This window comes from Podarcis liolepis (assembly GCF_965112155.1).
Source record: "Podarcis liolepis genome assembly, chromosome: Z".
Taxonomy (NCBI): Eukaryota; Metazoa; Chordata; class Lepidosauria; order Squamata; family Lacertidae; genus Podarcis; species Podarcis liolepis.
In genome coordinates, this window is record NC_139570.1 from 19,169,578 (window position 1) to 19,240,729 (window position 71,152).

At 44.2% G+C, this 71,152-nt stretch overlaps 3 protein-coding genes across 5 annotated transcripts in view; 1 reads left to right on the forward strand and 2 right to left on the reverse strand.

The window, feature by feature from the left end:
• MPP1 (MAGUK p55 scaffold protein 1) overlaps positions 1-4,516 on the forward strand; it is a 44,506-nt gene extending 39,990 nt beyond the window's left edge. For both annotated transcript variants that reach the window (XM_083484750.1, XM_083484751.1), the window contains 3 exons: positions 765-967; positions 1,771-1,845; positions 3,222-4,516. In XM_083484750.1, coding sequence (XP_083340876.1) covers positions 765-967; positions 1,771-1,845; positions 3,222-3,398 — 455 coding nt within the window. In that variant the 3' untranslated portion in view covers positions 3,399-4,516. The remainder of the gene's footprint in view (positions 1-764; positions 968-1,770; positions 1,846-3,221) is intronic.
• A 2,588-nt stretch (positions 4,517-7,104) lies between these two features.
• Positions 7,105-21,873, reverse strand: DKC1 (dyskerin pseudouridine synthase 1). Its single transcript, XM_083484748.1, has 15 exons — positions 21,756-21,873; positions 19,516-19,580; positions 18,942-19,028; positions 16,944-17,035; positions 15,905-16,089; positions 15,708-15,772; positions 14,316-14,442; positions 13,331-13,461; positions 12,118-12,261; positions 11,518-11,638; positions 10,092-10,210; positions 9,465-9,571; positions 9,037-9,100; positions 8,130-8,288; positions 7,105-7,637 (listed from the first exon to the last, which is right to left on the reverse strand). Exons 1-15 carry the CDS (start codon positions 21,769-21,771, stop codon positions 7,569-7,571), a joined length of 1,551 nt encoding a protein of 516 aa, XP_083340874.1. The 5' UTR covers positions 21,772-21,873; the 3' UTR covers positions 7,105-7,568.
• A 3,616-nt stretch (positions 21,874-25,489) lies between these two features.
• On the reverse strand, positions 25,490-33,150 carry F8A1 (coagulation factor VIII associated 1). 2 transcript variants are annotated; one of them, XR_014521290.1, is made up of 2 exons: positions 28,378-33,150; positions 25,490-28,223 (listed from the first exon to the last, which is right to left on the reverse strand). XR_014521290.1 is itself a non-coding variant. In XM_083484782.1 (2 exons), the coding sequence occupies exons 1-2, from the start codon at positions 31,647-31,649 to the stop codon at positions 26,135-26,137; spliced, it is 1,266 nt and encodes a 421-aa protein (XP_083340908.1). In that variant the 5' UTR covers positions 31,650-33,150; the 3' UTR covers positions 25,490-26,134. The 2 variants fall into 2 exon arrangements, 1 of the variants encoding a protein (XP_083340908.1); XM_083484782.1 differs by having other exon boundaries at positions 25,490-26,337; positions 30,587-33,150.
• Positions 33,151-71,152: the final 38,002 nt, after the last annotated feature.

A 71,152-nucleotide genomic window follows, 5' to 3' on the forward strand; every position in this document is an offset into this window, starting at 1 on the left:
CTGTGAGGCAGGTTACGCTGATAATTTAGGACTGGCCCAAGGTCACCCAGTGAGCATTGTGGCCAAGTGGGAATTTGAACCCTGGTCTCCCAGGCATAATTATGTCCAGCACTTGAACTACAGCACCAGACTGGCTCCATTACACGTTTCTTTCGGTTGCAGTGTGTCACCAAAGTAGCATATGGTATAGAAGACATTGGGCCGTATCCAGTGCTGCTGTGCTGCTAGTGTAGCAGACCTCCTCTTGCATAATATAATTTCCCCCTCCTCTTTTCTCTGTCCAAACCTGCTTCAAAGCATTAGAGGACTCTCCAGAGCAGATGTAATAAAACACTACACCTAACCATGCTTATCCAATAATATTTTTTAAAAGGACCTCTGTCCACCCCACTGAAAGATGAGCATTAAAATCCCCCCCACACCCATAACACACAACTCTCTAAATTAACAGTGAAAGGCCTGGGTGAATAAAGTGTTTTAGTCTGGTGCCCAGTGTGCTTCCCTGGGGAGAGCATTCCAAAAACAGGGGGGCTACCACTGAGAAGGCTGGTTCTCATGTCAGCACTTTCCAACATGCGGAGAAGGTCCTCTGATGACTAATGCACTCTGCTCTTCCTCCTCCACTTGAGATTGTAAAGAATTCCCTCCAGTTGTGTTCTTCCTTCCCCGAGCTCCCAAATAACCCAAACTGGACCTGTAGGCAGATTTGCTATCTCCTTGCAGCAGCCCAGCTCCCATGTCTCTCTGTGCCCCTTCTTCTGCAGACACCACCCGCCCTCAGAAGAAGAACGAGGTGGATGGGAAAGACTACCACTTTGTCACCACGGAGGAGATGACAAAAGACATCTCTGCCAACGAGTTCCTGGAGTTTGGGAGTTACCAGGGCAACATGTTCGGCACCAAATTTGAGACTGTGCACAAGATTCACGAGCAGGACAAAATTGCTATTCTGGACATTGAGCCACAGGTAGGAAAGTGCAGCCTGCTGCTTGGAAAAAATATATGAAGCGTTCTGGGAGCACCTTTGTACCTTTAGCTTCGGGATGGGGAGCGTGAGGTCCTCCAGGTGTTGTTGAACCCCCTCCATCTCAACATCCCCAGCTACTTAGCCCTGCTCTCCCTGCTCCACAGTTTAGCTTGTTGCAAACCTTTGTAAAGGGACAAGAGCTTAGAAGCCAGAGGTGGAGGAGAGGGTAATATTAGCCACAAAATGTTCTATGCTGAAGGTGCACAGGAAGGGAATGGGAGTAGGATCAAAGGGAAGGGGATTGGTAAGTGAACAGCAGCTTGTTTTAGCCTCTCCTCTGCCCTGCTGAGCCCAGGAGAAAGTGCTAAAGAGACAGGTGTATTTAAACTCCTTGAGAACCTGGCATGGGTGAATGAACAATGCAAAAGTCAGAGTTGTGCACATGTTTACTGAAGTGCAAGGACTGCTGATTTCCTTGCCTCGCTTTTTTTGGACACATTCGCACTGTGTATTCAGAGTGACTTGAAACTGGGGGGTACTGTGCTAGCTTTGTCTCTAAGTCAGATGGGAACTGTAGAAGCATTTTAGATGCTTTAGTGAGAGTGTGGGTTCCCCATTTCTTGAAGAACAAAACTGAAAGGAAAAGATGCTGCAGGAACATCTTGCCCTAAAATGAGGTAACGCTAGTCTGCAGCATCCTGGACAGGCTTGTCATTCAGGCAGGCAGGCAGGGAGGCGTGTGGGTATGCAGCCTTTTAGCTTTGTAGGAACTATGCCCCAATGGCTCTTTTCTTTCCCCCCAGACACTGAAGATCATCCACACAGCTGAGTTCTCTCCTTTCATTGTGTTCATCGCTCCCACAGACAAGGCAGATCAGGTAAGAGGTGTCAGTGTTACATTAGATGCATGACATCTCCTTATGCTCCACCCTCGTAGTACAGTTGTACCTTGGTTTTTGAACAGCTTCATCCTTGAGCGTTTTGGTTCCTGAATGACGCAAACCCAGAAGTGCCTGTTCCGGTTTGTGAACTGTTTTTGGCAGTCAAACATCCAACTGGGCTTCCAATTGGCTGCAGGAGCTTCCTGCAGCCATTCAGGATCCGTGCTTTGGTTTCTGAACATTTTGGAAGTCAAACGGATTTCCGGAATGGATTCTGTTTGACTTCCAAGGTACCTTTAGATAAGTCACACTTAAGCCTCTACTATGGAGTGCCTGCGGGATGCAGGTGGTGCTGTGGGTTAAATCACAGAGCCTAGGGCTTGCTGATCAGAAGGTTGGCGGTTCAAATCCCTGCAACAGGGTGAGCTCCCGTTGCTCGGTCCCTGCTCCTGCCAACCTAGCAGTTTGAAAGCACATCAGTGCAAGGAGATAAATAGGTACCGCTCTGGCGGGAAGGTAAACGGTGTATCCGTGCGCTGCTCTGGTTCGCCAGAAGCGGCTTAGTCATGCTGGCCACATGACCCGGAAGCTGTATGCCAGCTTCCTTGGCCAATAAAGTGAGATGAGCGCCGCAACCCCAGTCGGCCACAACTGGACCTCATGGTCCCTTTAGCTTTATGGAGTGCCGGCATGTAGCAGTAGATTCTGTGGCATGGTTCCTTAGCAGAACACAATGACAACTTCCCCCCAAATGGGCCATTGGACCAAACAAGAGGGTGGGGGCTGATGACCACTGCCTTAACCTTTCTTCCATACGTCTTGCCAGAGAGCAGTTTAATGAAGCCAAGATCTCTTTTCCCTTAAGATGCAACTTTCAGTAGAGTGGGTTTAATCTGGCTATATCCACCCATTCTGCCACACAGCTCCTTTGATTTAGAGCAAGTATGTTGCTTACACCACCAAAATTGTTAGGGATCACCAGATAACCTAGCAGCCAGCCTGGATTCTTGCAGAGGGGGATGAGGTGATTTGACCCAGCAAAGAATGCACTGGGGGGCGAACTGATTAGTATTAAAAGATCCTAAGTGTTGAGAGGTCTGGTGTTTGTCCGCATGAATTAAAATGCATAGAGCTAATGAGTGGACCATGGGAATTATATCACTAAGAAGGCCACCCAGAACTAATCGGCACATTTCAAGAACCACCACCACATATATGCAGCCTAGCCATTTTGCAAGGAGTTTAGCAAAGTTCTAGGCTGCATCAAGGCCGTCGCATGCTGAACTGAGAAACCCCGCAAAGCATACAGAGCAGCTTCGGCTAGACTGTCTACCTGATGTCACTAACTGCGAACAATTCCTCTTCCTTTGCAGTCGGATACTTTGCTGCAGCTTCAGAAAGATTCAGAGGCCATCCGGAGCAGATATGCTCACTACTTCGACCTGTCGCTGGTGAACAATGGTGTTGACGAGAGCCTTGAGCAACTCCAGGCGGCCTTTGAGCGCGCTTGCAACTCTCCCCAGTGGGTTCCTGTGTCTTGGGTGTACTGAGCTGGCCTGGTAGCTCCCAGATCCCCTCTGCCTGCCCTCATTACAGTAAGCCGAGGACAAAGAGGGTCACCCATTTGCCTGCTCTGTGCTTTGTCCAATGCACAACCCCCTCGTCCTGTCCCCATTCCTCAGGGCAGCTGTTGCTCTGTTACTGCCAGGGCAAGAGCCCCATCCTTCCAGTTGCAAACACCCTCAGAAGAGTATGTGCATGGCTTGTGCTTAGCACAGGGTAGCCCACACATACAAATGTTGGCACATAAGGAGGAAAACCCCTATCCAAAACCATTAAGATGTCTTCAGGAGTGATATTAAGAGCACCTTCTGGTGTGAAAGCCATATGCTGTGAATGCCAAGATGCAGGCTGAGCTGTGTTTTAAACTGAACAGTGCCACCTGTTTTAGAACCCTAATTTCTTTAGATCTTGTCAAGTGAGATTTCCTTACTGTAATACACCACTGCTCCTTCAAGCTCCCCACATATTGCACACTAATCTTCTGAGTGGATGCTTCATTGAATTTTACACATCTGCTGTCACCCACTGTAGGGTGATCAGGCAGCTAGTGATCAGTATCTCCTTCCCCAGACATGTGGACCATTGTCTCTCTACAGACTTGTACTTGTCCAACTGTTCATGCTCAGAATCAGTAAAGTTGTGAATAACACACTCTTGGGAGCCAGAGTAGATGCTATTAAGTTTTAACTGGCAGCTCATGACGCAAGGAGGGAACAGGAAATAACTCAAGACTCTCAGCACCTGCATGCTGTGCTCTGTAAAGAAATTGATCATGGCACATTTCTCACGTTAGGGTGGCTCACTTGTTATATGCAAAATAACTGCCCTCCCTCCCATATTTGCCTTATCAAAAACGATTTAACAGAGCAAGTTCATTCCACCTCCACCTGCAAGCACAACCTTTGTGGGAGGTTGTTATTCAACTAACTGTCCATGTCTAAAACAAGATCGAGATATGTAACTAGCGGTTAAGGGTGTAAGCTTGACCTGCATTGAACCTCATACCTTTGAGGATACCAAAAAGACCCAAAAGATGTGCAATAGGGGCCTTTGGTTGAGTCCATTACAGGGAAATCAAGCAGCAATAAAGTGTTGAAATATTGCAGGACTTGTGTTTGTTATTACCCCCACTACTCCCCAGATGGCAGAAGACGACGCTTACCCACGAGGACCAAAAACGTGCCAATTTAAAAGCTGCCCACCTGCAGCTGGCGGTATCCCCCACTAGACCGGCATGGTCACTCACAACAGCCAACCACCATTGCTCCTAGGAGACAAATGTATGGTTGCCGAGGCAGGCTTGAGAGCCAGCTTCTGATGCATTAAATCTCCATCCCTTGGAGCAATTGTGCCAGCAATTAAAGCAGCCACAAGTGGGACCTTACAGCCTGTCCACTGAACCATGCTAGTTCCCTTTTTACTCTTTCTACCACATTGTGAAAAATACTTGGGGAAATTGGGCTTCTCTGGCAGACATACCTATAGGTTTGGGGCTCAGTGATTCCTGTTTTCTAAACTCTTATTTCCTCTCCTCCAGTGTTGGACACACAGGCATCTACATTAGCTTTGGTTGCAGCGGTTAAGCAATTTGGAGAGCCTGCATCACTCCTTTGAGGAATGTCTTGCAGAGCATTATCCTCTACCAACATTAAGCTCTTTTCATCAGGAGGGCAAGGTACACTAGGCTGCTATTCATGGGACCTAGAAAAGGCCTATTATTTGCCAGTTGATTTGCTAGGCTGTTTCTTTCTCTCTCCTGAGTGAATGTTTTTAGCAAGTTCTTTGATCGCTGCCTGTGTAAACTGTGGGTGCAAGATGAGGGCACAAAGACAACTTATCGAAAGTTAAGCTGGCAGAAGCAGTAGTAGAAACACTATGCCCAAAGCTTGTTTATGTGGCATATCCTCTGGTGGTTATAGTTTTAAGTGTGGCACCGTGGCCCAAACAAAACAATACAGCAATTTCCCTTAGCATCAAGCTCTATCTAGACCACCTCCTGACTCAGATCCAAAGATGTGGTGGCATGAGCTAGCATCCAAATATTTAGGCAGCAGGACCTCAAAGCAAGACTGGGAAATCCTGCCTTGGGAACCTTGTAGTGGCCGTCATGGTGGTAGTGTAAAATTTGGAGATGGCATATTCCATTTTCAAAAGTGCACTCCCCAACTATACAAGCTGCACCTGCTAAGCCCCAACCTTCTACAGCAGTTGGAGAATCTCAGGACCATCACATAGTCCTTCAAGGCCTCTTAATTGGTTCTGAGGACTTCCCAGGCACACCCTTCTTGAATGCTCTTGGGAGCCCAATGAAAGTGTCACTGAAGTGGACTAATGCCTGTTGCTTGTTTGGAAGGAGGGTAGTGTGTGGTTTCTGCATAGTTGGAATGTAACCTACTGCCCCAAAAGGTAAGCAGCAAAAGGCCATTGTTCTATTCACTTTGGCATCTGGTTCCACCAACCACTGACATGTGCTCCCCCCCCCAGGTTTTCCACAACAGAATACCACCCTTGGGATGAAAAAAAAAACCTGCCTAATACAATACTAGATCACAGCGCCACCCTCTTGGGCTTGCCAATCAGAAGCTCGGCAGTTCGAATGCCCGCTATGGGGTGAGCTCCCATCGCTCTATCCTTAGCAGTTTAAAAGCACGCCAGTGCAAGTAAATTAAATAGGTACTGCTGCGGCGGGAAGGTAAACGGTGTTTCCGTGCGCTCTGGTTTCCGTCACGGTGCTCCGTTGTGCCAGAAGCAGTTAAGTCACACTGGCCATGACATGGAAAGCTGTCTGCAGACAAAGAGCCAGCTCCCTTGGCCTGAAAGCGAGATGAGCGCCGCATCCCATAGTCACCTTTGACTGTCCAGGGGTCCTTTACCCTTTTAACACATCACTACTGCTTCTACTTCAAGGTTTTGCCTATGTCACTTCACCATTGGCCTGCGACAAAGTCAGTCAACATATAATTTCTTTTAAATGGTTGCACTGTGCGTGGAACCCCCATCGCTTGTGAAAACCCAACATGGAGCAGTTAACTGAAAGCATAACAAATAAGTCAAGATAGAAACTGGCCCGACTCTCCCCCCACCTTCTGTAGAAGCTTCCACCACCACCACAAGAAACCAAAAGTAAGAGTTGGAAGTTTTGTAATTTAATAAAAAAATTAAGAACCATCCCTCCTTTTAAAATCAACTTTGGTACGCTGGCTAAAAATGGGTGTGTGTGGGGAAATAAAAGGAAAACGGGTGGGAATAGACCACAGCATCTGCCCCCAAATGTGACAGCCATATGCAGAGGTTCCCTGACCTCATATGCATGTGAGCACTGGGATGGGTACAGACTTCCAATCGTTTTCTCAGCCCAGTCAAAAAAGCTGGACGGAAGGCTTGATCCCCTATAAAAACTGCATGTGGGATAAAACACTGATCTGGACTATTGCTCTGCTTCAGCATCTCTCTTCAACGAGCCCCAACCAGATTAGGAAGCAAGACAATTTTGCTGAATGAAAGACATCTGGGACCAAGGAGAATGTGAGCTTGCAAGGACCAGAAGCAAGTCTTCCAAGACTTGTAGGTGTGATCTCTCCTCCCTCCCAAAATCAGTATCTGCTTTAAAAAGCAACAGGAGGCGTTATGGTACCCTGAGGGAAAACGTTTGGATTCTGGCTCATTAAGAGAGTCAAAGTAAGCACAGGGAGGTCAATATAAAAGCATTATTTTTAAAGTGAAGCATCTGACCACTCACAACAAAACCCCTTTTCACCCCCACCCATAGACAAGCTGGCGCTACCATTCAGCAGCTCCTGCACATTCAAGCAGAGGGAAAAACAAAGAAGGCAGGAGGGGCAAAGGAAGACTCTGCTACTAGTGCCAAAATCAAGGGCTGCCTTGTGTTACCCCCAGAAAAGGAGTCTCACAAGCTCAGGGCAACTCCTCACAGTCACCAAGGCCTGGGTGGGTTTGTGGCCTCCAATTCCTCCAGCTATCCTTAGAACAGGACAGAGGGAGCTTGTCATGCTGGGCCCCCCCCCCACAAAAGTACATTAATTTGCACAGCAATCAGGTCAAGTCTCTGCTCAATGATCCAGTCTGCACTTTCATGGAGGCCTTCAGATTATTTCTTATGCTGGCCCAGGCTGCCTGCTCTGGATGGTTCTTGCTGGTTACTCTGAGCTCTCAGTTTCTTCTTGCTTCTTTTTCTTCTTCTTCTTCTTCACACTTGTGTTACTGCCCTGAGAGGAGAAACGAGAGTTCAGAAGAGCCACCCTTTTTTTGGCTACCTCTCTGGTATTGGGGATAAGTGTTTTTTTCCTGCTGGGAGTAGGTCGCGCAGGAGTTGGGCAACAGTAAGAATGGCCACGGGTCAAAAACAGAATCATTGCCTTTGTCTCCCTTGTCACCCTACACAATGGACTGCAAGAAATTGAATTCATTGCTTGCAGAGGGCTCCCCCTCACTTTCTCCTTCTATAATTCCACATATCCATGTCCCTCGCCCCAAAGGAATTAAGAGACACATGCAAACTACATAACTAGAAGCTACTGTATTCATGAGTTATCAGAAAGCCACAACTGAAAGTGAGATTCTTCCTAAATGGAAGATAAATGCTGAGCTGTTCACAGCCATTGTCGTGCACATATGTGTGCAAATCGATTTTTCTTTTAAGTGTGCATATACCAGCAGATTCCTTGGCACGCAAGCACAGTGGGTTACACAAGGCCTACCATTTCGCTTAGCTCCCTGCCACTCTCAGAAAGCTCCGACTTCCTCTTCTCTTTCTTTTTCTTCTTCGCTTTCTTGATTTCTGCTTGCAGCTCTGGAGAGGTTGGGGGAGAGGAGGCTGCTGCACCAGGTTCCCCGTCACTTTCAATCTCCCGCTTCCGCTGAGTGGGAAACAAGACACATCAGACAGGCTTCAGCCAAGGACAGGGTACTACTATACAGGCTGCTCTATGGGAGCATTTTAAGACAGATCTTGCAAAGGAGCTCATGTTTGGCACCTGCATGTGCCAACAAGAGATAAAACCAGGGATTTCAAGCCATTCACATGCAGTTACCTACAGAGCAAGGTGCAAAGTGCACTACTTTAGGGTTTTGATTGTACTGTTAGCTGTGAGAGAGAGGATGAAATAAGGCTGCTCACCCAGCACCAGGAGACATCATCTCCTCACTTGACAAAGACTAGGTGGTAACCTGGGCAGAACTGGAGGGTGCTGGGCAAACGTCTAATAAGACGAGAGATCAGCCTGTAACCATGTTACCTATCTATATGATAGAAGTAGAAAGAAGAGAGGTGGCAAGAATATTTGCGCGCGTGCGCGCGCGCACACACACACACACACACACCCTCCAAGAGAATTGACAGGTTTTTCAACCTCCCTTGCCACACAAAACAGTTTGAATTTGACCAAGCTTCAGTGTGAATGACGGTCACCAGTACTGCAGGCAGCTACAGGTGGCAGCAAGCTTTTAATGATCACACCACCCACAGCTACTCTGGAGATCTTTACCTGCTGTCTTCTCAATGCCCCCCAAGCCCCCCACATTCAAAACAACACTAAAAGGTAGGCTCTAACAGACACTGCCCAAAGAAAAATAAAATGCTGGAATGCAGTCCTGCAGCAAACAAACCTTTGGTGGCCTTTCTGGCTCCTCTTGGGCGACTTCCTCTTTTACCTTTTCCTTTCCAGCAACCCTGGGAGGAAAACAGGAGCTTGGTTTGCATCTTTCAGCCATCTGGTGCATTATGTACAATTCTACCCTGTTCCACCTAACTTTTTATACTAGAATTGGAACATTGGTGTTGGTGATGTTCGGAAAGCTGGTAAACACACCCAAAATGCATGGGGGGCAAGCTGCAGTTTTCCTTATTTCATTTAGCAGGCTGACTCCCTCTAGAGCCATAGAAAGGAGGCTAGAAAGGGATAACTGCCTGCTTCTCCCGCCCCAAGGAAATAGCAACCCCTGCTCTGCCTTTTCTGGCACAATGCACTTTGTACACCCCAAACCAGCACACCTACCCCACCCCCACTTAAGACAATGGGAGCTGCAAACATTACCTATTATAATCCACATAATCCGTCTTCCAGGCCTGGGGAGTTTTCTCATTGGGCTTGCCATGTGTGTCCAACAGGCCTTGCTTGATCATCATCTTCTTCTGAGAAGCCTATGGGGAAATAAACAGAGGAAACACATGCCACAAGGCAAGGGTATGTGCTTTCTTATTGCTGCCATTTCCATAACCCTCAAGGTCCACAAGCAGCAATAAAACAAATCTCTCTTGCTCTTACGGGACTTGAGGACCCAACACCCCTTATGTCCAGACCCTAACAGAGCCATCAGTCTTGGGTGATAGATCTGGGTCATCTTTGCACAGAGTGCTCTTGAAGTCTACTTTAACATCATTTGGCTCGGCTCACCAACAGCAAAAGCAACCATTTCAAGTGACCAGAGATTCTACCCATTTCTGTGGTAGCAAGGTGCGGCCAAGATCTTTGCAAGTGCAGCCAAGTATGTACAATTTGATACAAAGCTGAGGCACCAAGCAAACAGTTCGAACATACGCCCAGTGGGATGATGCACCCAGTTCCCTGAAAATTCTGTTGCTCCAAGAGCAAGCATCAAGCTGCTCTTCTGAATCTGCTCCCCTGTACAGCCAAATGGCACAGTGCGATCTCAATACTCACTTTTGGGCCAAGTCCCCACTTGCGAGGGTACGTGTCTCTTTCCATGATCACACGCTTGATTTTTGCTACAACTCCATGATCGCAAGTAGAGATCACTGCAGTTGTCATCAAGGCAATGGCTGCAGGAAGAAGAGTACAGGTTGAGCACCCTAAGGAATGACACAGTACAGAACCTGGCATTGCCCAACACACGCTCTTTCTGTAACCCACCAGAGTTAGACTTACAACAACATCCCCTGTAGCATCCCTATTTACTACTAAAGGAGGTTCGCCCTCTAGAAAGCAGAATATATGTTTTTGGTGCAAACAACACATGCACATGAAGTGTATAAGCAGGACACAGGTTAACACCCACCCACAAGGGTATTTTAATGCCATTTGCCCATATTCTTGCACTCAGATTTTTTACGTTTGGAAAAGGCACACCAGAGCAATATGTGATCAGACAGTTTCATTCTTCCTGGTTGAGTCAGAGCCCCATAAAGGCCTCTGACCCTGCTTGTTCCACCCAGGCCCTGCCAGCAGCCTGCCAAGCATCCCCATGCCCCCCAGTAGAACACTGGAAGGCTTAAAGGTGCCTGGAGGCCACTCAACACCAAGACCCAAGAACAGGAATCAAGATGTGGCAGGAAGGGCAGAGCAGCAACACTCAGAGAATGGATAAACTTCATCATCACTTCACATGTGGCCCTGAGCAAGTGCAGGCAGGTGGGGAAGTTGAAGAAAGCTGTTTAAAAGGGGAAGGCAATTTGCAAGATTACTATGTAGTTCCAAACACACTTGGGGAGTCAGCAGGAAAGATGGGCCTCATTTCTCAGTGGGAGAGAGCTAAGCTGCATAGTTGTTCCCACTGTTTCACATTCTCACTCACCAAGACACTTTGCTTTTGCCCAACCCAAGGCAGGTGTCCATAATCTGAGGTCACACTTGCAGGGCCATTTTTCAAAGCTAGAGTGTGGAGTTGAACACGCATCTTCTCTCCAACAAAATATGTAATGCAGCCCATTCCATTTTTATTTCATTTCACGAGCACTTTCCTACTGAAAGTACCGGACCCAAAGCAATGCATAATACGAGACGTAATAGATCGAAAAAAGTACAGTAAGAAAACTATGTTTTGATTTGCCACTAGATGGCACTGTAGTCTCATGTGAAATAGGCATATTGTCACTGCAACCCATTCCAGTACTGGAAGAAGGAAACTGATTGCACTCCACAATGAAGTGTTGATCCATAATCACCCGCCAATGGAGCCTGATAAAAGGGCAGCAGGGCTGGGGAGAGAAACCTCTGCTGGATATGCTGGAATCTGTGTTGCTAGCTGGAATTATGTAGGTGTTCGGGCACCCAGGGAGCCAGCACCTATGTTTGCAATAACTCAATTAGAACAACCTAAGAAGACAAGTGCCTAGCTGCCAGTTCTCACCTGTGCAGATGGCCTCTCCTTTTGTGGTGATAACAACTATTTCCTGATTGAGTTCGATGCCATCTTCATACCGCAGCAGGCCAGGAAGCATGATCTTTGCACCATAGCAAATGGCGTTCACCTGAGCAGAAAATAGTAAAAATGATCATGCTTCAACCAACACCTATCACTGTAAAATTCTGTTCTTCAGTTTTCAATGCATGTACTCCCAAGTCTTTGGAGTTACGCCCACAAAAATTATACCTCCTCACCAAGAGGCTTGCATGGCGTGGTGGTAAGAAAAGCTCCATACTGGACAGCATCCTGCACCGTCAATACTGTAACTACCAACAGTGGCATTCACTCCCTTAAGGTACCTGCCCCCACCTCTCCCACCTTTAAACAGCCCCGGAAGCAGAAATTAGGACTAAAGCAGTCAGGCTGCATCATTTTCTTAAATAAAAATACTTTTGCAGACAGTGAAGCATCATCTTAGAAGGCAGCAATCTAAGAAAATGAGGAATGCCTCTTCTAAGAGACAGTCTGACAAAAAAGTGACATTGTTAAATAAAGTAGTAGCAATGGACTGTGGTGCCTTGGCTATAAGTCCCGGGAACTCACCGCGCTATCCTTCATAACAAGTCGCTTGTGGGATGTCAGCAGCTTCTCCAGGGGGAAGATCACCCTCCTGAGGTACGTCTCGTCCTTGTTGTTGTCATATTGCCATTGGGCATCCAGCACATCATGCATAGTCACCATGTGGTCCTAGAAGCAGAAACCACCCCAATATATTATATAACTGGGAATATGGAAAGCAGCCTGACACAAAAACCAGGGTGTTTTTTTTTACCATCCATCCCAACTATTGCTATTCTGATGGGCAGCAACTCTTAAGTTTCCATCACTGCAATCTGATCCTGCACAGGCTGCAGATGCCAAGCATTTGAGCTAGAACCATCACTGAGCCATAGCCCCTCCCAGCATGCAGGCCACTGCCTAAGGCAAAAGGGCTGGGAGAAAAGAAGATAGTTCCATGTACAAGCTTCATGTCCTGAACACACTGGGAATTGGGGTACAAACACAAAGGCAAGTGTTAGCACAGACAAAAACAAAAGAGTGAATAGTGAAGAGCCACAAGGTAAAGCAACCCCCTCATCTTGGTGCTCTTCCTATGTTTTTGGCTACAATTCTCACCAGCCCCAACCAACAAGGAATGGTCAGGGATGATGAGAGCTGCAGTCTCAATATATGCACTGAAAACACCAGATTGGGAAAGACAGCATTAATGCCTCTCCTTTGCAATTCCATACAACTATTTAAGTTTGACCATTCATAAATTCTACAGCATTCTCTTCACATAGCCTAAAGCTCTTTCCCCACGTGGAAGATGTCACCAGCAAAGCTAGCCTGCTCTGCAGAAATCACATGCAGGGAAAAGTTTGGACTACTGAGCGGTTGTTTGTTCCCCACTCTAGAGAACTGCAGAGAGCAGCCCTACACAAGAGGACTGAATATGAGTTGGAAGCCAAGTTTCTGCGGAGCTGACATGAGCTTAGCAAACATAAAGTTATCAAAGTTCCAGAAACACTAGTTTTATTCACCTGTAACGAACAGTCAATAATGGATTCTGTGCAATTAGTCTCATAGGGGCCATGGGTAATTTTTGTGGGTTGGGGGGACAGAACTGGCAGAAACAAAGCTTCCTGCCTTTGACATCTCCCAACTACTCACTGTCCCAAAGTTTAATTACCAGAACAGGGGAGTCAGCCCTGTACTGAACTCAACACTTTGGGTAGTGACAATCATGTGCTCTGACGTACACCTTGCAACGTACCTTCTCTCCCATGACCCCGGATCGCACTCGCCGGAGCTCCTGCATCTGACCTCCAACTCCCAGCAACAAGCCCAGGTGCACACACAATGTCCGGATATAGGTCCCAGCTTCACAGCTCACCCAGAAGATACCTGAGAACAGGGCAGAGTCACAGCAGATGTGTGAGTTATGGAGTTCTGTTGACTTAAAGAGTTCGAACAGAAAGCATCCATGAGCCATCAGTATTGGGTGATAGATGTAAGTCATCTTTGCACTGTGTGCTATGCGATCTGTTTTACATCATTTGGCTCAGAAAACAACTCCAACCAGGGGTTGCTAACCTATGGCCTTCCAGATGTTGCTGAGTTGCAACTCCCATTGTACCTGAACATCAACCATGCTGGCTGCGGCTATTGGGAACTGTAGTTCAGGAACAACTGGAGGACCACAAGTTAGCCACCCACGCTTTAAACATCCTAAGAAAACACAAGACTTCAAACTGGTCAAGGAAGCGATCTAGTCACCCAGAGCAGTGTATAAAAAATGGGAGAAGAAAGGCTGGAGAGGCTTAGGAAGTAACCTAGAAAGGGTCTCCGTGTGTGGGGGGGGGGTCACTTTCTCAAAGCTCAGCTTCTGCTTTGCAGATGTGATTTGAGCATAAGCTCATGATTTAAGGCACATTAACTTGTGGCCCTTCAGATGCTGGTGCACTCTTCAATCAGCAGCAGCTAGCATGGCTAATGGTGGGGGATGAAGAGAACTATAGTCCAACAGTATCTGGAGTGTCCCTGGTTCCCAACCACAGCTCTTCAAGGAGTGCATTAAAGGAAAACCAGTCATACTGCACAGTGAAGGAGCTTCATGTTCCGGTACCGGGGGGGCGGAGAGCAGGTGGGGGCGATGGCACCCCACTGGAATAACGCTGCCGGGGGCGGTGCACTGCCCCCGCTCCCCTCTTCCTCCACCAGTGATACTGCAGACCTCATACAAAACACAGTTTCATTACCCAATCTTCTTTCTGGATCATATTCTACCAATTTGCTCTCATAGATTGTTCGGACTCTCAGTTGCCTCTTCACTGCAGCAATGAGTGGGGGCCGCTGGAAGAGGGCACCAGTCAGTGTTTCTATTGCCTGCAGAAGGAAGCAGATCAGATAACACTTTAAAATACTTGCGCCCTTGTGGTAATACATGATTGACACATGCAAGGAAGGACGAAATTTTATCAATTGCATTCACCAAGTAACTTTGGTTTGGTACGATGTGGTCTTAAGGTTATGGTAATGCAAAACCATGAGTTGGCAAAACATCTGGCTAAATCAAGGCAAGCAGGGAGCTGTACTCATCAACTAGTCACCAAGGTTACCAAAGAACAAAATGAACTCCAATTGCTACCTGCAGTGCTGAGCAATGGTACGCACTCTGCTTCACAAGTATGCACAGAATGTTCCTGGGAAATTCCAATTGATCTTTGAAGAAACCACCACCATGCAGGCAGCCCAACTTCTTTAAAGTGGCTATGAACCTGCTCCCAGATCATAGAGACCACTAAATCAATATTTGTTGTTGTTGTCCCCTGCCCCCAGGCATCTCTAGTTATGACAAGGGTGGCTTCAATACCATGCGGCTATAGGCAGTCAGAGCTGTCATTAATCTTAGAAAACCAAGGCCCAAATAAAAGGAGCCTCAATTCTGCCTGCTCTATGTCTACTCTGCAGGCAGCTGGATGCTGCACAGCACCAAGAACCTAGAACAGGAATCCTGATGTTGCAGGAAGGATAGAACAGCATCACTCAGAGAATGGATAAAACAGCATCATCACTCTGCCCTTCCCATACATGTGAACAGATTTCAAGGGACACAGAACTACAGTCCAAAGTATACTTCCCATAGCAAACAGGATAGACTGAGACTAACAATTTGAGCTCTGATTCACAACAAAGAGAAACATTCCAAAGATTATAAGCCAAAAAAAGTATGTATTCATTTTTAAATATTTATATCCTGCCTTTTTTCCATCATGGAACCCAGAAGAGCATACCTCTGGTTCCTAGAAAGGTATCTACCCAGCAGAAAGTGAAACAAGCAGCAATTTGCTTTGTGCTGCCACTCTTGGTCTGAAGAAACAGTCAATTACTCTTGAAAATTGAAACTTACTCTGATTTGTTTTTGCATCTAATTTTTGTTTGTGATTATTTTAACAGTGATTTATTGTGGCATTTTAAACAACATTCATGCCTGTTGCATGATATCCATGTGAAGAAATAGTTGCTCTCATCGTAAACCCCTACAGCTAAATTTAATTTGGGAAAAGTTTCTACTGCCATCATTCACACTGATGTTCATGACTACACACACACACCTACCTCTCAAATTTTCCTGCCTAGCAGAGACTTACCCTTGACAGCTGAACCTCACTCTCGATTGCATTGTGCAGCCGAACGATTCCCACATACTCTTTGCCTGGAAGACGACAGAAGAGTAGTCAGGAGAGGCCACTTTAATTTACTTTTTTCACCATACCGGTGATTGTGCTGTTTCTATGTCTAGCAATACACTTCTAGGCTTGATAAAGAGACAAAGCAGATGGTATACCTGCACTCTGTTGAGACTTGACCAAGCGTGTTGCTCGCTCAATGCATACAATCAGGCACCCAGTCACTTTCGGGTCCAATGTGCCACTATGCCCTGTCTTCTCAACACGCAGGATGCGGCGGATCCAGGCCACCACTTCGTGGGAAGAAGGGTTAGAAGGTTTGTCCAGATTGATGAAGCCCGTCCTGGAAGAGAACCACAGGGACTGTTAACAATAATCTACATAGGTGTGGACTCTGCTTGCTCTTCAAAGAACAAACCTGAACTAGGACCCAAATCTACCTTAAAACAAGACAGATTTGCATTACCAGCAACTAGGGATTTCAAGCAGGATACAGTGTCCATGGCAATACTGAATTGTGGTGCTAGTTTTGTGCTTGATATTTATGCCACATTTTTTGGGCATACGGTTGTAGTAACACAGCTTCAACTCTTTTGTACCTACCCTCCTCCCAGTTTGCTAACTAGCAAACAGTTTGTGACTAACAATTTTTAGATTATAAATTACATGGCACAGTAAAAGTTAAGAGACATTGTGCCAAACAAAAGCATTCATGGATGGAACAAAGAAACTACGGTAACTGGCAGGTATTAAATAAGAATAAAAAAACCTCCAACACATAATAGTAGGGTCAAGAGAATATCCAGTTCCCTAAACTCTGCAGCTGTGATACAAAGCAATATGTAAGGACCAATGTATGCAAGTCACTATACAGGTGGCAATCATTTCAGGCACGTCCAAATGGTGTGCAATTGCCAACATGCAGATCCTTTTGAACCTGGAAAAGGGAAGAACGGGGTCAAAACAAGTTGCATTTATGTGCACTCGGCCGACGTGCATGGAGGACGGTAATGGTTGTCACCTCTAGAGAAAATCCTGGAAGAGTTAAAGTGGGCAGTGGAGCCCCATCCAAAACTTGTGTTCATCTAAGCCTCATTTGTGGCTTTTCCAAGTGTTTAATAACTAACCTACCTCCCCCAGATTACAGAAGGAACACCATGTGGGGGAAATCTACTCTTAAGCTCTATCTTGCCTTACCTTACATATTCAGCAATCTCTCTTTTTAAGGGATTACAACCAGAAGGGAGGGGTGTGTAGTGTGCTGTCCTCACATTCAGCTTGTCAAAGTTCTACAAAAATCCAAAGCAAGCAAGAATTAATGAACAATTAATGCTGTGGAGTTCTTAGGTTGGAGCCAAATCTCAATGTCTTAAAACTCATTGGAACTATTTGATATAGAACAAGTTGCTCGGCCAATTAAAAATCACATAACTGGTTAAGATTTGCTCTCAAAAGGAAAATCAATCCTCCTTTAGATGGAGATTGAATGAAGACATATTAGATGATAAAATGTTTTTGGAAAAAGCAAAAAAGGTCCTGGGAGACTATTTTGATTTGAATCTTAACAAGGTTACCAGGCAGCAAGTAGTGTGGGATGCTAGTAAGGCAATGATGAGGGGACTGTTTGTCCAACAAAATGCAACTCCAAAGATTAAAAGAAAAAAGAAATTAAAAGAAAATTAAATGAAAAAAAGGAAAGAGAAATTTTGGATGCAATATTAGAAAAAGAATTAGTTAAAAAAAACCAAAGAAAGAATCAGTTAAGCAATCAAATTATTACAAATACAATATTCAATTACTATTAATGAAGACATAGCATGGAAAATTAAGAGAGTGAAACAGAAATATTTTGAATATGCCAATAAGTCAGGAAAACCGCTGGCATGGCAAATGAAGAAAAATGAACAAAAAATATATAAATAGAATAAAGTTGAATGGAAAATTTACAGACAAAAAGGAAATAAGAGAAGCCTTTGTTACATATTTTACCTACTTATATAAGAAAGGATATGAGAGCAAAAGTAAGATAGATCAATATTTAAAAAACAGTAACTTACCAAAAAGAAAAAGAAAAACTCAGACTTTAACATAACCAAATAACAGTGCAGGAAGTGCCAGAAGCAATAAACCAAGCAAAAACAAGTAAATCTCCAGGACTGAGTGTACTCTCAGCAAAGTATTATAAAAAATTGGGTGAACAGCTTGTGATTCCCCTAAAAGACACTATGAATGAGATCTTAAGATCAGGCGAAATCCCAGAAACATGGAAAGAAACATATATAACATTAATTCCAAAGCAAGATTTGGATTTAACCCTAGTAAAAAATTATAGACCTATTTCATTATTAAACAATGATTATAAATTATTTGCATACATATTAGCTAATAGAATGAAAAGAGTCCTGCAAGAATATATTCATCAAGATCAAGCAGGGTTTTTACCAGACAGACAAATTAAAGATAACATCAGGAGTATCTTAAATATAATAGAATATATTGAAGTAAGAAATGAAAAACAAACTGCCTTAATGTTTATAGATTTTGAAAAAGCATTTGATAATGTCTCATGGGATTTCATGAAAAAAATTCTTGAAGAAATGAATTTTGGAGAACAACTGGTAAGGGGAGTCCAAGTTGTTTACTCATAGACCATAATACTGTTGATTGTTAATCAGGTGATAACAAATCAATATACAATACAAAACGGAACCAGACCTATCACCGCTTCTGTTCGTCATGGTCCCAGAGGTATTAGCAAGGAATATAAGAGCTGATAAAGATGTTGTAGGAATAAAAACAGGTAAAAGTGAATTTAAACTGAAAGCATTTGCTGATGATTTAGTAATTACAGTAGAAGACCCAATAATTCTCTCCTTAAAGTTATAGAAAAGATCCAAGGATTTAAACTTAATAAAAACAAGACCAAGTTATTAGTTAAGAACTTAAAAGAATCAGAGATTCATAAAAAGTGAAATATTTAGGAATATGGTTATCAATTAAGAATCTTAATATTTATAAAGATAAAAAAACCTCAGCCACAAAAATTTAACTTTTCTTTTTGCCAGTAAATTTAATGGAATTTTGAGAGTTAATTATACTGTAAATTAGTTGCTCTAGTTAAATTTAATTATATCATAAGCTTTATATAGAACACTAATAAATAAATATGTAGTTCATTTACACAGTTCTGTTTACCTTGAGAAGTAAAGGCCATTGTGATGTGTCCAGTTGAGCCACTCTGGATTCAGGCTTGATAAAGAATTCTTCAGAATACTGTATATCCTAGGAACAATCAAATAGGCAGATTAGCAACTATTACTGCCAATGAAGCATGCTGGCCACCATGTTCCTTTACTCATCAAGTTTGGAAGTTAACAATATTCTCTAGTCTAGACACAAAGAGCAAATAATTAGAACTGCACTCTTCACGTTGCTGTTTTTCCTCATCATGCAACAATTTTATCTATAAGGGGCCTTCTACAAAGAGAGCATACTATTACTATTAGCTCCTGCCCAGAATGCATGCCTCTACACAATCAATTGCCCTCATCACTTATCAGCCAAAGTTATAACTACAGTGCTGAACAGGAGAGGGAATTGTTTGCACACCCCTGGGAACAGCATATTCCCAGGAAATAAATGGTGGGAACTGTAGTCCAGCAAAATCTGCAAAGCACCATGTAGGCTACAGGGTGCAGAGAGGTTTAAAATTTCTTGCCCTAAATAGAATTCTAGTATGGAAATTAAGCAATATCACAAAGCAACTCACAGCAACATCTTCCTCTACCAGATATTTCTGTTCTTTCTTTTTCTTGTGCTTCTTAGAGACAGAGCCTACAGAAAGACAAAAAATAAAAACAATGCTACAAATAAATGGAACTAGAAGTAAGCTTGGCATTGTTCACCCACCTAAAATCAAACCTAAAATTAGTAATCTGATTTCAAATTTTAGCTCAGATAGGAAACTTATGACCTGGAGTCCAAATGCAACCCTCCAGCCTCTCCATCAAGTCCTGTGAACTCTTCCCAGGCCATACATACTCCCCAACCCACAGCCTTGCTTTGTGCTTTTGCCAGTCTGGAACCCATTCTTGAACTTGGCTCATGCTTCTTACTTGCATTGCATCGAGCAGAGCATGAAGAAACTAGCTTACTGTACAAATCTGCATTTAATGCTCTGCCCCCTTTTGCTTCTGGCCCCACCTACCACTAGCACATAGCGCCTAGAAAGGAATAGGGCATGAAAATGGGTTGTAAGAGTTTACAGTACAGTACAAGATTCCTTATATATGGTGCTATTACAGTTAACACCATTATTCTAGGTTTGCAAGAGCACCGTTGCCAGGTGCTGCAAATAACCATCACTCCAACCCAAGAGGAACCAAGAGCGTGCTGTGGGTCAAGACCAGGGAGAAGAGTCGGTGAAAGAAGACTGGAAGAAATTTAAAGACTATTTACAGAAATATTGTAAAACTAATGAATGTTAGAAGGATGTTGGATAGAAATTAAGGGGTTTCTAGCTGTAATGCTTTAAGAGAATATGAAACAAAGGTTTATAAATGGATAAAAGCTGAACTAATAAATTTAAGTGGAATAAAAAAAAGGGAGGTATGAGGAGGTCCAGGGAAATAAGTTTAAGGAAAATAAGAAACGGTAAATTAATGTGTTTTTAACTGTTTTTCTTTTGCATTTTTCTTTTTCTTTTTTATTGTAATGTGTGAAAAAATCTTAATAAATATCTTATAAAAAAACACACAAGAGCGTGCTGTGGGTGACCAAAGAAACCTGCAAGAGAGGTACTGGAGGAACAGTTGCGTGGGATAAATTGGCTGCAGTCAATGCTCATGCAGGCCACCCACGTGGGCAAGCGCCTTAGTGCCTTAAGTGGGCAAACTGGAAAGCACTAGCCCCTTTCCTCAAATGCATTTTTTCCTGCAGCCACGGAATATCGATAGTTCCTGCGAATCTCCCCCCCCCACCTCCAAAAGGAAACAAACATGCTGTGAAACACTGAACACGTTACAATCGGCTCCAAGGTGGGAGAACAGCAACCTCTCCCCCCCCCACCAGCGCTGAGAAGCGAACATCCCCCGTAAAAGCGGTTTTTGCCCCATGCACCCTTACCCGGCGGCGAAGTTTCCCCAACACCCTCCTCCCCAAAAAGAAAGACGGAGGCGCACGAGCGGGGACAGGAGTTAGAGAAGGAGGAGACAACAGAGTTGGAGGGACATGAGAACAGATTTGGTTGGCATGCATATCTTTGGTATAGAAAAGGTAAAGTACATAAAGGGTTCTATAATCACATAATTAAAAAATCACTGATGAAAGTGTGGGGGAAATATAAAGATTTATTAGAACCCAAAACCCCATGGTGGATATCTCCTATTGAAACATCATCACTTAAGGAGGTTGGCCGACATACAGAGATTTATTAACATAACAAGAAGGGAAGTGGAAATTGAAGGAATATGAGGACTTAAAGAAGCATGTTCAGACTTGGCTGCACCATGGAGTAAAAATGAGGGTTTTTGCCCCATGCACCCTTACCCGGCGGCAAAGTTTCCCCAACACCCTCCTCCTCAAAAAGAAAGACGGAGGCGAGGGCCAATCTCGCTTTGTGGAATCGCTCACCCCCCACCCCCCAAAAAACCCACTACATCCGAGCATGCACAGAGAGTCGTTTCCAAACACTGTACAAGTAGCCACGTGCTTCGCCACGATCGGACTCAGGACAGGGCTGAGAAAGCTAAACACTCCGCTAAATCTGTGAACTTCAGCAACTCTTCCTACGCTCCTATTACCCCCCCCTTAAAAACTAAGCATTTAATTCCCGTTCTTCCCCGGAGGTGATCCTCTCCGCGACCCGAGAGAAGCGCGATCCATCCTCATGTTACAGGAGGCCCCACTGCGCCCGCATGGAGGGCACCCGAAAAGGTCAGATCCACGCCCGAAGCTCGCCTCAGGTCCGGAGAAAGCAGCCCTCACCCCGAGCGCACGCCGCGCACCCACCTGGACCGTCCGCCATCTTGCCCTCGCCACGCGCTGCCTCTGAGAGACACGCGCGCACCTCGCCTCCCGCCAGCGAAAAAGGGATCCCCTCGCCCACTTCCGCTCCCTGTCCCGACAAGCAGCGCGGCGCGGCGCGCGGGAAAAGAGGGACGGAGCGGCGATTGGGTGAGCAGGGAGCTGGTGGGCGGGGCGGGCGGGTGCACCATAGAGGGCAGGAAAGCTCTAGAGAGGCAAGGTGCCGTCAGTCCCCCCCTCCCCTCTGAGAGGCGGGTTTTTAAACAGCGCCGGAGTTCAGGGTACGAAGGGACTCCAACTCCCAGCAGCCCCCAGCCAGTACAGCCAGAGAGCTAGGGAAGATGGGAGCTGTAGTCCAAGAGGCAGAGGCGGTTTTTTTTTTGTAAATTACCCAGGTTTTGCACGCGCCAGATGTCAATAAAACCCCGCTGGGGGAGGTGCAGGGCTGTACAGAAAGCGGGGATCGCGTGGAAACAAGGCTCAGGCGGTTTGTCGAAGTGGATAATGGGGGGGGGTGATCCTAGGTGTGTAACTAGGATTGTGTGTTGAGCACGTTATTTTATGGTAGAGAAACGTGGGCAAATTACACCTGCCAGGCGTATTATGAAAATTTCTGGAAATCTCTCACGCTTCCACACATTTTTTATGGTATTTCGGCCAGTCCTCATAAAGGGGTCCTAATAAAGATGTTTGATTTTGAAAATGATAGACCAACATATTAGGGCGGGACATCTGTGTGAAAAAGAAACAGCAAATCAAGAGACTTCTTCCAACTGAGCATTTATTGCATTCCCATTGCAGCCTGGAAATCCAAACTATCCAGCAACATATAATAATCAGATGTGGAGAAGCAAAGTAATCACACCATAGCTGTCAATGTTTCCCTTTTTCTAAAGGAAATTCCCTTATTCCGAATAGGATTCCTCGCAAGAAAAGGGAAAAGTTGACAGCTATGACTTACACTACGTTTTAACACCACTTGCACACCATAAGGCTTAAACTGCACATAATTTTTAAAAATATTTGTCTACTATAAAATGAAAAATCCTCCAGTCATGCTGGCCACATGCCCCAGAAAGTGGCCTGAAAAGGAAGAGTGCTGCACCCCATAGTCGCCTTTGACTGAACTTAACCATCCAGGGGTCCTTTACCATTACCTTTTACTTGTACTGTTTTTAAAAATTATTTGCCTTGATGCACATGTTTGTTATAGGAAAATCCTCAGGCTCACTAGGATTACCAAACAAAGACCCCAGCCAGGAATATAGGAAAAAAAACAGCAGCCAGTAGGCCTGGTCTTCATTCAAATAACTGTTGCAACAGGACTTCCACCCACCACATGGGAGAATGGGGAAGAAGCAGAGAACAAAGGGTGGCTCCCACTTTTATCAGTTTTACAAAGATACCCACAACACCCCTAAAATTACATCATGCATATATCACAAATACATCACATGTTGGAAAGGTCTGGCGACAGAAACTTGAGCATCAGGGCTTGCCCCTCCCTTACCTTGACCTCCACCAAACACAAGAGATGTCCCTTTTTCCCAGCTAAGTTAATCACAGCCTTTTGTCTTGATCTGGGTTTGCTATTGTTTCTGGAATGGCTACCTGCAAGATGGAGCTGTTTCGCCTGGCCTACTCTGATCCCGTATATGGGATTTCGCATGTAAATTTCCACTTGGCTTTTTTGCTGGCCCATGTAGGACCAGCATGAATAGCTGGCTCGGGTGAATATCTGATGTTTCCTCCCTTTATGGTCTTGATTTATGGGCTACACTAAAATGAGGCTGTATTTTAAGTTGTATTTTGATTAACTCTTTGCTTTCTATTATGTTTTATTGTAATTTATATTTGGTGTTTGCCGTGGGGAGGACGGGGTATAAATAAAAAATTATTATTATTATTATTACCTGTCTGGCAGTCAGGTATCACTCAGGCAGAGGGGCTGCTGAGTACCTAAGCTCACACTTTAAGGGTTATGGCTGCCCTCACTCATGTCCCAAGCTCCCTCCATGGTAGCCATTTCCTTCCTGAACAGAACATTGGAAATTGTGTGGTGTCGTGCATCATGTGGTGCTTTGAGGAGACACTGTGTGTATGAACAAAGAGGGGGTGCACACTGTGTGCTGGAGGAGCAAACCCCTCCAATCATTGTAAATAATCCCTGTAACAATGTAAAAGGGGATTAATAAATTAAAACATTCTCTTTTTCTATTGGTGCAGTAGTGTTGCTTTATCCCATTGCATTTGTATTCCTTCCTTCTCTAGGCAAGTCTTAAAAAATGTAGTATAAACATCAACAATTGGGAAACACTTGCCTGCAAGCGCTTCAGTTGGAGAACAGCCTTTACCAAAGGTGTCATGGGCTTTGAAGACACTCGAACTCAGGACGCAAGGGAGAAATGTGCTAAGAGGAAGACACGCTTGGCAAATCCATACCGTGATCAACTCCTGTCTGGAGACCAATGTCCCCACTGTGGAAGGCCATGTGGTTCCAGAATTGGCCTCCACAGTCACTTACGGACTCATTGTTAAAACCGTGTTTATGGAAGACATTCTTACTCGGCTGTGAGTGATCGCCAAAGAAGTATTCCTTCCTTTAAACGTTGCATTGGGAGTTAGAGGTGAAAGCGAGTTCCAGTTCGTATCTGGTTTCCAATAAAAAAAGCCAATGGTGTGTGCCTCAAATCCAATGTGCAAATGCCAGACTCACAGCCAATGTATAATCAAGAAACTGTTGATTATTAATCTGAGACTTCGTCCTTGAGTATGTGACATTATTGTCATGATTGTTTTCTGATAAGTCATATCCTGTTTGTCTAATCATTGTTCTTGTTAGGAAAAAATAAGATTGAGGAATGGTACCATTCTTCAATCGTTTTTTTCCTGGTCTGTTTTAATTTTGTTATAACTTAGGCCTGGTTTTTTGTTTTGTTTTTTTAAAAAACTGGTTTACTTGAGCCGGACAGAAAGTGTAGGCTTCTAAAAAGTTGTTATTGATGCCAGGGGCTTAACTATCCTTTGAGGGTAAAGTATTGGAAAAGTCTCTTGAATGATTAATCTCTTGGGTTCTCATTTCACTTTTACGCTATTAAAAAACCCCTCTGTTGTTTTATTACGAGAGTGTTTGAGTTGATTGATTTCATATTCTAATGATTTTGTACTCATGGTGAGCTGCATAGAAAGTTTTCTGAAGTGTCAGGTTATATTTAATAAAACAATAGGTAAATGAAGTGCTTTCCCCTTTATTTTTAGCAATGTATATGGACCTAAGGCAGGAGTAGCCAATAGGTCCAATATAGGGCTATTCAGATGTTGCTGGAATACAAATCTAAGCATCTCTGAGAATTGGCCATGCTGGCTGGGGCTGATGGGCGTTGGAGTAAAATAGAAGAAAAAAGTTTTGCGGAGGGCAGTGTTCACTACCACTGAACAGAATTTTCATTGTATGGGGCTTGGACCCCCTCATTTTTAGATCTTGGAGCTGATGTATTCATCATGGCTGCAGAGACCTCACTGCAACCTAGAACTTCCATGCTTCACATCACAGCATTGAGCATGGCTGTGAGAGAGGTACCAGAGACAAAGCTTAAAATGATCCTTTGCAGTATTCAAAGGGTAAAGCATTGGCATAAATGATCAGCTCTGCGTAGTTGTGTAGTGGGTTGCCAAAGTCATGGCTGGTAAAAATCAATAACTGCTGTTTTGGGTTGTTATTTTTTAAAATAATCATATTTATTTATTACTTTCACAAACTGATATGAACTTATAAGATACAGAACTAAGAACACAGAATAAGAACTAAGACACAGTTCCTGGGGAAACAGAGGCAGAGAAGGGTTGAATATATGAAGCAGTGAAATCAACCACCCCAAGAGAAACTATTCTCTCTCAAACTCTCTGATCTGCTATCCCTGTAAGCACATTCACCCTACCCAACTCATAAGGGTTTCCTCAGTTACAAACACAGTTCCTGCTGCCACCACCAAAATGCCCAAGAGACTAACTCTTCTTCCAGCATATCACATTGAAAACGCCCCCTCTAGGAAGGGCAGGTGCCTAAAGGAAGATGTCCCTTCTGGTCTCCTCAGGCAAATCTTGGAGACCTTGGAGTTCATGCAAGCCCTCTAAAACCATCTTAATATTGGCTTTGATCTTGGCAGAGTCTTTGGTAAGGGCTTCACTGAACTCTATTAGTAGCTTCTTGTTCTTCTCAATGAAGGCAAGCACCCCAGGAAGAGTCAACTCCATAAATAACCCATAACCCAGTGCTACAAATATGGTGGAGACATCAGGCACTTCTACATTGACATAGAAATTGTAGCCTAGATCCACTTGAGTCGTCAGCTCCTGGCTTCCTATCACCTGCAATCACTCAATAATATTCTTGAGCTGAAGTTACTGAGCCACATTTTCATAGACCTGATCTTGCTGCTCCAGAACCCTCTGGAGACCCCTCTGCAGAACTTCACCGACGATAGCTTCGCACTGGAGCACCTTCTCCTGTACCTGCCGCTCACCTGGCATTCTGGCGAGGTTCCCGCGGGAGCTTTCATGCCAGAGCCTGGAGGGGAGATCAGTGGGACTGTTACTCACTGTAACTCTGGGCCCTCCCGCCTTCCTCCCACAGAAACAAGAAGCTGGACGTTCCGCAATCCAGTTGGGACCTGAGGGGCTGGGTGAGGGAGCGGAGGGCCTGGGGGGGGGGGGGAGACGTGGGCAGGTGGGCAAGGGAGGCTACCCTCCCTCCACGCGGATGCTTCCACAACTGTTATGCTATTGATGAATTGGTGAATTCACTTTGAGTCCAAGTAAACAGGGAATAATGTAATTCCTCAAAACTTGAAACTCAAGACAATCTTTCCGCCAAGCCGAGCTAGTGCAACTGTAATATAATAAACAGTGATTTGCTTAAATGCATCTCACCACTAGTGTTCAAAATTATCCAGGCACCAGGTGCATTTTGCACCTGACTATCAACCACTTGCAACCAACTGAAGATACCTGGACACCAGGATGGTGCCTGACATCTCCACCATCTGGAGGTGCATGCCTGGATCTTGACTGTTTTCACATACTAATACCACATCCTATATAATTCCATAAGTTATATTTTATCTGCACAATCAGAATGGATTTCAGAAACCAAAATGCTTTTTCTGTGCAGCCTGAGCTGGAGCAGTGAACAACGTTATAGTTAATGGTTGTCACTTGTCTTCATTTACCCCACCCCACTGCCCTGCTCACAACTGTGAAGAATATTCCTACGCTATGAACTGTCTGTGTCACCATTAAGAAAAAGAGGTAGGAATAGGCCAATGTGGACTGTCTATGAATAAAGTGTTTTTTCCCCTTTTGTTCTCAAAGTTCTTAACCTAGTTCAAGGTTGTCATCTGAACTAGCCAGATGTTTAACTGAGAATCAATCAGTCTGTCCATCCTTTGAAAAATAAGACTTTTTAGCGCCATCTTGCCCAAAAATGGCAACCAGATATTCCATTTGGGCAACTGTAACCTTGGCTTAAGGAGCCATTTTGTGCCTAGCTTATATAACTGAATTTCTAACACTGCTCACTACAATCTAGTGATAGCTAGGCATTTACACATAAAAGTAGATGCTAGTGCACCTGTAATATAATAAACAGATTTGCTTAAATGCATCTCATTTTGCATCTGGCTATCAGCCACTTGCAACCAAGTGAAGATGCCTAGGTGCCAGGATGGCGCTTGAAGTCTTCTTGGGGGGGGGGGGTTGGTGCCTGACATCTCTACCATCTAGGATGCATATGACTGAAGCTGTGTCCCAATAATAAAACAAGGCTGACATTTGAGTTAACTGGTTTAGGATTGGTAAAGGCACAAAATGCTTACCTTACTCTCTGTAAATTCCAAACAAAGCAAGTTATTTTTACAATCAAAGAGGAACAGGAATTATCTTTAGTTAAGAAGGGTAGAAAAAAAAGACAAAGGAAGTCTCATCATTATAAGCCCCAACATTCTATAGAATATCTGAGGAGCACCACATTGTCTGTCCTACATGATCTACCCATTGTGGTCTATGAATATGCCAAATATCAAATTAATCTTTTGTGTGGCACAACATTAAGAATGAAAAAGTTTTTCATTCTGGATTGGAACTGCAACATGAATAAGAAACATTTATTTATTACTTCCATCACATATATGCTGCCAAGATACCAGAGATTGCTTTGGCACTAGTTGTTTGGTGGTGATAAAGCAGTCTGGGTGGTATAAAGAAGTGAGTAGAAGCACCCTCTTCCACAGGGGTACCAACTTAAATAAAATATTAGGGTGGGAGCAGGTAAGCCCCACCATGCATAACCAAACACATGAAACAGCACACATACACTATTTGAATGGCAAAGTCCATCAATGGGGGTGGGGTGGGGGGTGGACCCCTCAAATATTTTATTACAGGGCCCAAACGGACCTCAGCCCCAAGAAGCTGGCTCTTATGCTCTTCCAACACTTCTTTTATTCAGACTCTAAACTCACAACATGGGCTAAGATTTGTGAGCTGTTGTCTAACTTGACACTTCATGTAACTTCCAGTGAGTGACTTTTAAAGTAGAAAAGGCATGAGCCTAAAAATGGACTGAAATACAGGGCACCCCCCTTTAAGTGGTGGTTACGTTCTGAGGCACCGCGCATGTTAGTGAAATCATATATTTGAAACACCATTGAAAAAGCCTGTGCACACACACACACACACATTCCACCCCTTTTTTGGAATGTTTTAAGTCACTTCAGGGTTCGATGTGATGCACGTACAGTGGTACCTCAGGTTACATACATCAGGTTACATACACTTCAGGTTAGACTCCGCTAACCCAGAAATAGTACCTCGGGTTAAGAACTTTGCTTCAGGATGAGAACAGAAATTGCGCGGTGGTGGCGGCGGGAGGCCCCATTAGCTAAAGTGGTGCTTCAGGTTAAGAACAGTTTCAGGTTAAGAACGGACCTCTGAAACGAATTACCGGTAAGTACGTAACCAGAGGTACCACTGTATGTACAATTGCACACCTATTGAACATGCATAAGTAAGGGGTTGCCTGCATAAATAATTAAGCAACCTATTCCTGCTCAAAATCTGTACTTTAACCACTTCCCAGATGCATCTTTTGCTGTTGCCTCTTTTAAAGTCTATGATATCTATAAAGGGATTATTTTCAAAAGTTACTACATATATTATCATTAGCATCATCAGCGATTACAACAGTACAGTCATACCTCGGAAGTCGAATGGAATCTGTTCCAGAAGTCTGTTCAACTTCCAAAACGTTCGGAAACCAAGGTGTGGCTTCTGATTGGCTGCTGGAAGCTCCTGCAGCCAATTGGAAGGTGGGTTCCAAAGAACGTTTGCAAACTGGAACACTCACTTCCAAGTTTGTGGCATTCAGGAGCCACAACGTTCAACTTGTAAGGTGTTCAGGATTCAAGGTACGACTGTACTAGGAAATAAGACTGCACACACCTCAAGCATTACCAGTACCACCCTCATCCTTTTCTGCAGCAGAGAAGACCTCCCCCTCCTACCCATTACTTACTGATATAAGTAATAAATAGGCTTGCTCTCTAACAAAGCTTCATAAGGCAATACAAGACCAGGACTATATGAGGCATTTATGCAAGTCCAAGGCATTTTTACTCTCATCTGGATTTAAGGCTGGAAGGCAAAGGAAAAGTGTGGTGCACTAAGGCTAAGTTTCAAATCAGCAACTTGTGACACTGCACAGTATCATTTTTATTTTGCTCAGTTTTCACCACCAAAGTGATCTGCCTGGGGCACAAGCACACATTAAAGCTTCAGCCTTGGTTTTCAATTTGCTGGCTTTATGCAGTCTAGGCCTACATGAAAGTCTCTTAAATCTGATTTTAAACGGACAGGATTTTTTTGATTCTTGAATAATGATTACAGTAAGCCTGTAACTTAAGAGCATTTAACTTTTGTGCATTCAGCTTTACGTGCGCAGCAATTTGTGTATATATGGGGGAAATGACACTGGCAATCCCATCTGCCACTGAACCAGGTGTGAAGCCCGGAATGTAACTCCTGCATATGTTGTGGGCTTACTGTAATAAATTTTGTATTCAAACACTAAAAAAGCCTTCCCCAACTTGGTACTCTCCAGATGTTTTAGACTACACTACAGTTTCCATCAAGCCATGCTGGCTGGGGCTGAGGCAAGTTGGAGTCCAAAGCAATCCAATAACATAAGAAGAAAACTGGCAGCATAGTTTTCAAGCAAGAATCCAGCAGTTCAACACAAAGCCCTGTGCAAAAGAACACAGCTACCTCTCACATGTGTACTTACACTTTAAAATGTAAAATATAAATAAGTATCAACATTTAAAATTCCGCAACATTACTTTCAAGTTTACAATGTGTAATAAATTAAGTGTAATTTCTGGAACCAACGATGAAGAAAGTGTTTTTTTAAGTCCAATATGATAAAATCAGCCCAACAGCGGGGGGAAATGTGGGACACCTCGTGTTTTTCTCTCAAGTCCTTAGTGAAGTCTAAGTAATGTTAGGAAAGAATAGATGTGGGTAGGAAGAAAGTAAGCCCCAATAGAATGAAAGGCAGTGCTTTGCCACCGTGTTTCCTTCATGCAGAGAAAAGGTGCAGTAGACTTAATGGAAAATGCAGGCTGGAAGCTAGGAGGACAGAGACTGAAGTGTCACTTCCATCAGCAAAGCAAACCTTCTTTGCAACACTTCTGTGAAAAACAAAAAAGAGTCGTCTAAGAACCTTACGCTATACCAAAGTACCCTTGGTCATATCCCCTGACCTGAGGGACTGATCATTTCCTGTACCACCAGATGGAGGAGGTGATTCTGCTCGGGAGTGAGTAGCGGCCAGAGTTCCTTCTGCAGCACCTTGAGCGCCTCCAGGTCTTTCTCTTGGCAAGCCATGACAGCGGACTGCAGCAGCAGGAAGAGCTCGGAGGGCACGTAGCCCGGCGAGGCATCCAGGGCCTCCCAGGAGTATTTCTCGAGGGTCTTGGCGTGCTCGGGCATCAGCTTGGAAGGCGGAGGCTGGAGCAGTAGGAGGAGAAGGACGCGGGCCACCTCGCAGTGCAGCAGCTCGTCGAGGAAGGCTCCCGGCGGCGGGCTGACCGGAACGGAAGAAGAAGCGGCTGCGGCAGCCGAAGACGACGATCCACCGGCAGAGGGTCCTGTGCCGGCCTGAGCCATCAGCTGAGCCTGGGTGAGCACAGCCAAAGCACCATCGTGGTCGCGGCAAAGCAGCAGGCAGGAGGCCACGTCGCGTAGGCAGCGCAGAGCCTCCAGGGGCAGCTGGGCGACCGCCAGGAGGTCGGCGGCGCGCAGGAGGGCCGGCACGGCTTGGCCCGGCTCTCCGCCGGAGCGCAGCTCGTTGCCCAGCTCGAGCCAAAGCCCGGCTGCCAGCGCGGGCTGGCCCAGGTCGAGGCGCAGGCGGGAGCCGAAAGCCACGCAGCTCTGGGCAGCCGGCAGGTGTTCAGACAGTCCCAGCCCGGGGCCTTGGCGCAGGCGGAGCTCCCGCTCGTGCTTGAGCCAGAGGCGCGCCGCTTCGCCCAGCGCAGCCGCTTCTCCAGGCGCGTGCCCGAGGCTCTGGGCGCAGCGCGCCACCGCTAGCTGGCACCAGGCCGCGTACGGGAGGCTCTCCTGGGCCCGCAGCTCCCTGGCCAGCGCCGCGAACTGCTCGGCCGCCTCAGACACGTTCGGCTTGCGCAGGAAGCGCCGGCGGAGCTTGGCCGACACGAGCCGGTAGCGGGTCAAGAAGTCACCTCCGCCGCCCGATCCCGACCCAGATTCCCCTCCGCTGAAACCAGGCGACAGGCCGCCACCGCCGGTACCCGGGACGGACAGCATCTTCCCGACTCCTTCGGCTTCACCGACACCTCTCCTATGCTAGGCCCTGCAGGAAATGGCGACAGAGGGTTGCCGGGCGACGGAACAGGAAGTGAAAAAAAAGGCGTTGCTAAGGGCCGTGTAACCATGGCGACCGCGGAGGCAGCTGTTCCCATCCCTGGGCTCCATCTCTGGCATCAGCTCAGCGCACTCCTACCTGTACTTTGCTTTCCAGGCGCTGATCCAGGTGGAACAAAAAGGGAAGGTTTTCACAGGGAAAACGCTGGGGCAAAACAACCAACAACATACCAGACGCAGCACTTTAAATCACGGAACCTGTGCCTAGAAACACAGCACAAATTGATGTGTCTTTCTGGGGAAAATGGCTCTTTAGCGCTCAGTCGGAGCAGCTGAGTTTTCCGCGGGATAGCCGTTTGAAGTTAGAGTGGGTTTTCCGTGGGAAAGGAGCAGGGCAAGGGGGTGTTATGGGAATTGTAAGGTTTCAAATATAGAATGAACGTTGATAACTGCACAAGGTAAACACACATACATAAGTATATGATCCACATGTCTAAAACAGTACAGGAAAGCAATCCAAAAGCCATCCTGACTCTCCTAAAGACTCTAAATATTTCCTCTGCCTCCTTAATTCCCCTTGCCTGAGAACATCAGGGGAAGTTCCTGAAAGGATTCCTCTCCTACATCTATGAACCTCCTTTGTATTGTCATTGTCTGCCCAGATGCTCCGCATTGAGGGATGGGCATCCTGATTGTCTCATCAAATGCTAATGTTTTGTGTAAACTGTGTCTCAGAAAAGTAAAGGACCCCTGACAGTTAAGCTCAGTCTCCAACGACGCTGGGGTTGCGGCGCTCATCTTGCTTTACTGGCCAAGGGAGCCGACATTTGTCCGCAGATAGTTTTTCCGGGTCATGTGGCCAGCATGACTAAGCCGCTTCTGGCAAAATCACAGCAGTGCATGGAAATGCCGTTTACTTTCCTGCTGGAGTGGTACCTATTTACCTACTTGCACTTTGACGTGCTTTCGAACTGCTGGGTTGGCAGGAGCTGGGACTGAACAACGGGAGCTCACACCGCCGATCTTCTGATCAGCAAGCCCAAAGCTTGGTTTGGTTTACACCACAGTGCCACCCGCGTCCCAAACTGTGTCTGAAATTATGCAAAACTTGCTAAATCCTCAAGAATATCACACTTCAGCCTGCCTGAGCCACAGGAACCCCACCTTCTGTGAGATGTAATTTCTGACTGTTTGTAGAGGGGGTTTCTCCTTCTCCACGCCAAAATGCAAACCCTTAAAAGAGATGTTTCTTCTGGGTTCTGGGTCTCTTGCCTCCTTTCTAGGACGGGAAGGAACTCTGTTGCAACTGAAAAATAAAGATCTGCCTTGCTTTCACTGCATCCTGCCACCATCCATTCATCTTTGACGGATCATGGACTTAGGGGACTCAGTCCCTTGGGGAGTTGGGCAGCAAAAGCCAACCACCCCTATTTTTTCTATATCAGGGGAACTTCTGCCTGAATTTATGTTCTCTTTGTGTTATCTATATTTTCTCTATATATTTTAAAATAATTTTTATTAATATGTTGTGACAATGTGTAACCAAAACTGTTATGCATCAAAAGTTCTTGCTTCTCATGCAAAATAAAATAAAAAAGAGGGAAGAAATAGAAAGGAAAAACAAGGAAATGGCATATGAAGAGATAAATAACATAATAAAAACTCTATCAAAGTGTGAATAAATTAAAAGGAAAAATATGATTTACTTTCTCATTCCAGAAATATAAAAACAAGACCTACCTTCCCCCAAAACTGTTGTGCCTCCCTGCAAACAATTAAGAATGGTATGCTGACATACTGTTCCAAATCTCATCACCTTACACATGTGATTTTTTTCTGCGTTAAGGGGGCTGCAAATAGATTTTTTGTGTAGAATCAAATAACACAGAAATGAGTGCTAAACATGCTCTGTTTTCTATTTTCTGGAACTAGTTTTCTCCTTGTGTTAAAGTTCAAAGAGAATGCCACAATTAATAGTTTGTTTCTTAATTTCATTTATATCCCACCTTTTTTCAACAAAGAGCTCAAGATAGCACACATAGTTTTCCACCTCCTCATTTAATTCCCACAACAACCCTGTGGTGTAGGTTAGGCTGAGAGGCAATGGCTGGGCCAATGTCACTCAGTGAGCTTCATGGCTGAGTGAGGATTTGAACCCTGATCTCCTTGGTCCAACCTAACCACTATACCACATTGTCTCTAATAATGTTAGGGAAACACTGGGGAAGTGGAATGAACTGCCATGTGAATGGAGTCTAGATGGGCCATTTGGCTGGTGCAACAGGCTCATTATGTTTGTGAGTGTGTGTTCACAACTGATAATTCTATTATATTTGAATTGCGTTTATTCTTAATGCAATACTGTTGACAAATGGCTGAGATTCTACATATAGAAAACTGATGCAGGAATCTGGGGGTCTCTCCAAACTGTCAGTATGATGCAGGAGAGATTTAAGAGTGTACTAGAACTTTAGCTTTCTACAATTGAAATTGATTAAAGCACTCTGGGTTTGTCCACACTTTTGCTTGACCTGTATTTTGATTATGTTGTGCAGCAATTAACTCCAAGACCTTTTCTCATTGCTCCACGACTGTGCCTTTTGAAAATAGGAACTTACTTGCTGAATTGGATCTTAATCAGATGTGCAGAAAATCTGAAGACAGATTTTGCTGGTCAACCTTCTGATTCAGCAGATAATATTTTTTTCCCCTAAGACAGCTGTGGAACAACGAAAAAAGCTCTCAGACCCAGATAAACTGATCAGTGCACAAATAGGGTAAAAATACAGGACAAGCAAATTTAAATAAATTGAATGATTATCTAGTTAAATTTGTTAAGTTAAATTAATTGAAAATAGCTTGCAGATACTTAATTAGCTTAGGATTTTATTTATGTTAAATGATGAATTAATATGTTTAATTCCATAAGGTGAAGATTTAAGGATGTTAATGTTTAAGTTAAATTTCATAAGAATTGGGATTTGGAAAACTGTTAAAAGGACATGCAATGAAATTCAACAAAGGGGAAGCGAGGAAGTCACTTAGCGAAGTTAATAAGTGTAATTTTCAATAAGGCTATGATTTCTGTTTGTTTGTCTTGTGTGTTTGTTTGTTTGTTTATAATATTGTGAAAACCAATAAAAATTTTGGAGGAAAAAATACAGGACAAGCAAAAGTGTGAATAACAAGTTCATGTTTAAAAAAACAACAAAAAGTACACATGTATTTTTCTTCTGTGAGAAAAGTGATGGGAAAATTCACTAGAAAGTGTGGGATGAATGAATGGCTAATGAGAAAACACCCCACAAGCAAATCAGGATGAATGCAGGTCGTTGTCATGTAACTCCTACAAACATATCAGAACAAATAGTAGATATTTGACATAGTCAAATTGCCGTGTAAGCAAACCAGGATTACTGCTGAAAAACAAGTCATCAGGTGGAGCACTATGTGATCATGCGCACCTGGCAGAACCATCCAGATTGCGCCCCCCTAGTCAAGGGTACCCCACTCTGGAAGTCCTTACAGCGGTGGCACTGGCCCTTCCTTCCTTCTCCCCACCCCCACCTTCCTCACACAACTCCCCATCCCCTTTCCTCTTTCAGCAACACCAACATGAAATTTCAGTAGCCCTCTGGGTGATTTTCAGACTTGGGCGTGAGGAAAAGACTCTCAGCCTAAAAAAAACTTGGGGGGAGCATGCATATCTGTGGTATGATAAAGCACACAAAGCGTTTAAAAACCATATTGTCAGAAAAGCACTGTTTAATGTCTGGATAAGATATAAGGACTTGTTAGAAAATAAAACCCCAAGATGGCTGTCACCAATGGAAGCAAAGGCTCAGAAAAAACTCAATATGGAGGCCAAATGGCCGAAGTATTGGGAAATTCTGGAACAAGAGGGAGACAGATTAAAATTGCAGAGTTTTGAAAAATTAAAAAACAGAGTGCGAGACTGGCTCCATTATTATCAAATAATGGAGGCATATAATTTGGACAAAAACCTAGGCTTCCAGGTGGAAAAATCAAAATTGGAAACAGAATTGTTAGACCCCAAAGTTAAGAATTTGTCAAGAATGTATAACTTGCTGTTGAAATGGAATACTCAGGATGAAACAGTGAAATCTGCTATGATTAAATGGGCACAAGGTGTTGGACATAACATTATGATGGCTGACTGGGAACAGTTATGGACCACAGGTATGAAGTTTACGGCATGTAATGCCTTAAAAGAGAATTTAATGAAAATGATTTACAGGTGGTACATAACACCAGTCAAGCTTGCAAAAATATATCATTTGCCTGATAATAAATGCTGGAAATGTAATGAGACTGAAGGTACATTCTTCCACCTTTGGTGGACATGCCCAAGGATTAGGAACTTCTGGGAGATGATTTATAATGAAATGAAAAAGGTATTCAAATATACCTTCCTGAAGAAACCAGAGGCCTTTCTCCTGGGCATGGTCAGCCAATTGGTGCCAAAGAAGGATAGAACTTTTTTTACGTATGCCACAACAGCAGCAAGAATACTTATCGCAAAGCATTGGAAGACACAAGATCTACCCACCCGGGAAGAATGGCAGATGAAGCTGATGGACTACATGGAATTGGTGGAAATGACTGGCAGAATCCAAGACCAGGGAGAAGAGTCGGTGGAAGAAGATTGGAAAAAATTCAAAGTATATTTACAGAAATATTGCAAAATTAATGAATGTTAGAAGGATGCTGGAATGAAGTTATATGGCTTTAGCAGAAATGTTATAAAGAATTAAGCAAAAATAGATTGTTAATGGGCTGAAGTGGAAATTTAAGGTCAGATTGTGTTAAGATAAATTATAGAACAAAAATTGAGAAAGATGGAAAGGATTTGCTGAAATAGATAATTGAACTAGAATACAAAAAAGGGAGGTGTGAGGAGGTCGATGAAACAAGTAAATGAAAGGTAAAGATATGGAAATATTGGATGTGTTTTTAAATGTTTTTGTTTTTGTTGTTGTTTTGTTTTATTGTCTTTTGTTTTTCTTTTTATTTTTGATGTATTGTAAGGTATTGTTTTGCTCTGTTTAACTTTTATTGTTCCTTTCTTCTTTTTTCTGTAATTATTAAACCTCTAATAAATATCATTTTAAAAAAACGGGGGGGGGGAGAAGAGAAGAGGGGGATAATAATAATAATAATAATAATAATAATAATAATAATAATAATTAATTTTATTTATACCCCGCCCTCCCCATCCAAGGCAGGGTCAGGGCGGCTAACAACCAATAAAAAAATAGATTGAAATAAAACTTTAAAAACAAGATTAAAATACATTAAAAATGCAGCCTAAAAGGTTTGCTGAGGGGTGAAGAGGCGAGGATTTGAATCTGGTTGTTCCACAGGTTGGGGAGAATGAGGTAGGAGGCTGTCCCCAATTTGAGAACAGGACAGCGCTTTCCTTCTCTTCCCTCCACCGCCCCCTTCCCGCCACTAGTGTACCTCAGAGCAGCTTGTTATTGGTCCTGGGGAAGGCAGAGAGGCGGTGGGGAGGGGAAACGGTATACTCCCCCCCCCCCTTTCCTTGGGCAAAGTCAGGGGACCCAAAGAGAGGCCGCCAGCGCCCGGCTGTCAAAGAAAGTGAGGAGAAACAACCCGGGAAACCTTTTATTCGTGGGAGAGCGAAGCAGCCCGTGTGTGTGTGTGTGTGTGTGTGTGTGTGTGTGTGTGTGTGTCTGTCAGTCTGAGGCACATCAGTTCAAGGCGTCCAGGCACTGTTGGAGAGAAAGACTGAGGGAAGGGAAATTTCTCCGCTCACTTGTGGCCCCACTTCTCAGCTTCTTCCCCGCCACTGCCCTCTACGGTACCTGAGAGGGTAGCTGAGAGGAGAAGCAGGGCTAGCGGGCAGATGTGGAAGGTTAGTGCAAAGAAACAGTGGACACTTTAAACACTGCAGTTTTTAAGTGCCCTTCCTGGGTTCAGAACGTGTTGGTACTGCACAATTACTATTGTTGAGTCCAATGGGGCTTGCTCCCAAGTAATTGTGTGCTGGCAGCCAATTTCAGCCAGGGTCCCAAAGTCCCAATGACTACGAGAATGTGCAGAGTGCCACCTTCTCCCACCTGCGTAGTGTCAGCTCCTACTTAGCTGAGATTGGGGGCAGAGAGGCGAATAAGAAAGAGAAAACTTTTACAGCTTAATTCTTGTTTGTGTGACTGCTGGTTAGAAGACCCAGACGGACAGCTGGTCTTTCCTAGAATCGCCACCCTAAACGCCGGATATTCTTTGGAAATTAGATTATAGATTTTTGCCAAAGCTCCTGTATCTTTCTGCCGTGCCTGTGACTCCCACCTGCACGCTTAAGTCAGCCTTCCCTAACGTGCTGTCTTTCAGACATTTGGACTCCACGCGCCTGCCAGGTGTGCCTGTGCCTTTAAGGGAAACGCAGGGCTAGAAAGAAATCTGCAGGTGACAATTCCGGGGACAGAAAGGGAAACAATGGAGCCTCAAGGCAGGGTCTGGAGGAGGCTGAAAAGTTGGCGGCCATGGGGTCTTTTGGATTTCCTTGGGGAACCAGGCTATAAGCTTGAATACACGTGTATTCGCAAGATATAGGGGGTTTAATTTATTGGAGGGTGCGTGGTCCCGTGGGGGTGAAATGGGGAAGCAGAGTCCCTTTAACTCGCTGGAGTTTAAACTGGCCAGGGGGCGGGGCTGCAGGTCTCTGTTTCTATCAGCTGGGGCGTCCTCGGCGTCTTCTCTGCTTCCATCTGCCTGGCGCTGCGGGAGGGAGGGTGGCAATGGGTGCTTGGAGCTCGCTCGCTCCTGCACCTCCTCCTCCTCCTTGGCGAAGGGTGCGCTCCTGGCCGCGGCTCCGCTCAGCATCCGGGCGGCGCGCATCCGTGCCCTTTTCCAAGTGCTGCGGGACGGCGGAGAGTCCTGGGGTAGGTAAGGTTCTGGCGGGGGTTAGGGGCGGGTGGGGGGGGGGTTGGGGAGCCGCCTCGCTCAGCCAAGCAACTTCGTTGTGGCTTTGGGGATGTGTCCGGTCAGGAGGAAGGACTGCTGCGCGGAGGTAGAGTTTTGCGGTGTGTCTGTGTGTGTGTGGGGGGGGGGGGGGAAGTGAGGGCAGGGTTACTCTACCCGCAGTATTTCCAGGCAGGGCTAGGGAAAGAGTCGGGTCTGAAAATGCGGAGAGCACGTGTGTATGGACATGGGCAGTGGCGTGTGGGGTTGGGCCGGGGGAGGGTAGTCCCAAGCGCGCAACTTTTAGGGGGCGGGAGCCAGGCGCCCCCATGCAGGGAACCCCGTCCGGCCCTGAGTGCCGCCAGGACCCGGCTTGGACTAGCCGTTGCGCGTCCCAGGCCAGCGTGGGGGAGCGGGATTTGCCTGCCGACCAAGCTTCTCCTGGCAAGGGCAGGCAGGGGCGAAGCGCAGCCCCGCTTGGCTCTGGTGGCCAGGCTGAGTTGACGCGCGGAACCCTTCGCGCCCTGGGCACGTGTGCCCGACAACGTTGGTGGGTTGTGTTGGTGGGTTGTGTTGGCCGCGCGCACTCCAACGCAAAAAAAGGACGCAAAGCCGCTGCGTCTTGGTTTCCCCCCAACCAACCCCCCATTTTTTGGCTTGAGCACCCCACGTCCCATCCCTTCCTCCTTGGTGCCTTTAGCTTCTGTGGGGAAGGTGAGGTGCAGGCAGAAGTTCCACAGGATAATCCTTGGCCTCCTTGGGTAGGGTTGGGAATGTCCCGTTGTCTGATACTATGGTGGGCTCCTCACAGTCAGTACAGAACTCTGGATGCACCTGTGGTCAGATTTGGTACAACACACCTCCTCTTTATGTTGTGCTCTTGGTTTTCCTCGAAATGTTTTTTTCTAGAGCCTAACTGCTAACCCAGAGCAGCTGCAGAGGAGCAGGAACTTTTGTCACTAGGGGGCACAAGTCTCTAGAAATCTTAAGGGCTGCCTTTCACCAGCATCTTAGTTCTCCTTAGTCCTTGAAGTGCAGCAGCCTGCCTGGCCCCGGAGAGAGACTTTCTGCAGTGCAGCTATGCTGTCCATATCCTGCGTATGCTTACTTGGAATTGAGTCCTGCAGTGCTCAGTGGGATGTACTGCCTTGTCAAGTGTGCCCAGGAAGAAAGCTGGCATGTGCTCCTGGGTGGCCTGGCTCTCAATATCTGGCTGCTGCTGGGCTCTCCATGGCTGAACTGGGAATAGAGAACTCTCCTGCCTGCACTTTTCTGTTGAGCTGACTAAGATGGTTTGAGTTTTCATCTGGCATTATAGTTCTTCCTCCCTTGCAGGGTTGGAATGACCATGTTCTGAGGCAAGACGTGCAACTTGTCTTCAGCAGCAGTGTATAGGAATGTCAGAGGAGCCTTTTGCACCAGGCCAAAGGGGGACCATCTAGTTGAGCATCCTGTTCCCACCATGACCACCAAGATGTCAGCCAAAGACACAGGGGCTGCTCTGTGGATGGGCAGAGCTAATGCACAGGGAAGAAGCCTCCCTGCCCGTCAGCACTGCTTGCATGGGCAGGACACGAGTGCTTCTGAATCCCAGCTGCTGCAAACCGCAGGAGGGGAGAGGTGCTCTTGTGCTCTTGTCCTATTTGTGGGTTTCCCTTAAGGAGCATCCGGGTGGCCACTGTGAACAGGATGATGAGGGGCCAGTGGCCAGATTCAGTAGACTCCTCTTACTTTCTTCTGTAAATACTTTCTTTTCTTTTCAATTTTTTATTGGTTTTTACAACATTATAAACAAACAAACAAACAAACAAACAAACACATAAAACAAACAAACATAAATCATATCCTTATTGAAAATTACACTTATTAACATTGTTAAGTGACTTCCTCGCTTCCCCTTGGTTGGATTTCATTGCATATCCTTTTAACGGTTTTCCAAATCACAGTTCTTATAAAATTTAACTTAAACATTAGCATCCTTAGATCTTCACATTATGAAATTGAACATATTAATACATCACTTAACATAAATAAAATCCTAAGCCAACTGAGTATCTGCAAGCTGTTTTCAGTTAATTTAACTTAACATATTTTACTTAGTAATCATTAAATTTAATCCACTCTTCCTGATACTCCTCTTCCTTCTGGTCACGGACTCTTCCGGTTAGGTCGGCTAGCTCCGAAAAATTCATCATCTTCATCTGCCATTCTTCTATCGTTGGTAATTCTTGGGTTTTCCACTTTTTAGCTAACAAAATATGAGCAGCAGTTGTGGCATACAAAAATACCATCTTTCTTGGGCAATTCCAAACCTGTTATTCCAAGAAGAAAGGACTCTGGTTTCTTTATAAATGTATATTTCAACATTTTTTTCAATTCATTATAAATCTTTTCCCAGAAGTCTATCTCCTTGGGACAGGTCCACCACATATGATAAAAGGTTTCTTCCTTTTCTTTACATTTCCAACATAGATTGTCACAGTTATGATATATCTTTGCTAATTTTACAGGAGTCAAATACCATCTGTACATCATTTTCATTATATTTTCCTTTAACACAGTACATGCAGAGAACTTGACCCCTTTCTTCCACAATCTTTCCCAATCCTCAAACATTATATTATGTCCTACATCTCTTGCTCAATCGATCATCACAGATTTAACTTGTTCATCTTTTGTATGCTACTCCAACAATAACTTGTACATTTTAGATAATTTTTTACCTTTTGTATCGAACAACTCCGTCTCCAACTTATATTTTTCAAAAGCAAAACCATTTTTCTTATCCAATTTATACAATTCATTAATCTGGTGATAATGTAACCAATTTAACTTACCTTTACCTTGATCAAATGGTTTTAATTTCTACCTTTTTCTTCTTCTATTAATAAATCATAATAGTTCAACCATTTGGTATCCATATTTAGTTTTTTCTGGGTCTTTGCCTCCATTGGTGAAAGCCATCTGGGCATCTTTCTTTCTAAAAGATCTTTATATTTTGTCCAAACATTATACAGGAATTTCCTAATTCCATGGTTTGTAAATGCATTATGGGCCTTTACTTTGTCATACCATAAATATGCGTGCCAACCAAACACATTGTTTAATCCCTCCAAATCTAGTAGATCTATGTCTTCTAATTGCATCCATTCTTTAATCCAGCAAAGTGCAACAGCTTCAAAATAATTTTTTTAATCTGGCAAGAAAAATCCCCCCCCTTTCTTTAGAGTCTGTAAGTAATTTATATTTAATTCTGGGTTTCTTCCCCTGCCAGATAAATCTGGATAGTGCTTTCTCCCATTCTTTAAAACATTTCACATTATCTATAATTGGGAGGGCTTGAAACAAAAAAAGCATCTTTGGCAGCACATTCATCTTAATCACAGAAATCCGGCCCATTAATGACAGTTTTAGGTTTGACCATATCTCCAAATCTCTTTTAATTTTATTCCATAATTTCTCATAATTATCTTTATATAAATTCAATTTTTTCCCAGTCAGGTTCACGCCAAATATTTAACTTTTTTCACAAAATCTAGGCCCGTTTTTTCCTTGTAATAGTTTTCTTTCTTCATTATCCAGATTTTTCTCAATTACTTTGGTCTTGCTCTTGTATAATTTGAATCCTGCTACCTGACCAAACTCTTGTATCAGCTCCAGTGCTTTGACTGCACTGGAGTCTGGATCTTGTAATGTCAGGACTAGATCATCAGCAAAGGCTTATAATTTATATTGTTTCGAACCTACTGTAATACCTTTGACTTGTTCATCCTTTCTAATCATACTTGGCAAGACCTCCAGGACTGAAATAAACAGCAGAGGGGAAAGTGGGTACCCTTGCCTGGTTCCCTTCTCAATTCTAATTTCCTCTGAAACCACATTATTTACAATAATTTTAGCTTTTTGTTCTAGATAGACAGTTTTAATACCATTTAAAAAAATCATGGCCTATCCCCATACTCTCTAAATTATGTAACATAAAACTCCAAGATACATTGTCAAAGGCTTTCTCTGCAACAATAAACATTAATATTGCTCTACAACTCTTTCTTGCTTCTAACCTTTCCAAAATATCCCCAACATTTCTAATGTTGTATTTCATATGTCTTCTGTTAATACTTTCTTATCCACTCTGAATCTTCCTGCATTGGTTCCTGCACGGGTTCTGGTGTTATGAGAGAGGGAGAAAAACACTTTTCCTACCCACTTTCTGCAAGTCTTGCAGGATTTTAGAACCTCTGGTTCCATTGCCTCTAACTTGCTTTTCCTCTAAACTTCAAAGTTCTGAAAGCTGCATATTTTCCTCCTAGGGGAGTTGTTCCATTGATACGGCTGATCTTACGAAAATGTCCTGCTTGCATTCTCTTATGTACCTGGCAGCAAAGCAAGTGTTTTGCTCTGTTGGGTTAAAGGTGCCATTTGAAAATAATTCCCCTCTTTTCTCCTAGATTATTTCCGTTCAAAGTGCAATAATGCAATTTCCCCCCACATTTTTTTCCAACACCCTGTGTTGGGCCTTTGCCAACATAGTGCCACCCCCCCCACCCCGAGATGTTTTGGGCTATACCAGGTTGGCGAAGCCTTCTCTAGAACCTGGGTTTGGCTGAGTCTATCAGTGGTCAGTGGCTTGAATAGCCAAATAGAACTTCCTGTTGAAGGAGCAGTCTACCTCTGAATACCAACTGCTGGGGAGCCACTTAAGAGGGATCAGGTTAGTCCTTGATGGAAGCAGGGTGCTGGACAGATACACCGTGGCTCTGACACAGAAGGATGCTCTTTTGAGCAGAGGCCTCACTGTGCAGCAGCTTTCACCAAGTTTGTGTCTTCCAAGTGTTTCAGATTGCAAATCCCACAAAGCCCATCATGTCGACTGGACCTGCTGGGAGTTGTTCAAAACATATGAAGAGTGCCATATTCACCATGGTTCTCCTATAAGCCCTTTCTGATATTTGTTTTATAAAGAATGGGACTGTTAAAAACAGATTTTGAATACCAACAGACCCATCAGATGGGGATGGGGATTTTATAGAATTAGAAGAGACCTGAAGGGTCATCTAGTCCAACCCCTGCAATGCAGGAATCCCAATCAAAGCAGCCATGACAGACGGCCATCCAACCTCTACTGAAAAACCTCCCAGCAAGGAGAGCCCACATACCTCCCAAAGCAGGCTGTCCCACGGTCTAAAGAGCTCTTACTCTCAGCAAATTCTTCCTGATGTTTAGTTTGAATCTCCTTTCATGTACCTTGAAGCCATTGGTTTGAGTCCTACCCTGCAGAACAGGAGAAAACAAGCTTGCTCCATCTTCCATGTGACTGCCCTTGAGATATTTGAAGATGGCTATCATATCGCTTCTAAATCTCCTCTTTTCTAGGCTAGACATACCCAGCTGCTTATACCGTTCCTTCTAAGACTTGGTTTCTAGACCCTTGAAAATCTTGGTTGCCCTCCTTGGCACAGGTTCCAGCTTGTCAACATCCTTCTTAAATTGTAGTGGTCAGAATTGCACGGTATTGCAGGTGTGGTCTGACCAAGGCAGAATAGCAAGGGACTATTCCTTCCCTTGATCTGGACACTATACATCTGTTGATGCAGCCTAGAACAGTGTTAGCTTTTTTGTTGTTGCTGCTGCATCACACTGTTGATTGGTGTTAAGCATGTGGTCCACCCTTGATTGGTGGAAAGAGAGGAAACTGTGTCAAAAATACAGCCACAGACTAAAGACTTGGTTATACAGATGCGTATACAATGTATTAAGTGCACTATACAAATGTGACACTAGATGGCGAGGGTGAGCTTATGGCAAATTCAATATATTTTTCAAAACACTTTAAAATTATTTTCTTTTTTCAATTTTTTATTTTCAAAGTTTCAAAAAGAAAAAACACAATTTCTCTCTCTCTCTCTCTCTCTCTCTCTCTCTCTCTCTCACACACACACACACACACACACACACACACACTTACATCTCATTCCATATCAGTACCTTTATAGTGTTCCCCCGGACTTCCCTTCACCCCTCCCTTGGCTTCCAAGATTTATCTTCCTTTTTAAACAGCATCTAATTGCATTTATCCAAATTATGGTACTTCATTTTTATCCTTTGTTATTTTAAATTACAAGTGCTATGTCAATCCTGCCAACATTTTAAAATGATTACAGTGTTCTTTAATATATTCTTTAGAGGTATGTCATTCTTTAGTAAATTGGTTAATCTCTTGGTGCCTGATTTTCCCGGTCAGCCTTGCCATCTCCGCATAGTCCATCATCTTCATTATCCATTCGCCTTTCGATGGGGCTCTTCCTTTTTTCCATCCCTGGGCAAGTAGTATTCTGGCATTGTCATCACATACATAAACAGTACTTTCTTATCCTTCGGTAATTCTTCTCCTACCAAATATTTTTTAATGTCTTTTTTATTAAAGATTTCTTGGTTTGCAAAGGTATGTGCAATGTCTCTGTCTCGTATCCCCCCCCCCACATAACACATCCCCCCCCATTTGTTGAGACATTAGGAAGAATAGGGGGAAAGAGGTGGAGGAAAAAAAAAAGATGAGTGGGGGGTGGGGTTGGGTGGTGATGTTTCTATTTTACTTAATATATGTGGGGTTTTGTGTCAGCGTTGCTTGTGCAGGTTCTCTGCTGTTAACTTGTGTTCCTTTGGTGGTGAGAGAGGTTGGGGTTGGCCTAGGGTGTGACTGTTCATTTGTAGTTGACTCTGGTGGTCTTTGTTTTCATGTGTGAGTGGGGTGGGTGGGATTTTTGGATCAGGTTGGCCATATTGATTTGTATTCTGTTGGTGGATTTTTGTCATTGTCTTGTTGGGCTATGTATGTGATAAAGGGGGCCCATACCTGGGTGAAGGCGTCTTCTTCTATATGTCCCTGTGTCAGTTTCAGTTTATTGGGTAATTTTTCTAGTAATTTTTCTGCTTCCCATAGTATTTGGTACCATTGGTCCATATTTATTCCTGACAGGTCTCTCCACGGTCTGGTTATGATGCTTCTGGCTGCTGAGAGTAGGTGGGTTATGAGTTCTTTGTGGTGTAAGTGGGTATTATTGTCTTGGAACATGTTTAGTAGGGCCAGTTCTGGGGTGATTTCTAATACTTGCTTAGGTATTTTACATACAGTATTTCTCATATGGTTTTTGGATAGAAGAGTTGGATTTGGCGGCATTCCCACCACATGTGGAGGTATGTGCCTGTGGAGGTGTACCCTCTCCAGCATTTTGGTGAATTACGTGGGCTTATTAGCGTTAATCTCCTTGGTGTTAGGTACCACCTGTAGGTGAGTTTCAGAGCTAGTGCTTTCCTTTTCTTTGATATGGATTGAAAGCAGGGTTTAGACCACGTTCTGGTCCACTGAGTGGGGTTAATCTCATAGGAGGTTTTGGGGGGAGGTTTTTGAAGGTTGTCAAGGGCCTAGTTGCAGCAGGTTTTACTACTAGATTGTTTAAGAGGGCATGTAATTGGTGGTGTGTTAACCAGAGCATTTGGGCGTCTTCTGGTTTGTCTTGTATTTCTTGTGTTGGCAAGGGTTTGCTATTTTTATAGAGGTTGATTAGGCGATATAAGCCTTTTGTTTGACAGGTCTTTATCTGGAGGTTTTGTGCTGAGTGATGGAATAATGGGTGGTGTGGCAGGGGAATTAGTGGTGATGGAGTTGGGGACAGTTTACCTATTTCTCCTTTCCATGCTTTAAGCATGGTCTGTGTGTACCTGTTAAGTATTGTGGGAATTTGTTTGGAATTAATACACTCTTGTACCAAATTTGGCTTTGTTTGGACTTTTTTTGACCATAGGAACGCATTAATTGATTTTCAGTGCATTCCTTTGGGAAACTGTGCTTCGCAAGACGAAAAATTCGCTAGATGAAAAAATTCGCGGAACGAATTAATTTCGTCTTGCAAGGCACCACTGTATGGGATTATGTAGCATACTTGGTGGGCAATGTAATATGCTTCTGTGTTGGGGATTCCCATCCTCCCTCTGAGGAGGGGAGGTGCAGGTATTTGGGGCTTATTCTTGGTTTTTTGTTTGGAATAGGTAGGTTAGTTTTGGGAGGTGATCATTTTGATCATGGCTATTTTGTCTGAGAGAGTGAAGTTGTTGTTGTTCCATCTCTTTAGGTCTTGGTTAATTTGCTGCCAATAAGGGGTTATAGTTGTGGAGGTATACTTTATTGAGGTTTTTGGTTCTTTGTACCCCATGGTATCTGAACTTGGTGTGACAAAGTTTTATCTTGGTGACGTTAGCAAGTTCTTTTTGGGTGTGGGAAGCACATAGCTTCTGACTTTGCAAAATTTACCTGTAGGCCCGACACCATTGCAAATGTGTTGAGTTCTCGGATTAAGGAGGTTGCTGTATTTATGGGGCCTGGTGCTGTCATCTGCAAAGTGTCCTAATTTGTAGGTTTTGCCTTTTATTTCCACTCCCTTGATGTCTGTGGCTGCTCGGATTCAGATTGCTAAAGGTTCCAGAGCCAGGATGAATAAGAAGAGAGACAGTGGGAATCTTAGTTTTGTGCCTTTTTGGATTGCTATGATATTAGAGTCCCTATTGTTAGTCTTCCATATTGCTGAGGCTTGGGATTATATTTGTTGGAGGATTTGCAGGAAATTGGGGCCAAATTTCATGTTAGTACTGCTAATGGGTATTTCCACTCTAAGCAATCCAAAGCATTGAGGATGTTTAGGGACATAATTGGCAGTTTGATGTGAATATCTAGTCGTCTTGGTTTATTAATGAGATTGGGCGGTATGATTCTACTTTGAGGCTGTCTTTCAGTGGTTTTGGGATGGAGACTATTTTGGAGTAGGTCCAGGTTTTGAGGATGGGCCACCCTTTTATGGTATCATTCAATAGGCGGGTCATGTAGGGCATCAGGGGTTCTTTGAATTTCCTATAGAATTCTGCTGTAAAGCCATTTGGGCTTGGAGCTTTGTGTGGCTTGAGGTTTTTGAGGGCCATATCTATTTCCTGTGGGGTGATAGGACTGTCCATCAATTCCTGTTCCTATGTTGGGTAAAAAAATGGATATTATTAAAAGATAATGAAGTCCTGGCACTAGAGGGTTGGGACAAAATATACGGCTGGCATGGCTGTTTATTTTATGGCAAAAAAGAAAAACAGAAAAAATTTACAAATCACATAGTAAGAAAGGCTCTATTGGATGTCTGCGAAAGAACAAAGGGAAAAATTATTGAGAAAACTCCCCAATGGGTTTCACCAGTGGAGGCAACCACAACATTAAAGAGTAATGCAAAAGAGACTTGGCCAACATATAGGGAAATATTAGAAGATGTAGACGGAAATATTAAATTAAAAACTTACGAACAATTGCAAACATTTGGAATAAATTGGTTACAATATTATCAATTAAAGGCAACATATGAAAAAGACATAAAAAGAGGGGATTTGAAAATAAAACTTTAAAATTAGAAAAGGAAATTTTGCAAAGCGATCAAAAAATGCTAGCAAAAATGTATAGATTATTAATGAAAACCACTTTAGAACAAGAGACGAAAGGGGAAAACATGTTAAAATGGGAGCATGATTTGGGATATGAGATAGATCTGGAAAGATGGAAAACTTTTTGGGAGAAAAACATAATTTTTACTGTGTGTGATTTATTTAAGGGAGAATTTCAGAAAAAATTCACCACAGATGGTACCTAACCCCTGACAGATTGTCAAAAATAAATAAAAGGAACAGCAAATAATGCTGGTGGTGGACTTGCCCAAAGATTAAAATCTTTTGGGACATGATCCACGACGAAATAAAAAAATCGATAAGGACATCAGACACAAAAAAGGCAGAGAAATCCAAGATAAATATATACTAAAAGATAAAACTAACTTATTTCTGTACGCGACAACAGCGGCAGGAATTTTGATTGCTAGCTATTGGAAAGAAGACAGCATCCCAACAAAAAGAGAATGGTTGGGGAAACTTTGCAAGTACCTGGAACTAGCAAAACTGATGGATATAATAAGGAGAAAATCCAAAACTATGGTTATGAAGCAATGGGAGTTCTTAAATGATTATTTACAAAAACAGGGCTCGACTACAAAAATCTGGTTGTGTTTAGAATAATCTTGTGCGTAATATAAAAAATACAAAGTGAGACATTAAGGAAAGCCAAAGGGAAAATATGAAGAACAGAGGAGCTGATGAAGGGATTATTAAAAACGCGTGAGGCAAACGGTGGAAGTCTTTAAAAAAACAACAAAAAACCCACTATTTAAGGACAAGATGAAATTATGCAGTTGAATATAAATATAGATGGGAAATGGCTATGTATAGTGAATACTTATCTACTTAAAAAAAATTTCACCTATGATCCTTTTCTTTCACTTCTTTATTTTTTCTTTGTCCCCCCCCCCTGATATCTTATCTTTCATTTCACTCCTTTATTGTGAATAGTATTTTATAGAGGTATAAATAGTTGTAAATATGAAAAGAAACAAAGTATTCACTAATTTTTTTCCTTGGTTATATGTATTTTCTTTTTCTTTTGTATTTTCTTTTGTTGTAAGTATGTATGTTTTCTAATTTGTACTTACAGTGGTACCTCAGGTTAAATACTTAATTCATTCTGGAGGTCCGTTCTTAACCCGAAACTGTTCTTAACCCGATGCACCACTTTAGCTAATGGAGCCTCCTGCTGCTGCCGTGCCGCCGGAGCACGATTTCTGTTCTGATCGTGAAGCAAAGTTCTTAACCTGAGGTACTATTTCTGGTTTAGTGGAGTCTGTAACCTGAAGCGTATGTAACCCGAGGTACCACTCTAATAAAAATTAAAAAAATGAATTCCTGTTCCTCATCCGTTAAGGTAGGCATGGTCAGTCTTGGTGTTTATATATGAAGTGATGCATTGTCTTCTGATGGGGTTTCCCAACCCATCACATTTAATGTAATTGCTTTTAAGCTAACCATCTTGCTTATCTACAATATAGGGTGATTCCCTTCCAACCCGTCTGGGTTGCCCTGTGTCTCTCACCTTGTATTCTCTATCAAACCAATGGAATTGTGCTGAGCTAGAGTGTGGTGGGTGGGGGAGTAAGGGGTTAGAATTAGATTTGGGTTAAAAAGTGGGGGTGGGTGGGTAGATTGCAGAAAATATCCTATATGTAGTCCTAAAGGTTTTTATTTGGGGTATCTTGAGCCATCTGGCATTTAGCTGCTTGATCCTCGGTCTCAGCTGGTGTAGAGGGCCTTGTTTTCACAGAAATTGGGCCCAAATTTCATGTTAGTACTGCTAATAGGTATTTCCACTCCAAGCAATCCAAAGCATTAAGGATATTTACGGACATAATTGTCTGTGGGCGTTTAGTTGCCGTGTTGTGTTCAATCACGTTCAGTAGTTTCCTGATGGGGTCTGTTATATTGTGACCAAGGACAAAGCCAGTCTGGTCTGGGGCTCCCAACTTGTATTTAAGCGTTTGGCACAGTTTTATGTGAATATCTTGTGGTCTTGGTTTATTAATGAGATTGGGCGGTATGATTCTACTTTGAGGGTGTCTTTCAGTGGTTTTGGGATGGAGATTATTTTGGAGTAGGTGCAGGTTTTGGGGAAGGGCCCCCCTTTTATGGTATCATTCAATAGGCAGGTCATGCTGGGCATCAGGGGTTCTTTGAATTTCCTATAGAATTCTGCTGTGAAGCCATCTGGGCCTTCAGCTTTGTGTGGGTTGAGGTTTTGAGGACCATATCTATTTCCTCTGGGGTGACAGGACTGTCCATGAATTCCTGTTCCTCATCCATTAAGGTAGGCATGGTCAGTCTTGGTGTTTCTATATGAAGTGATGTGTTTTCATTTGATGGGATGTGGGTTTCCTTTCAATTCCCCCCCAAACATTTAATATATACTGATTTGAAACTCAATCTAGGTCAAAATATACTGATTTGAAACTCAATCTAGGTCAAAATCGGTAGAACATCATAAAGGTAGAAGCAATGGCCCAGGGGCCATTCTAGACAGTATTACCTGAAAGTCAATTTGATTTATTTATCTGGTTATCACAGGAAACACTGCTGTTTTAGTGCAGCAACTCACATTGTGTGCCCTCTGAATTAAGGGCGGTTTGACCTGTTTTAGGTTGAATAATGTGAACAGTTCTAGTTGTGTCCATGTCTTATAAAACATATAACAATGTGCTGTACATATAACAATGTGCTGTACAAATTAATTGAAACAATGACTTTAGTACAGTAGTTTATTGTACAAAACTCACACAAACGTACATTAGTAGCGGATATGACCTCCGCTATTTTAAAGCAGAATTTGAACACGGTTTGGCATGGAGTCTACTTTTTTTGAACAGTTACTGTTGATTTTTGGATCCCTGTACCACACTTGAATTAGTGCCTGAATGTGTTTCTCCAGAGTTGTATAGTATACAGCAGTGTTCCCCAACCTTGGGCCTCCATCTGTTTTTGGACTACAACTCCCATCATCCCTCGCTAGCAAGATCAGTGGTCAAGGATGATGGGAATTGTAGTCCAAAAACGGCTGGAGGCCCAAGGTTGGGGAACACTGGTCTACAGCACAGAGGTGATTTTTTTCATATAGCACACAAATTCTCAATAGGATTTACGTCCGGGGAATTCCCTGCCCAATCAAGTACCTGTATTTGCTGCTCTACTATGAATTTCTTACCCACTTTTGATATGTGACAGGGGGCTAGGTCCTGCTGCAGTATCCCAGTACCCTCAGGATACTTCTTTTCCTGCTCTGGAGTAACTATCTTTCATAGTACCATTGGTAGGACATATTTTCAGGATAGCTCCCTACAATGACCAACATTTAAAATTGGCTTGGCACCCTGTGATTTTACTTCTATATGGTATTTTGATGATGCTTATATTAATGTGTATTTTATATGTTAAAGTTAAACATTTGAATGGAAATCATATAGTACAGTAGTACAGACTCCACTAACCCAGAAATAGTACCCTGGGTTAAGAACTTTGCTTCAGGATGAGATCAGAAATTTCACGGTGGCAGCGCAGCGGCAGCAGGAGGCCCCATTGGCTAAAGTGGTACCTCAGGTTAAGAATAGTTTCAGGTTAAGAACAGACCTCCAGAACGAATTAAGTTCTTAACCCGAGGTTGTTGTTGTTTAGTTGTTTAGTCGTGTCCGACTCTTCGTGACCCCATGGACCAGGCCAGGCCCTCCTATCTTTCACTGCCTCCCGCAGTTTGGTCAAACTCCTGCCGGTAGCTTTGAGAATATTGTCCCACCATCTCATCCTCGGTCGTCCCCTTCTCCTTGTTCCCTCCATCTTTCCCAACATCAGGGTCTTTTCCAGGGAGTCTTCTCTTCTCATGAGGTGGCCAAAGTATTGGAGCCTCAGCTTCAGGATCTGTCCTTCCAGTGATCACTCAGGGCTGATTTCCTTCAGAATGAAGAGGTTTGATCTTCTTGCAGTCCATGGGACTCTCAATAGTCTCCTCCAGCACCATAATACAAAAGCATCAATTCTTCGGCGATCAGCCTTCTTTATGGTCCAGCTCTCACTTTCATACATCACTACTGGGAAAACCATGGCGTTAAGTATATGGACCTTTGTTGGAAAGGTGATGTCTCTGCTTTTTAAGATGCTGTCTAGGTTTGTCATTGCTTTTCTCCCCCAAAGCAGGCGTCTTTTGATTTCGTGACTGCTGTCACCAACTGCAGTCATCATGGAGCCCACGAAAGTAAAATCTATCACTGCCTCCATTTCTTCCCCTTCTATTTGCCAGGAGGTGATGAGCCCAGTGGCCATGATCTTCCTTTTTTTGAGGTTGAGCTTCAGACCATATTTTGCACTCTCCTCTTTCACCCTCATTAAAAGGTTCTTTAATTCCTCCTCACTTTCTGCCATCAAGGTTGTGTCATCTGCATATCTGAGGTTGTTGATATTTCTTCCAGCAATCTTAATTCCGGTTTGGGATTCATCCAGCCCAGCCTTTCACATGATGAATTCTGCATATAAGTTACCGTATTTTTCGCCCCATAGGACGCACCGCCCCTTAGGACGCATCAAGTTTTTTTGGGGGGAAATAAAGAAAAAAAAATGTATTTCCCCCCCCAGGTGCTTGTGGGGCGCTCTTCTCCCCGCAGTCCGCCTTCAGACCAGGTCCGGGGACAGCGGGAAGACGCGCTGCGCCTCCCAGCTGTCCCTGGCGCTTGTGGGGCAGGCAGTGGGGAGAAGCGTTCTTCTCCCCGCCGCCCGCCTTGAGATCAGGTCCGGGGACAGCAGGAAGACGCGCTGCGTCTCCCAGCTGTCCGCGGAGCTTGCAGGGCAGGCAGCGGGGAGAAGCGCTCTTCTCCCCGCCGCCCGCCTTCAGATCAGGTCCGGGGACAGTAGGAAGACGCGCTGCGTCTCCCAGCTGTCCCCGCCATAAGCCTCCAAACCACTTTGGAAGACAGCGGGATGGCGGCGTTCCGCCTCCCTCTGTCCCCCGACCTTGTGGGGCTGGCGCTGGGGCTCTCCTGAAGCCTGGAGAGCGAGAGGGGTCGGTGCGCACCGACCCCTCTCACTCTCCAGGCTTCAGTGAAAGCCTGCATTCGCCCCATAGGACACACACACATTTCCCCTTCATTTTTGGAGGGAAAAAAGTGCGTTCTATAGGGCGAAAAATACGGTAAATAAGCAGGGAGACAATATACAGCCTTGTCATACTCCTTTCCCAATTTTGAACCAATCAGTTGTTCCATAACCAGTTCTAACTGTTACTTCTTGTCCCACATAGAGATTTCTCAGGAGACAGATGCGGTGATCAGGCACTCCCATTTCTTTAAGAACTTGCCATAGTTTGCTGTGGTCAACACAGTCAAAGGCTTTTGCATAGTCAATGAAGCAGAAGTAGATGTCTTTCTGGAACTCTCTAACTTTCTCCATAATCCAGCGCATGTTTGCAATTTGGTCTCTGATTCCTCTGCCCCTTTGAAATCCAGCTTGTACTTCTGGGAGTTCTCGGTCCATATACTGCTTAAGCCTGCCTTGTAGAATTTTAAGCATAACCTTGCTAGCGTGTCAAATGAGCGCAATTGTGCAGTAGTTGGAGCATTCTTTGTCACTGCCCTTCTTTGGGATTGAGATGTAGACTGATCTTCTCCAGTCCTCTGGCCACTACTGAGTTTTCCAAATTTGCTGGCATATTGAGTGTCGCACCTTAACAGCACCATCTTTTAAAATTTTAAATAGTTCAGCTGGAATACCATCACTTCCACTGGCCTTGTTATTAGCAGTGCTTTCTAAGGCCCATTTGACTTCATTCTCCAGGATGTCTGGCTCAAGGTCAGCAACCACGCTACCTGTGGTGTGCAAGACATCAGTATCTTTCTGGTATAATTCCTCTGTGTATTCTTGCCACCTCTTCTTGATGTCTTCTGCTAATGTTAGGTCCTTAACACTTTTGTCCTTTATTATGGTAATCTTTGTACGAAATTTTCCTTTCATATCTCCAATTTTCTTGAACAGATCTCTGGTTTTTCCCATTCTGTTGTTTTCTTCTATTTCTTTGCATTGCTCATTTAAGAAGGCCTTCTTGTCTCTCCTTGCTATTTTTTGGAAATCTGCATTCAATTTCATGTATCTTTCACTATCTCCCTCACATTTTGCTTGCCTTCTCTCTGCCGCTATTTGTAAGGCCTTGTTGGACAGCCACTTTGCTTTCTTGCATTTCCTTTTCATTGGGATGGTTTTTGTTGCTGCCTCCTGTATAATGTTACGAGCCTCCATCCATAGTTCTTCAGGCACTCTGTCCATCAAATCTAGATCCTGAAACCTGTTCCTCACTTCCACTGTGTATTCATAAGGGATTTGATTTAGATTGTATCTTACCGGCCCAGTGGTTTTTCCTACTTTCTTCAGATTAAGCTTGAATTTTGCTCTAAGAAGCTAGTGATCTGAGCCACAGTCAGCTCCAGGTCTTGTTTTTGCTGAATATAATCAATCTGATTTCGATGCTGCCTATCTTGTGATGTCCATGTGTAGAGTCGTCTCTTGTGTTGTTGGAAAAGAGTGTTTGTGATGACCACTGGAGTGGCTTGCTGGTTCCTGCTCCAGGGGGATCACGTTTGGTCAAAACTCTCCACTATGAGCTGTCCATCTTGGGTGGCCCTACACGGCATAGCTCATAGCTTCTCTGAGTTGTTCAAGCCCCTTTGCCACAGCAAGGCAGTAATGGCAAAAGAAGCATTTTGCTCTGTTGGGTTAAAGGTGCCATTTGAAAATAATTACCCTCTTTCCTCCTAGATTTTTTCCATTTAAAGTGCAATAATGCCATATTTTTCACACACACCCTTTGTTGGACCTTTGCCAACATAGTGCCCCCCCTCCTCCAGCACCATAATTCAAAAGCAAGAAGAGCCCGCATACCTCCCAAAGCAGGCTGTCCCACTGTCTAAAGAGCTCTTACTCTCAGCAAATTCTTCCTGAGGTTTAGTTCGAATCTCCTTTCATGTACCTTGAAGCCATTGGTTTGAGTCCTACCCCGCAGAACAGGAGAAAACAAGCTTGCTGCATCTTCCATGTGACAGCCCTTGAGATATTTGAAGATGGCTATCATATCTGTTCTAAATCTCCTCTTTTCCAGGCTAGACATACCCAGCTGCTTCAACCGTTCCTCCTAAGACTTGGTTTCTAGACCCTTGATCATCTTGGTTGCCCTCCTTGGCACAGGTTCCAGCTTGTCAACATCCTTCTTAAATTGTGGTGGCCAGAATTGCACAGTATTGCAGATGTGGTCTGACCAAGGCAGAATAGCAAGAAACTATGCCTTCCCTTGATCTGGACACTATACTTCTGTTGATGCAGCCTGGAACAGCGTTAGCTTTTTTGTTGTTGCTGCTGCATCATACTGTTGACTTGTGTTAAGCATGTGGTCCACCCTTGATTGGTGGAAAGAGAGGAAACTGTGTCAAAAATACAGCCACAGACTAAAGACTTGGCTATACAGATGCGTATACAATGTGTTAAGTGCACTATACAAATGTGACACTAGATGGCGAGGGTGAGCTTATGGCAAATTCAATATATTTTTCAAAACACTTTAAAATTATTTTCTTTTTTCAATTTTTCATTTTCAAAGTTTCAAAAAGAAAAAACACAATTTTTCACACACGCACACACACACACACACAGACACACACACACACAGACAAACATGCTTACATTACATCACAGTCCATATCAGTACCTTTCTAGTGTTCCTCCAGACTTCCCTCCACCCCTCCCTTGGCTTCCAAGATTTATCTTCCTTTTTAAACTGCATCTAATTGCATTTATCCAAATTATGGTACTTCATTTTTATCCTTTGTTATTTTAAATTACAAGTGCTATGTCAATCCTGCCAACATTTTAAAATGATTACAGTGTTCTTTAATATATTCTTTAGAGGTATGTCATTCTTTAGTAAAATCGTTAAACTCTTGGTGCCTTATTTTCCCGGTCAGCCTTGCCATCTCCGCATAGTCCATCATCTTCATTATCCATTGTCCTTTCGATGGGGCTCTTTCTTTTTTCTATCCCTGGACAAGTAGTATTCTGGCATTGTCATCACATACATAAACAGTACTTTCTTATCCTTCGGTAATTCTTCTCCTACCAAATATTTTTTTAATGTCTTTTTTATTAAAGATTTCTTCGTTTACAAAAGTATGTGCAGTGTTTCTTTTTTCAAGTTACATTTTCTTGAAATATACAGGTCAGTTTCATTTGTATTTTTTAAATGTATTTTTAGTAAAGATTTTCTTGATTTACAAAGGTATGTGCAATGTCTCAGTCTCGTATCCCCCTCCCCCATAACACATTTATCCCCATTTGTTGAGACATTAGGAAGAATAGGGGGAAAGAGGTGGAGGGGGGAAAAAGATGAGTGGGGTTGGGGTTGGGGTTGGGTGGCGATGTTTCTATTTTACTTAATATATGTGGGGTTTTGTGTCAGCGTTGCTTGTGCAGGTTCTTTGCTGTTCGCTTGTGTTCCTTTGGTGGTGAGAGAGGTTGAGGTTGGCCTAAGGTGTGACTGTTCATTTGTAGTTAACTCTGGCGGTCTTTGTATTCATGTGTGAGTGGGGTGGGTGGGATTTTTGGATCAGGTTAGCCATATTGATTTGTATTCTGTTGGTGGATTTTTGTCATTGTCTTGTTGGGCTATGTATGTGATACAAGGGAGCCATACCAGGGGGGAGGCATCTTCTTCTATTTGTCCCTGTGTCAGTTTCAGTTTATTGGTTAATTTTTCTAGTAAGGCTGTTTCCCGTAGTATTTGGTGCCATTGGTCCATACTTATTCCTGACAGGTCACTCCAATGTCTGGTTATGATGCTTCTGGCTTCTGAGAGTAGGTGGGTTATGAGATCTTTGTGGTGTAAGTGGGCATTATTGTCTTGGAAGATGTATAGTAGGGCCAGTTCTGGGGTGATTTCTAATACTTGCTTAGGTATTTTACATACGGTATTTCTCATATGGTTTTTGTTCAGAAGAGTTGGATTTGGCGGCATTCCCACCACATGTGGAGGTATGTGCCTGTGGAGGTGCACCCTCTCCAGCATTTTGGTGAATTACGTGGGCTTAGCGCTAATTTCCTTGGTGTTACCGTAGGTACCACCTGTAGGTGAGTTTCAGAGTGAGTGCTTTCCTTTTCTTTGATATGGATTGAAAGCAGGGTTTAGACCACGTTCTGGTCCACTGAGTGGGGTTAATCTCATAGGAGGTTTCTGGGGGAGGTTTTTTCAGGTTGTCAGGGGCCTAGTTTCAGCTGATTTTTACTACTGGATTGTTTAAGAGGGCATGTAATTGGTGGTGTGTTAACCAGGGCATTTGGGCGTCTTCTAGTTTGTCTTGTATTTCTTGTGTTGGCAAGGGTTTGCTATTTTTATAGAGGTTGATTAGGCGATATAAGCCTTTTGTTTGACAGGTTTTTATCTGGAGGTTTTGTGCTGAGTGATGGAATAATGGGTGGTGTGGCAGGGGAATTAGTGGTGATGGAGTTGGGGACAGTTTACCTATTTCTGCTTTCCATGCTTTAAGCATGGTCTGTGTGTACCTGTTAAGTATTGTGGGAATTTCTTTGGAATTGGGTATGCTGTGGTGCCGGTATTTTCAATTGTGTCCCTCTTCAGGTGCACCCGCTGTTTTGTTTCATCTTCTACTATATACAGTGGTGCCCCGCAAGACGAATGTCTCGCAAGACGGAAAACTTGCTAGACGAAAGGGTTTTCCGTTTTTGAGCTGCTTCGCAAGACGAATTTCCCTATGGGCTTGCTTCGCAAGAACAAAACGTCTTGCAAGTTTGTTTCCTTTTTCTTAACACCGTTAATACAGTTGCGACTTGACTTCGAGGAGCAACTCATAGAACACAGTGTACATAGTAGCCTTTTTTGAGGTTTTTAAAGACTTTGGTGATTTTTGAAGCTTTTCCAAAACTTCTTTTGCAGCCATTTGGTAAGTTAAGCTTTTAAAACTTTTTTTGGGGGGGTTGGATTTTGGGTTGGGGTGCTTGGAATTCAAGGACTTGGTGTTGGAAAGGGGTTTGCAAGAATCTGGAAGCTTGTGGTTTCTTTCTGCATTTTTATGATTTTCTGTGACCATTGGGCCACTCTGCTGTTTTTTTAAAAAAAATTCTGGATTTGAATTTCTGTGTGCTGGGTGGCTGGGGGAACAGTTGGGGAGGGGTTTGCAAGAATCTGGAAGCTTGTGGGGTTTTTTTTCTGCATTCTTCTGATTTTCTGTGACCATTGGGTCACTGCTGTTTTTTTAAAAAAATTCTGGGTTTCAATTTTGAAATGCTCTTTACAGTATGTGTGACTTTAAAGAGCACTTAATACACTCTTGTTGTACCAAATTTGGCTTTGTTTGGACTTTTTTGACCATAGGAACGCATTAATTGATTTTCAGTGCATTCCTTTGGGAAACTGTGCTTCGCAAGACGAAAAATTTGCTAGACGAAAAAATTCGCGGAACGAATTAATTTCATCTTGCGAGGCACCACTGTATGGGATTATGTAGCATACTTGGTTGGCAATGTAATATGCTTCTGTGTTGAGGGGTTCCCCACCCTCCCTCTGAGGAGGGGAGGTGCAGGTATTTGGGGCTTATTCTTGGTTTTTTGTTTGGAATAGGTAGGTTAGTTTTGGGAGGCTGATCATTTTGATCATGGCTATTTTGTCTGAGAGAGTGAAGTTGTTGTTGTTCCATCTCTTTAGGTCTTGGTTAATTTGCTGCCAATAAGGGGTTATAGTTGTGGAGGTATACTTTATTGAGGTTTTTGGTTCTTTGTACCCCATGGTATCTGAACTTGGTGTGGCAAAGTTTTATCTTGGTGACGTTAGCAAGTTCTTTTTGGGTGTGGGAAGCATATTACAAAATTTACCTGTAGGCCCGACACCATTGCAAATGTGTTGAGTTCTCTGATTAAGGAGGTTGTTGTATTTATGGGGTCTGGTGCTGTCATCTGCAAAGTGTCCTAATTTGTAGGTTTTGCCTTTTATTTCCACTCCCTTGATGTCTGTGGCTGCTCGGATTCAGATTGCTAAAGGTTCCAGAGGCAGGATGAATAAGAAGAGAGACAGTGGGAATCCTTGTTTTGTGCCTTTTTGGATTGCTATGGTATTAGAGTCCCTATTGTTAGTCTTCCATATTGCTGAGGCTTGGGATTATATTTGTTGGCGGATTTGCAGGAAATTGGGGCCAAATTTCATGTTAGTACTGCTAATGGGTATTTCCACTCTAAGCAATCCAAAGCATTGAGGATATTTAGGGACATAATTTTCAGTGGGCATTTAGTTGCCATGCTGTGTTCAAACATGTTCAGTAGTTTCCTGATGGGGTCTGTTATATTGCCAGCAGGGACGAAGCCAGTCTCGTCTGGGGCCCCTAACTTGTATAGGAAAATGATTAGGCGTTTGGGCAAGTTTAATATAAATATCTTGTCATCTTGGTTTATGAATGAGATTGGGTGGTCTGATTCTACTTTGAGGCTGTCTTTCAGTGTTTTTGAGATGGAGACTATTTTGGAGTAGGTCCAGGTTTTGGGGAAGGGCCCCCCTTTTATGATATCATTGAATAGGCGGGTCATGCTGGGCATCAGGGGTTCTTTGAATTTCCTATAGAATTCTGCTGTAAAGCCATCTGGGCCTGGAACTTTGTGTGGCTTGAGGTTTTTGAGGACTATATCTATTTCCTCTGCAGTGATAGGACTGTTCATGAATTCCTGTTCCTCATCCGTTAAGGTAGGCATGGTCAGTTTTGGTGTTTATATATGAAGTGATGCATTGTCTTCTGATGGGGTTTCCCAACCTCCTCACATTTAATGTAATTGCTTTTAAGATAGCCATCTTGCTTATCTACAATACAGTGGTGCCTCACAAGATGAAATTAATTCGTTCCATGAATTTTTTCGTCTAGTAAATTTTTCGTTGTGCGAAGCACGGTTTCCCATAGGAATGCATTGAAAATCAATTAATGGGTTCCTATGGTCAAAAAAAGTCCAAACAAAGCCAAATTTGGTACAACAAGAGTTTATTAAGTGCTCTTTAAAGTCACACATACTGTAAAGAGCATTTCAAAATTCAAACTCAGATTTTTTTAAAAAAAACAGCAGAGTGGCCAAATGGTCACAGAAAATCATAAAAATGCAGGAAAAAAACACAAGCTTCCAGATTCTTGCAAACCCCTCCCCAACTGTTCTCCCAGCCACCCAGCACACAGAAATTCAAATTCAGAATTTTTTTAAAAAAACAGCAGAGTTGTCCAATGGTCACAGAAAATCATAAAAATGCAGAAAAAAACCACAAGCTTCCAGATTCTTGCAAACCCCTCCCCAACTGTTCCCCCAGCCACCCAGCACACAGAAATTCAAATCCAGAATTTTTTTTAAAAAAACAGCAGAGTGGCCCAATGGTCACAGAAAATCATAAAATTTTCTAATTTTGAAGTTTTATTTCCAAATCCCCCCTTTCTTACGTCTTTTTCATATGTTGCTTTTAATTGAGAATATTGTAACCAATTTATTCCAAATGTTTGTAATTCGCAAGTTTTTAATTTAATATTTTTGTCTGCACCTTCTAATATTTCTCTATATGTTGGCCAAGTCTCTTTTGCATTACTCTTTAATGTTGTGGTTGCCTCCACTGGTGAAACCCATTGGGGAGTTTTCTCAATAATTTTTCCTTTTGTTCTTTCCCAGACATCCAATAGAGCCTTTCTTACTATGTGATTTATAATTTTTTTTATGTTGTTCTTTTTTTGTCATAAAATAAATAGCCATGCCAGCCATATATTTTGCCCCAACACTCTAGTGTTAGGAATTCATTATCTTCATTATCTTTTTATCCAACACCAACACGCTGCCTCAAAATACTTCCTTAAATCTGGCACTGCGAATCCTCCACTTTCCTTTGGGCCCGTCATTACTTCTAATTTTATCCTTGACTTTCCCCCCTGCCATATAAAATTTGCAAGATCTCTTTGCCAGCTTATAAAATATTTCGTTCCTATTACAATTGGAATCGTTTGAAATAAAAATAGAATTTTGGGGAGTATCATCATTTTAATCATAGATATTCTTCCTCCTAATGATAATTTTATTATTAGTTTTCCCCGTTTATCCATACTCCCTTTAATTTCTTTCCATTTTTTGATATAACTACACTGGGCAACAATTTTTTACTTTTTGAATGTTGTCTAGATTTCTACAACTGATTTAGGGTATTTTTGCACTGCTGAATCAGGACATGGCATCCGTTTCTCTCCATCAGGTCAGGTTTACTGTAAACTGAATGGTGGGCATTGATAAAGGTAAGTACACGTAAATTGCATGTTGCTTCACCATTTTTCAAACTTCAGGGCTTGAACATCCGTTTCTTGGAACTCCTGGAATGCTCAGCGGCAGGGAGGTCTCTCTTCAGAGTCCAACAGTAGTCAGCCATCGTGACTGCGTCCCAGCGACCCTGATACCTGGTCTCCATCTCTTTCATGTCCTGATGAAATCTCTCCCCCTGCTCGTCACTCATTGAACCCAGGTTCTCAGGAAACCGGTCCATATGTGAAAATAGGTAGTGCATCTTGACGCTCATGTTGCAGCCCAGGTTTCTGAAAGCAGTCAGCATGTTGTTGACAAGTTCTGCGTAGTTTCTGGCCTTATTGTTGCCAAGAAAGTTCTTCACTACCAGAAGAACTTCCACTACCACGCTTCCAGTTCCACTTCGTTCATTGAGTTTCCGAACTCTGGATCTCTGATGAGCTGACGGATCTGAGGACTGTCAAAGATGCCAGCTTTCAACTTCTCCATGGTCAATCCTGGAAAAGCCTGGCACAAGTAAGTGAAGCAGTCACCATCCTTGTGCAGAGCCTTGGTGAACTGCTTGATTAAGCCGAGCTTGATTTGCAGCGGTGGGAAGAGTACAGTGGTACCCCGCAAGACGAATGCCTCGCAAGACGGAAAACACGCAAGATGAAAGGTTTTTCTGTTTTGCAGGCGCTTCGCAAGACGAATTTACCTATGGGCTTGCATCGCAACACGAAAGCCCATAGGGAAATGCTGGCGGTCGGGAGCAAAGACTTTCGCCCACAGCCGGCCTTCAGAAGAGGACCTCTTCTGAAGGCCGGCGGGGGGCAAAAGTCTTTGCTCCCCCCTGCCTGCCTTCCCCCCCCGCCTGCCCCGGGCGATCTTAAAATGCTGGCGGGCGGGAGCGAAGCGTTCGCTGCCGACCCCCAGCATTTTAAAATCTCCAAGGGACAGCAGAGAAGTCTCTGTCCCGGGGAGATTTTAAAATGCTGGGGGTCGGGAGCGAAGCGTTAGCTGCCGACTCCCAGCATTTTAAAATCTCCCCCTGTCCCGGGGAGATTTTAAAATGCTGGGGGTCGGGAGCGAAGCGCTGCCAACCCCCAGCATTTTAAAATCTCCCTGTGTCCCGGGGAGGTTTTAAAATGCTGGGGGTCGGGAGCGAAGCGCTGCCGACCCCCAGCATTTTAAAATCTCCCCGTGTCCCGGGGAGGTTTTAAAATGCTGTTCTGAAGGGGGGGCGGGGACACCTGCCCCAGCCGCCCCACTTCGGAAAGCTGTTCCGAAGTGGGGAGGGGGGCGGGGACACCTGCCCCAGCCGCCCCACTTCGGAAAGGTGTTCCAAAGTGGGAAGGGGGGGCGGGGACACCTGCCCCAGCCGCCCCACTTCGGAAAGCTGTTCCGAAGTGGGGAGGGGGGGCGGGGACACCTGCCCCAGCCGCCCCACTTCGGAAAGCTGTTCCGAAGAGGGGCGGGGGGCGGGGACACCTGCCCCAGCCGCCCCACTTCGGAAAGCTGTTCCGAAGCGGGGAGGGGGGGCGGGGACACCTGCCCCAGCCGCCCCACTTCGGAAAGCTGTTCCGAAGCGGGGCGGGGGGCGGGGACACCTGCCCCAGCCGCCCCACTTCGGAAAGCTGTTCCGAAGCGGGGAGGGGGGGCGGGGACACCTGCCCCAGCCGCCCCACTTTGGAAAGCTGTTCCGAAGCGGGGAGGGGGGGCGGGGACACCTGCCCCAGCCGCCCCACTTCGGAAAGCTGTTCCGAAGCGGGGCGGGGGGCGGGAACACCTTCTGAAGGCGGGCAGGGGGCGAAAGTCTTTGTCCCCCCTGCCTGCCTTCCCAGGGGCTTTTAAATCGCCCCGGACAGCGGAGAAGTCCTCCGCTGTCCGGGGCGATTTTAAAATGCCGCCCGCCAGCATTTTAAGATCGCCCCGGACAGCGGAGAAGTCCTCCGCTGTCCCAGGGTTTTTTAAAATGCTGGGGGTGGGAAGAAAAGCCCTTGTCCCCCCCCCAGCCTTCAGAAGAGGTCCGGGGACAGACTGTCCCCGGACCTGGTCTGAAGGCGGTTTCCCTAGGAACGCATTAATTGATTTTCAATGCATTCCTATGGGAAACCGTGCATCGCAAGACGAAAAAAACGCAAGACGAAGAGACTTGCGGAACGAATTAATTTCGTCTTGCGAGGCACCACTGTATTCTGTCTCTGTCCACCAGAGGGTCGTTGATGACGTTCCTTTCTTTGCAAGGCACCAATTCCTCCCGCACAGGCCAGTCCTTCTTTGTGTACTGCTGAGCACGGTCCCTACTATCCCACATGCACAGAAAACATGGGTACTTGGTGAAGCCAGACTGTTGTCCCAACAAAAAGTTCACCATCTTCAGGTCAACACAAATAAACCACTTATGCTGATCATAACCAATTTTCTCCAGCACATACTTCACCGCTTCATAGTTCTCCTTCAGTGTACTCGAGTGAGCCAGGGGTATAGAGGCAAACTGGTTGCCGTTGTGTAGCAGAACACATTTCAGTGATCGCTTGCTGCTGTCAATGAACAGTCTCCAATCTTTGGGTTCGTACTGTGGCACTCCAAGCTTGAGCAGAAGCTGCGCAATATCTGCACAGTACACCAAGTCCTTCTCTTCCGAGAAAAAACGGAGGTACTCTTGATGCCTGTTGCGGAAGAAGCTGATGCGAGCACTGTAAGAGAGGAGGTTTTTTCCCTTCAATCTGGATGCCAACAGTTCGGCAGAGTCCTTTGACAAGCTGAGGTCACGAACTAGATCATCCAACTCCTTTTGGGAAAATGGATGTGGAGCATCATCTTCAAGAACCACTTCTTCTTCTTCTTCTTCATGTCCTTCAACACTGGAAGCATCTTTGTCATTAATGTCAGGAAGTTCTCCGAAGATAGGCACTGGAATTTCATCACAATGAGCTACAGGACGACGTGCTGATTGAAGATCAGGATACTTGAAGCTGCTCCGGTTTTTTTCTGTTGATCCCAGTCACATCAACAGCACACCAATTTATGGAAGATTTCGAGGTTTTATGACTTCAAACTGATCCCTTTTCGAAATAATCACCCAGAACTATCGGACCTGAATACTTCTTGTCATTAAAATAATCATTTCCAATCAAAACAATTATTCGACATGCCATTTTACCCCCACCAACTTCTTCTAAAATGCTCCACACAAGCGTACATGTGAACAAAAACGTAAAAATACGACATGTGGCCATAGCTCAAAAACTTGACCTGATTGAGCAAAACCAATGTGATTTTTGGATTCAGCGCATCAGATTCGTCCTAAATCAACTGAAAAAACCCAGACAACAAATTTGTTGTTGACCAGTGTTATCCTTAAATAAATTTATATTTTTATTTGTAATCCATTTCCCTAAGTAGTTCACTTTATTTTCTATTTTTAGTCCTGTTGTTTCCTCTAATTCCTTTTCCCTTTTCTCGCCTATATTTTTTGTTATCAATTTTTATTTATCTTTGTTCAATTTGAATCCTGCTACTTCGCCAAATTCTTTCATTCTTTCTAATGCTTTTTTATATTTTCTTTTGGTGTTTCGATTGTAATAATCACATCGTCTGCAAATGCTCTTACTTTGTAACACTGTGTACCAAGATATGCCCTTTATTTCTTTGTCCTTTCTCAGGGCTATTAATAGAGTTTCTAATATTGATATAAATAGGAGTGGGGACAAAGGAATTCCCTGTCATGTCCCTCTTTCGATGTCAAATTATTCTGTAATTTCGTTGTTTAGGATTAATTTGGCTTTGTTTTTTGTAAATTGCTTGAATTCCATTCATAATTCTTTTACCTAAATTTAAACTTTTGCAGGTTTTAATCATAAATTTCCAAGAGACACTGTCAAATGCCTTTTCAGCATCTAACAAAAGCATTGAAATTTCTTGGATTCATTTCGGCATATTCCTTTATTTGTTTGGCTGGCAAAAATCCTGCCTGATCTTTTTTAATTATCCTTTTTAGCAGAGTTTTCATTTTTTGCAAGTACTCCAGTAAATATTTTATAGTCTATATTCAATAAAGATATTGGCCTGTAGTTTTTTATAAGTCTCAAATCCGTACCTTGCTTTGGGATAAGGGTTATCAATGCTTCTTGCCACAAATTGGGTATTTCTCCTTTGTCTAAAATTTCATTCATAATTAATTTAAATTTGGGTGTTATTATTTCCTCTAATTTTTTATAATATGTTACTGAAATTCCGTCTGGTCCTGGCGATTTCCCATCCTTCATATTTTTAATCACTTTTTTGAATTTAAATATTTGAATTTAAAATTGCATATTCTTCTTCTTCTTTATCTGGTAATCTATTTTCTAATAGGTATTTTTGGATTTTCTTTTCCTCTTTCAATTCTACTTTATATAATTTTTTGGTAATATTTTATAAATCTTTCTTTGATTTGTTTTGGGTCAATAATTTCTTTTTCTTCGTCAATAATTCTATTTATTACTGTTCCATCATAGAGCTGCTCTTCCCATCGGCCAGTATGGAGTTGAAGTTCCTTGCCACCCAGAATGCAGTGGCCCTCCAAGGTAGGTGGCATTGTGGGTCTTCTTCCAGGAGGGTGGAGCTTCTGCTGAGAAGTCCTAAGGCCTTCCAGCTGGGGTTGGCACACGAGGCTGGGTATCTTCAGAGGGTCAGGAAGTACACACATGCCCATCCTTCTTCCTGAGTTTCTGAAATTTGGTGAAGCTGTTAATATGAGAGCTTAGCAAAATGAGTAATTCCTTTTTAACCTGGCCTTTGTCTTTTAACCAACTGTGGACTTCTAAGGTGGGTGGGATGTGGGTTTCCTTTCAATTCCCCCCAAACATTTAATATGTACTGATTTGAAAAATAATATTCAATCAGGTCAAAATCAGTAGAACATCCTATAGCTAGAAGCAATGGCCTAGGGGCCATTCTAGACAGTATTACCTGAAAGTCAACTTGATTTATTTATCTGGTTATCACAGCAAACACTGCTGTTTTAGTGCAGGAACTCACATTGTGCACCCTCTGAATTAAGGGGGGTTTGACCTGTTTCAGGTTCAGTAATGTGAACAGTTCTAGTGTGTGTCCATGTCTTACTAAACACATAACAATGTGGTGTACAAATTAATTGAAACAATGACTTTAGTACAGTAGTTTATTGTACAAAACTCACATAGATGTACATTAGTAACGGATATGACCTCCACTATTTTTAAGCAGCATTTGAACATGGTTTGGCATGGAATCTACTACTTTCGAACAGTCACTGTTGATTTTTGGATCCCTGTACCACACTTGAATCAGCGCCTGAATGAGTTTCTCCATAGTCGTACAGTCTACAGCACAGAGGCGACTTTTGCATATAGCCCACAAATTCTCAATGGGATTTACATCCGGGGAATTCCCTGGCCAATCAAGTACCTGTATTTGCTGCTCTGTCATGAATTTCTTCCCCACTTTTGATGTGTGACAGGGGGCTAGGTCCTGCTCCAATATCCCAGTACCCTCAGGATACTTCTTTTCCTGCTCAGGAGTAACTATCTTTCATAGTACCACTGGTGGGACATATTTTCAGGATGGAGCCCTACCATGACCAACATTTAAAATTGGCAGTGACAGGGGGCTAGGTCCTACTCCAGTATCCCAGTACCGTCAGGATACTTCTTCTCCATCTCTGGAGTAACTCTTTTGTAGATCCATTGATGGGACATATTTTCAGAATAGAACCCTACCATGACCAACATTTAAAATTGGCTTGGCACCATGTGATTATACTTCTATTTGGAATCTGATGATGCTTATATTAGTGTATGTTATATGTTATAAGTTAAACATTTGAATGGAAATCATATAGTACAGTAGTACAGACTCCGCTAAATTAAATTGGTCAGTTCTCCTCCTTACAGCCAGTTGCTTTGAAAGCATCACATCCCCAAACTGGCATTTCATTCTCTCATTCAAACATCTGACACCTTTGCAGTTGAAGGATTATTGTTGTTGGAGCCTCCTTTGGAATTCATTTGTTCCTGAATTTGCCCTCTTTTGTTCCAATGTGGGTAATGTGTCCAAAGTTCATGGGTTCTCCTAGCATGTTTCTGTCAAGGCTTGGAGGCTTCTTCACTTTGAGCTGGTCACCAATGCAACAATTAAAACAAACCAGGAACCGTCATTGTAGCACTCAGTGGCAGCCAAGTCTGCTAAACCAGCCACTCCTCCAAACACTGTAGTTTTTCTAAAATCACAGTTACTATTGTTGAGTCCAATGGGACTTACTCCCAAGTACAGTGGTACCTCGGGTTAAGTACTTAATTCATTCTGGAGGTCCGTTCTTAACCTGAAACTGTTCTTAACCTGAAGCACCACTTTAGCTAATGGGGCCTCCTGCTGCCGCCGGAGCACGATTTCTATTCTCATCCTGAAGCAAAGTTCTTAACCCGAGGTACTATTTCTGGGTTAGCGGAGTCTGTAACCTGAAGCGTATGTACCTGAAGCGTATGTAACCTGAGGGACCACTGTAATTGTGTGCTGAAAGCCAATTTCAGCCAGGGTCCCAAAGTCCCAATGTGTATGAGAATGTGCAGAGTGCCATCTTCTCCCACCTGTGTAGTGTCAGCTCCTACTTAGCTGAGATGGGGGGCAGAGAGGCGAATAAGAAACAGAAAACTTTTACAGCTTAATTCTTGTTTGTGTGACTGCTGGTTAGAAGACCCAGACGGACAACTGGTCTTTCCTAGAATCGCCACCCTAAACGCCGGATGTTCTTTGGAAATTAGATTATAGATTTTTGCCAAAGCTCCTGTATCTTTCTGCTGTGCCTGTGGCTCCCACCTGCATGCTTAAGTCAGCCTTCCCTAACCTGCTGTCTTTCAGCCTGCCAGGTGTGCCTGTGCCTTTAAGGGAAACGCAGGGCTAGAAAGAAATCTGCAGGTGACAATTCCGGGGACAGAAAGGGAAACAATGGAGCCTCAAGGCAGGGTCTGGAGGAGGCTGAAAAGTTGGCGGCCATGGGGTCTTTTGGATTTCCTTGGGGAACCAGGCTATAAGCTTGAATACACGTGTATTCGCAAGATATAGGGGGTTTAATTTATTGGAGGGTGCGTGGTCCCGTGGGGGTGAAATGGGGAAGCAGAGTCCCTTTAACTCGCTGGAGTTTAAACTGGCCAGGGGGCGGGGCTGCAGATCTCTGTTTCTATCAGCTGGGGCGTCCTCGGCGTCTTCTCTGCTTCCATCTGCCTGGCGCTGCGGGAGGGAGGGTGGCAATGGGTGCTTGGCGCTCGCTCGCTCGCTCCTGCACCTCCTGCACCTCCTCCTCCTTGGCGAAGGATGCGCTCCTGGCCGCGGCTCTGCTCAGCATCCGGGCGGCGCGCATCCGTGCCCTTTTCCAAGTGCTGCGGGACGGCGGAGAGTCCTGGGGTAGGTAAGGTTCTGGCGGGGGTTAGGGGCGGGTGGGGGGGGGTTGGGGAGCCGCCTCGCTCAGCCAAGCAACTTCGTTGTGGCTTTGGGGATGTGTCCGGTCAGGAGGAAGGGCTGCTGCGCGGAGGTAGAGCTTTGTGGGGGGGGGGGAGTGAGGGCAGGGTTACTCTACCCGCAGTATTTCCAGGCAGGGCTAGGGAAAGAGTCGGGTCTGAAAATGCGGAGAGCACGTGTGTATGGACATGGGCAGTGGCGTGTGGGGTTGGGCCGGGGGAGGGTAGTCCCAAGCGCGCAACTTTTAGGGGGCGGGAGCCAGGCGCCCCCATGCAGGGAACCCCGTCCGGCCCTGAGTGCCGCCAGGACCCGGCTTGGACTAGCCGTTGCGCGTCCCAGGCCAGCGTGGGGGAGCGGGATTTGCCTGCCGACCAAGCTTCTCCTGGCAAGGGCAGGCAGGGGCGAAGCGCAGCCCCGCTTGGCTCTGGTGGCCAGGCTGAGTTGACGCGCGGAACCCTTCGCGCCCTGGGCACGTGTGCCCGACAACGTTGGTGGGTTGTGTTGGTGGGTTGTGTTGGCCGCGCGCACTCCAGCGCAAAAAAAGGACGCAAAGCCGCTGCGTCTTGGTTTTCCCCCAACCAACCCCCCATTTTTTGGCTTGAGCACCCCACGTCCCATCCCTTCCTCCTTGGTGCCTTTAGCTTCTGTGGGGAAGGTGAGGTGCAGGCAGAAGTTCCACAGGATAATCCCTGGCTTTTTGGGTAGGGTAGATTTCTTCTGGCCATGGAGGTTCTTTTACGTTATCCTTGGTTGTGATGGATGTGAGATGAATCCTATGTCTTCTTTTTTGGGAGCAAAGCCTGCTGCGCTCGCTGCAGTTTACTCTTAGGTAAAAATGTGTAGGATTATGCTGCTGCTCTATGATGGTTTCTTTCCTTTTAAAAAACAACAACACGCTTTTCTGTACACTTAGAGGGGAAAACGTGTGCGAGTACTGCACATGGAAGGTTGGAAGCCATAGCAGCTTCTGTGGGGGAGGTGAGGTGCAGGCAGAAGTTCCACAGGATAATCCTTGGCCTCCTTGGGTAGGGTTGGGAATGTCCCCTTGTCTGATACTATGGTGGGCTCCTCACAGTCAGTACAGAACTCTGGATGCATCTGTGGTCAGATTTGGTACAACACAGTCCTCTTTATGTTGTGTTCTTGGTTTTCCTCGAAATGTTTTTTTCTAGAGCCCAACTGCTAACCCAGAGCAGCTGCAGAGGAGCAGGAACTTTTGTCACTAGGGGGCGCAAGTCTCTAGAAATCTTAAGGGCTGCCTTTCACCAGCATCTTCGTTCTCCTTAGTCCTTGAAGTGCAGCAGCAGCCTGCCTGGCCCTGGAGAGAGACTTTCTGCAGTGCAGCTATGCTGTCCATATCCGGCGTATGCTTACTTGGAATTGAGTCCTGCAGTGCTCAGTGGGATGTACTGCCTTGTCAAATGTGCCCAGGAAGAAAGCTGGCATGTGCTCCTGGGTGGCCTGGCTCTCAATATCTGGCTGCTGCTGGGCTCTCCATGGCTGAACTGGGAATAGAGAACTCTCCTGCCTGGACTTTTCTGTTGAGCTGACTAAGATGGTTTGAGTTTTCATCTGGCATTATAGTTCTTCCTCCCTTGCAGGGTTGGAGTGACCATGTTCTGAGGCAAGACGTGCAACTTGTCTTCAGCAGCAGTGTATAGGAATGTCAGAGGAGCCTTCTGCACCAGGCCAAAGAGGGACCATCTAGTTGAGCATCCTGTTCCCACCGTGACCACCAAGATGTCAGCCAAAGACACAGGGCTGCTCTGTGGATGGGCAGAGCTAATGCACAGGGAAGAAGCCTCCCTGCCCGTCAGCACTTCTTGCATGGGCAGGACAGGAATGCTTCTGAATCCCAGCTGCTGCAAACCGCAGGAGGGGAGAGTTGCTCTTGTGCTCTTGTCCTATTTGTGGGCTTCCCTTAAGGAGCATCCGGGTGGCCACTGTGAACAGGATGATGGAGTAGAGGGGCCAGTGGCCAGATCCAGTAGACTCTTCTTATTTTCTTCTGTAAATACTTTCTTTTCTTTTCAATTTTTATTGGTTTTTACAACATTATAAACAAACAAACAAACAAACAAACAAACACATAAGACAAACAAACATAAATCATATCCTTATTGAAAATTACACTTATTAACATTAAGTGACTTCCTCGCTTCCCCTTGGTTGGATTTCATTGCATATCCTTTTAACGGTTTTCCAAATCACAGTTCTTATAAAATTTAACTTAAACATTAGCATCCTTAGAT

What these genes read in the sequence shown, in the direction of transcription:
- DKC1 (XM_083484748.1), bottom strand. An exon ending in AATGGCCTTTACTTCTCAAG is followed by an intron (nt 17,036 to 18,941) that starts GTAAACAGAACT and finishes GGATTTTTGTAG; the next exon opens with AACTTTGACAAGCTGAATGT. An exon ending in GCAGGGAGCTAAGCGAAATG is followed by an intron (nt 7,638 to 8,129) that starts GTAGGCCTTGTG and finishes TTCTCCTCTCAG; the next exon opens with GGCAGTAACACAAGTGTGAA.
- F8A1 (XM_083484782.1), bottom strand. Translation starts at nt 31,649, where the DNA reads ATGCTGTCCGTCCCGGGTACCGGCGGTGGCGGCCTGTCGCCTGGTTTC. An exon ending in GGAAATGATCAGTCCCTCAG is followed by an intron (nt 26,338 to 30,586) that starts GTCAGGGGATAT and finishes TCTCCCCTCCAG; the next exon opens with GCTCTGGCATGAAAGCTCCC.